The sequence below is a fragment of the Gadus macrocephalus genome, chromosome 18 (genome assembly GCF_031168955.1).
Source record: "Gadus macrocephalus chromosome 18, ASM3116895v1".
Classification (NCBI taxonomy): Eukaryota; Metazoa; Chordata; class Actinopteri; order Gadiformes; family Gadidae; genus Gadus; species Gadus macrocephalus.
The window spans coordinates 16,880,608-16,952,696 of record NC_082399.1 but is presented as its reverse complement, the minus strand read 5'-3'; the positions used below and the strand labels follow the sequence as shown (position 1 = coordinate 16,952,696).

Sequence of the window (72,089 nt, the reverse complement as noted above, 5' to 3'; positions counted from 1 at the left end):
CCTGGATCCAGATTCAGCATTCCTACATCAGCAGGAATTCAGTATTTGACTTCCCAGCTGAGTTAGCCTGCACATATGAGTGACAATGAAGCACATGGAAATGGCCCTTGATATAGACTCACCAACTCTTCAACAGCTGAATTTCAGCCAGTGACCTCACAAGGGAGTACACGTATGCAATCACAGTCGCATCATTCCACGTATGCTTGAGTTTTGTAAAAAAAAATTACTCGTTTTAAGTGTTTTTAAGTGTTCTTGTTATATATTTCATACCAATTCCAATGTTCTTGGTGCCAACCCATAAGAATGGATTTTATTCAAATCGTCGCTTTGGGAACTTTGTTTTGCAGGCTGCTTGCCTGAGAGAGTTGGGCTGTCAAACAGACCGGCAATACTCGCGACAGAAGTTGTTACAAATAAACCTTGCAAGACCCACTCGTGCCGCAGATGTTAGGCATGGAATACCAGACTTTCTTCGTAGATCCTCTCCAGTATCCAGTGGGGAAACTAAAGGAAAATGGAGGAAGCGTGGGAAACGGGGAGGCATCAGATTCCTGTCATTATGGGAAACATACAGTCGCAAAGAAACTAACTGGACGAACTCCAGGGGATGGTTCATTTTCAAAAGGATTACAAAGATTGCTGTGTTTTGGCCTTCACAGACATAGTTCACTGAATGCGAACCGGACACAGAACTCGCTATTGACGGCTTTGGAGCTCCCCTGCGCCTGGACCGAGACCCTGAAACTAAGGGGAAAAATCAGGGCGGCGGGGTATTTGTTAACATCAATAAAACATACTGTAGTTCCACGACAATCAGGGAACGCATCTGCACACCCGATATCTAACTTTTAACCGTGTGGCTGCATCCCTTTTACTTCCCTGCGAGTTTCCACAACTTTTTTATAACCACAGTATACAGTATATTCATCCCAAGGCAAACGCTGCGTCTGCTTGCAGCACTATTTTTGATTCAGTGCAGAAACTGCAGTCCATCTCTCCCGATGCGCCAATCATTATTATGCAAGATTTTAATCAAGTGTCGCTCAAAAAGATTCCTGCCCAACCAGATTGGACAGGATACTGGATCTTTGCTCCTGGTCAATTGAAAATGCATATAAATCAGTCACACTCCCCCCGCTGGGCTCAGCGGATCATAACTGCATTTGCTGCAAAAAACTGTATTAAATAAGGGAAAATTGCAAACTAGGGATGTTAAAGTGTGGACCGAAGACACTTTGCTTTCAGGAATGCTTTGACTGCCCAGACTGGGACACTTTAAAGAACACTTGTGACGATCTTGTTGACCTGACAGATGTGTGTTGCTCTTATGCTGTGTTCTGTAAAGACATGATTATTCCTAGCAAAACTGTAAAGATTTATCCAAACAATAAGCCATGGGTAACTAGGGCAGTTAAATGTGGTCCGGAAAAAAGAGGCTGGCCTTCCTAGAAGGATGTTTAGCAGATCAGAATATAGCCAGCAGGGAGCTGAAAACTGAGATTTAAAAAGAGAAGAAAATACTTAAAATCCAACGTGGACGACAATATGGCGTCAAACAATCTGGGTTCTGTATGGTCTAGCATAAAGACCATACTAGGCCTTCAGAATCCAAAAAGCAGCAGCAGTATTACTATGAATGGTTTTAACTCTGACATTGAGTTGTCAAATGCTTTTAATTGTTTTAGAATCGCTTTGTCACTGTGGATTTTAGCAACGAAACTTTGGAACTGGAGGATATGCTAGTTGACACACAGCACTTTAAAATTGAACAAGAAGTGGAAAAAGCATTTCTAAAAATCAAAGTGAATAAAATTCTTGGGCCAGAAAAAATCTGTGGGCGTCTGCTTAAGTCATGTGCAGTTCAACTCATTCATAACTATAATTACATTTTTAACATGTCTCTTAAAAAACAGCATGTACCAGAGATATGGAAAGATGCTGTCATAGTCCCTGACCGCAAATACAACTGTCCAAAAACTCTGTGATTTTAGACCAGTTGCTCTCACCTCTATTTTAATGAAAACATTTGAAAAGACAGTGAGAACAGAGCTCTTAAGGACAACCGAATTTGTGCTTGACCCATTGCAATTTGCTTATAGGCCACACAGGGCCTTAATTAAATTCTCAGTCATCCGGAGGGACCTGGATCTCATGCCAGGCTTATATATGTTGACCTCAGCTCAGCTTTTAATACCAGCCAGCCCCACATTTTAACTAACCAGCTTTTAGAACAATTTGATGTGACTAAGAATCTAGTAGTGATGGGTCATTTGTGACCGAATCAGTTTGAATGAATCTTTAACAAGAACGTACTGATTCTTCTCTCTCGTTCGTCTGACTCGACTCCTCCATGATTCGATTCCCCGCTACCGGAAACTCGACTGAACGAACGAACAAACCATTCTGAACGACTCTTCTTGGCGAACTGAATCTAGGAAAATAATCATTGAATCCATCACTAGAATCTAGTGGGGTGTATTCTTAACTTTTTAACCTGCTGGACACAGAGAGTGAGAATAAACATAACTTTGTCAGACCCTGTCTGCTCATCCACTGGCTCCCCACAGGGCTGTGTTCTTTCACCTTTGCGTTTTATTCTATTTTAGTGTCTCTCTTTTCGTTCACATTTCTAGTCTAGGAACAGGCCAGGGCCTCTCATACTGATACAAGGTGTTATTCCCAACATTCTGCCATTGTTATGTCTCAGGGTAGGTTGAACCTGGTCCTCCGGGACATAGCCAGGGCCAAATACCTTATCAAGGCTGAGAGTGCGTCTGTTCACGTGTTATTCATCTATCCCCTTTTTGTATTATACTCGCCCCAACCCTTTGGTTCGACGAGTAGAGGGTTCGACAGCCAAGGAACAAGTCATCGACCACCGGGTCCACTATAGATTATTCAACCTAAGTCTGTATCTCGCTGTATTACATCTGGAATAAACCATCTATTCAACCCTCTAATCCAACCTGTCAAGCTGCTTTGATTTCGACTTCAAGAATTACTACTACGACTGAAAATACACAACGCAGAGTCTGTCCGAACAGTTTAGAAATAAGCTGAAATCTAACAATACCAACATGTGTTGGAGCCAGTATAAAAACGGATTGATTTTAAAGTATGCGGGTGACTCAGTAGTAGTCAGCCTGCTTATGGGTGGGGAGAGCAGCCATGGACCGGTCATAGATGACATTCTCAGATGGTGTGATGACTCTTACCTTTAGTTAAATGTTTCCAAAACAAGGACATGTTCATTGATTTCGGAAGGAAGGCACTCAGTCAAAAACCATGATTCATTGTTTTACTGTGCTTTTATCGAGTCAATCTTGTCATTTTCCTTAGTATCATGGTTTAGAAACATATCTTTAAAAAATAAGAATTCCCTAAACAAGAGAGTCAAATGGTCTAGCAAGTTGATTGGTGTACAGGGCTTCCATGTGGTTCACCAAACAGTTACAGAGGTTAACTAAATCCATTCAAAGTGACGACACCGTTTGAGTCGGCTTAGCTCAGAAGGTGGAGCAGTTGTCTTGTAACCGAAGGTTGCAAGTTCGATCCCCAGCTCCTCCTAGCTGAGTGTTGATGTGTCCTTGAGCAAGACACTTAACCCTAACTGCTCCTGACGAGCTGGCTGTCGCCTTGCATGGTTGACTCTGCCATCGGTGTGTCAATGTGTGGATTAACCGATGCCCTAATTGTAATTGACACCCATCCTTTAAACAGTGCATTTCAGCTGATCCCTTCTGGATAGAGGCTCAAAGTTCCCAAAATCTGTACAAACCACTACAGGAAAAGTATTTTTCCTGCAGCCATTATCCGTATAAATGAAATGTTGCAGCGCCACTAGGTACTAGCACTTGAGATTTTCGTCGTCAGTTTTATGTTGCGTGTTTTATTAAGTATGCTGTTGTTTTTTTCGTACTATATATGCTAAGTGAACGCCTTCTTCTTGACCTGCAAATCCAATTTATCAGGAGGTATAAATAGAACTACCTTGAACCTTGAATATCAGCAAAACATCACTGCTCAGCTAGTTCAGAACCAGGCCTTAGCCTCTCTTCCTCCACGAGCTATCCCTGAGCTTGATGATAATCCACCTAAATATGCTGCCTTTATTAGAGCCTTCGAAGAAATCTACAGATAAACAATGTCTTTGTTACCTCGAGCAATACACCAGAGGACAGCCAAGAGAACTGATTCAGAGTTGCTATAACGATTGAAAGAACACTGGAAATGAAATGAAAGTTGTTGTAGCTTATACGGAGCAGGCTATGAAGTGGCCAACAATGAAGGCAGATGACACCAATGCTCTACAGTCTTTTTCCATCTTTTTAAGGCACTGTTGCAATGTCCTGGAAGATTTACAGCATATGGAGGAGATGAATGTGCCATCCAGTCTTCCCCTGATAATGATGAAGTTACCATATAGCTTTGTGGGCGGTTCTATGGCATAATTCAACGCAAAATCAGGCCAAAGTCTGCATATTCATGCAGGGGCCGCATTTTTTCAAATATGCCGCACTTTCACCGCATAAATTGCCGATTTCCACGCAAAATATGCAGGGCTTGCATGATTTCATAATACCTGCATTTTCGTTGCAAAAAAAAGTCACATATATCTTATATCAGAAAGTTAAAATTTTTTGAATTTACTTCACAAGAGCAGCCATTTCCCCCTGTTGCCATGGTAACGTTATGAATTGATGTAATTACGAGTCGTAAACGTCATCGAAAAGCTGCATTTTCCAAAAGTTCCCGCAATTGTTGCAAGTTCCCGCAATTTCCTCGCATCAAGGATTTTTGGCCGCAACAATTACAAAAAAACGCAGCATTTTCTGGAGGGACTGGATAGGGACAGGTACAACTCATGTAGATTGTGCACAACCCAGCAGAAAACATCATACCATTTGTAGCATTAGCTAATTTCCAATGCCCGTCCCTAGAGGGGCCTTTGAAATACCATACATAAAAATACAAAGAACAGCCTATCCATTCATCCATCCCTCTGTTCTACCATTCATTTATACATCCAACCATCCATATGCTGTACGTAATAACATGTTTACATACTAGTATGAGGGGCCGTTTAGGACATAACTAATTGAGACACTCTCACACAGATACCTATGAAACACTCTTACACTCACTACTGAAACGCTCACACACTCACTACTGAAACACTCACACATACATACATACTCGTCTGAAACACTTACACATACATATGAGAAACACACACGCATACATACATACCTCTGTGGCATATACACATACATATGAAATGCTTACATTCATACAAGTGAAACATTTATACGTATCTATCTGAAACACTCATGCAAGCACATATTTGTATAAATGTTTCAAATGTATGAATACGTTTTTCAGTTATATGTATGTATGCTCTTACAAGAGGATGTGCAAGCGTTTCACATGTAGTATTCATACCAGTAATTTCAGTAGTGACGGTGAGAGCGTTTCAATAGTGAATGTAAGAGTGTTTCATAGGTATGTGTGCATGAAATTCCAAGGTCAAGGTCGGCAATAACTGACTATTAACGGTCTGATTACTGAGGTAATGTCACGCTCTTACTCGCTCTTGACGGTTGGCTCAGATTGGCGCGCTCTGGCTGTTCAGAAATGCACTCTTTGTTCCCGCCTTCTGGTTTAAATGCCGACCTTGACCTTGGAATTTCATGCACACATACCTATCAAACACTCTTACATTCACTATTGAAACGCTCTCACCGTCACTACTGAAATTACTGGTATGAATACTACATGTGAAACGCTTGCACATCCTCATGTAAGAGCATACATACATATAACTGAAAAACGTATTCATACATTTGAAACATTTATACAAATATGTGCTTGCATGAGTGTTTCAGATAGATACGTATAAATGTTTCACTTGTATGAATGTAAGCATTTCATATGTATGTGTATATGCCACAGAGGTATGTATGTATGCGTGTGTGTTTCTCATATGTATGTGTAAGTGTTTCAGACGAGTATGTATGTATGCGAGTGTTTCAGTAGTGAGTGTGTGAGCGTTTCAGTAGTGAGTGTAAGAGTGTTTCATAGGTATGTGTGTGAGAGTCTCAATTAGTTATGTCCTAAACGGCCCCTCATATACTAGCCTACCATTTCCTAATCTAGTCCTATACATTGTACAACATACATCCCCCCCCCCTCCCGCCCACACTGACATTCACACACACATACACACTTCCACATTCTTTCAATCCCCGCACACACTCACAATTAAAATCTTCCTGCATTTCCCTATACGTGGCTACATATCTGGTAGCCACGTATATTCCATGCATTAGCTCAAAATGGAAAGACTGGCCAAAGGTGGTTTTGCGGTGGGGTACCTAAAGTTCCCTGCAGCAGCGCCTCTAGTGGACCGCCCTGCGGCCGGCATCGGTTGGACCATGTCACAGACAGCTTGCAGGGCCTGACCATGAAATAGGTTGAGGTAAGAGTGCTACGTAATTATCAAGGCTGAGCATGTTCGGGTTCCTCAGGACGTTGCAGTGAAGAGATCTTATCGCCGCTTACCTAAAGACTTTAACGCTCGGTTGTAGAGTCTCACCAGAGGTTTGACTACAGAAGGACTTGCCTGCGACCATGCAGTTACACAGTAGCTGAGGTGCGAGAGGATTATTGATCGTACATATATTTAAGTTGCTTCAAACGTTAAGCATTCACTGTTTAGTCTGAGAGTAAATAAGTTCAGTTGGACCGTTTTAATTTTCTATGAATACTTGTCAAATTTAAGATGAGCCTCCAGCATTAAACTTAAATATTTGACCACGGAAACCTGGCTGATTGGTGGATTTTTTATCTTAATATTTAGAGCAGTCGTTCTTTTTCGAGCAGTCGAAAAAGATGCAGAGGAGAGCATGATTGAAATGGTAAAGTATAACATAAAATCTGTGCTTTGACTCAAATGAGAGTGCATATTACCATACAATGTATCTTATTGTAAATTTTGGTTGATGCTCTTTATTTATTTTGGTAAGTAAAGTGTGAATTGTGCAGTAGGTGGGCACATTTTGAATGTACCCAATATGGCCACGACGTGAGCACTATATATCTGCATGAAATATATAGTTATTTTATGATCTTTTGAACAATTATTATCTATTGCATATAAAAACTTGCCCAGACAGAATCCCATGCACAAATGCATAGAGCAAGCTCTACCAATATCGTACTAGACTTTTTTTGTACAAGTTATTTAGTTAGTTTAATTGGTTATTGATGCTTTGGCAAAAATTGTTGTTGTGATATTCCTGCCAATAGAGCAAATTTTAGTAGACTATTTCAACCTGATGCCCATATTCTTACAGTGTATATGGTGTGAGTAGTGTTAAAAAAAAACAGGATTCTGTAGTGGGTGCATTGTTTGATAGAGGCCATTAGTCTACAGATCAAATACGCTACCAAACACATAAGGTAGCATTTTTTGATAGGGTAGCACGTTTCGATACTCTGCTATTGATGAACACTACGGTAGGGAAGTCTGAGAAGGGAGCATACAACCAAATTCACAGTTGTTTGGGAAATGAATGTCACTAATGACTCTTCCCTTGCCCGACTTTTCTGAGTGCTATATCGACATTTGGAAGCACTTTTGCTTTTACACTCTGCTTTCACATTTTGCCGCAATGCTGTCCAGTAGTCGCAACGTATTATTTGACAGCCAATTTTTACATTATGAACAGGCCACATGACATAGCCCACACAGCTTCCCTAACAGCTGCTTACTTTTTTAATGGCCAATCCAGGGGCCCCTGCACACGTGGGTCCCTAGGCTGCAGCCTAGACTAGCCTGGGCGTTAATCTGCATCGTGTCTCGTTTCCCGCCCTGGTGTGCATCTTGTTTTATATAGTTTGACTTATTTGTAATATTGGTATTTCTATCATCGAACCACTACAAAGTGAATTCCTAATAAATGTGACGTGTAGGCTACCTGTTGATTAAACTCAATTCAGATTCTAATTTTGATATTCTTTATGATAAATTAAGAATATGATGTAGGCCACACTGTATAAATCAGATATAAAAACTAGAGAGTAGTGTCTACTACAGTCTATAGTGTTTATATCTGATCTATACTGTACATTATTTCATACCTTGAACTGTTACACTGCATTTACATATTCACTTTTTGGGCATGTTTTTGTGAATGTCTGAAAATAAGATAAGAAAAGTAAGTTGGAGTTGTCACACCAGGGTGTTGTTCTCCGGGGCTGCAGCTGGACCCTACTCGAAATCCCTGAAACGCGGGGGGGGGGGGAGAGATTGTTTTCGTCCTTGTGGAATGGGGCTTAGCCACCCTTCAAGAATTCAAACTAAAAACAAAGGCATTCATTTCCAAAAATCTATTGTGGCAAATTTAAAAGGATCCATTCATGACACCAAAACAAGCACGTTTGTTTTAAAAGGGGTTCATTTAAGATTTAAACATTTATAAAACTGCAATCTGCCCTCAGGACATATGGAATCTGGTATTTTCATTAGCATGCTAGAGTACACAGTTTTATAAATAAGTCAACAGATGTTTTATATACAAAACAAAAAAGAAGCAATGACAACCAGCCATACCATAACATTTGTTGGGTGGCCATGTAATCAAGTCCATACCAAAGGAGCGAGAAAAGGCCATCACGTGTTATTATCCATCTTGTGATGCACCCTTCAGACTGGATCGCTGACTTTTGTTCTCCTGCTGGCCCATCATCCGGTAGAGTTTCTTCTTGGCCTCTTTCTGTCTCTTGACCTTCTCCCCCTCCTGCTTCTCCCTCTGCTGCAGGAAGCCCTTGTGCTTGAGGCGCTGCGCCCCGCGGGCCTTCTTTCTCTGGTAGCTGTGGACGGTGCCCAGCGCGTCCAGCAGAGCAGCCACCTGAAAGGACAACGCTGATGAAGGACATGTGCTACTAAACGCTAGATTAAAAACAGGATCTGTGTATTGAATCACCATTCTCCGCTATATAATAATACTTAAATACATAATAACTTAATATTGAATAATTACAGAATCCAACAAGAAGGCAGGTTAACAGGCCATTCCCCTGTTAACATGGTTATGCACCCGTTACTGGTTCCCAGCAGTTTTGGGTTACGTCAATCAAACACTAGCAATCTGGTTGTAGCGAGTCTACCCGAAGGGTCTCCCGACTGGGTCTCTGGACTAGTTATAACAGGGTGTTTGGTTTTCCTTTAAAAACTCCACTTGTAAACAGCTGGTATTTTACAAAGTCTTTGTTTGCACACCAAATGATGAAAGGCCAACCTTTCTCTCGTGGGGCTCCCGGACCACGGTGGGCCTGAGGAGGTCGCGGGGGGTCTTGCCCTTGCCCTGGTCCTGCTTGGGCTTGCTCTTGAAGGGCAGGGCCTTCTGCAGCTGCCTGGGGATGTTCAGACGGTTGAAGTGTCTCGGGGCCCGGACCACAGGCTGCAACAACATGAAGGAAAGGACATTTCAAAGATCAATACATGTTCTATTCAATAGTGGGTCAATAGATAGAAAGCATTGGTGGGGCTAAGGTGAATGCTGTCAGTTTATATATCGTTTTATTTGATGCAAATTTATGATTTTATGAAAAGGAAAAGGGTCAAGTATTTTTTTATTTTGCAGTATTAAATTAACTATTTATTTAATGTTTAGGATTGCCAAGAACAACAATCTAATTTCTATTCGAGACCTGACCAGAGATTAGCTAGGTCAATTAAACCCAAACATCTTCCGACTGGCCTAAACCTTAGGTCAGTTGGGATAACAATTACGCAGTGTCAGCATGTCAGTGTGACGCAATACCGAGCACTAGCCATGAGGCCCAAAGATGTAGCAAGACGGCCGCAAAGCCCGGCCTACATGTCGAATATTGACATGTTGCCATGGTTTCCAGTATGGATAGTTTCAGCTGATGGTTGAAAGCTCTAAACGATGCCAATCCAAATAAACACATTTAAAAGGGTTTGGTCTGGACTGGTGGCTGATGTCCTGGTTGCTAGGGCCACATTACTTTACAGTCTATGTGCAGTACTAGATCACCATGAACTCATTAACATGGTACAGCAGGAATGGAGTGTACATCCCAGATGGGGCTCAGGGTCACCTTGTACACAGAATCGGGCTTGGGTTTGTAGTGGAGTCCCAGGTCATGTTTGAGCTGTCCGACGGTTCTCATGCCGGACCAGTTCTCCTTCTGGCCCACTGGTAGGAGCAGGGAGGTGACCGGGTTGTAGAGCTGGGGAACGGCCACCGGATACCAGGTGCGCAGGAACACGATATCTATGGGTTTAAACAACAAAATAAAAGGTCATTCTGTGTGCACAAATATAAACTCGGTGTGCAAAATAAATAATTCTGTACAGTGGATTTAGGTAGATGCAGGTTCCCTTACCGCTCATGAGCAGCCGGTCTTCGAATGTGGCACGGTAAGCGCCTGCTGGAGTGGACAGGGCCTTCTTGATTTGACCTCTGACCCCCGACACTGTCCGAACGGAGGCCCCTTCAAACTTGGCCACTTCGAGGACGGTGTTGAACATGCCCTGTGGAGAACACAGCCTCAGCTCAGCACATCCAGGGCCGAGGAAGGGGCTCCTTCATGTTGTACAGGGTACAAGGAACCCAAGAGGTAACCATTTCACAGATTGTAAAAGGATATTTTATAGCAAACAAATGGGTTCCTACTTTGATGAAGCTGGTGTTCTTGTAGATCTTGTATGGGTAGCCAATGAGCTTCAGTTTCTTCACTAAAGTCACAGACTTGTCCAGTTCTAGGACAACCCCAGTTGCAGCGATACGGAAATTGGCCTGAAAAAAGTAAGAAAGAAAAGACCATTTACCATTTATCATAGTCTATCGTGTTTTTGGAGCTTCACTTAAAACCAAACGGTCAAAAGAGGGAGATGGCCTTACTTTAGTCTCTGAGACAGACTGTACAGCGAGGAAGCCGGTGCCCTGGGGTGTGATTGGACCTTGAGCAGGAAAGGAAAGATTGTATACGCAGGTGAGCGGATGCTTGATGCTTTTTGTGCGTTACATGTTGTCTGTGTAAGTCTCTATACACAAATACGTGTCCAAAAAGGGTTGTGTGCGCATCAAGGTCTGACAAGTTTAAAATTCAATGGTACAGAACCGGAAGACCGCCTACTCGCCCAAAAGGCCTTCACACATTGCCTTAACGTGACCTTATGTTCAGGGGCACAATTCGGATCGCACAGAAGAAACCAACATTGTTCGGGAGGAATTATCCTTCGCATTCCATGAGTATCAGGAGACCAACCCCACCTGGGAGCTGACATTCTGGTTCTCTATGCAGTCTGGCCTCCAGCTCGTTTAAAATACATTTAGTTACAAATAGCAGAAGAGAGTTTCAGTTCATAATAAAAGCAAGGAGCGAATCAATCTGAAGAATTTTAAAAACATTTGCAAAAGAAAGTAGCAATCAACAGAGCTGTCGAAAGTTCATCTGAATCACACCAAATAACGATGTTAAGACAAGAGGAATAAAAAGGTGCTTTTCGTGAACTAATAAATAGTTATTCTGTTACATTAACACAGAGTGAAAATGGAATAGTAATTAAATCATCATTCAAAAGGCCCTTTTGTCCATTTCAGGCCCCCGTAGAATCATGGACATACAAGGACCTGATACCATACAACTACAAATATGGGTCATATTTGGAGCAAACTATAAATATGCCTTTTTTTTTGTTAAGGACAAATCCGATCCATAGGAGGAAGCTGAGAAAGAAAGGCTGTTTAGCTTGGCCACCTACATTTTTCCCAGTTCAATGACAAATTCTGTACATTACATATTTTCCATTTTTCAACATTTGTATAGATGTATGTATCTATGCATGTGTGTATTTGTATACATTCAACACATCACAACCAGAATATAAGCTAGTATTAAAGTGTTTTCTCTTCCGACTGTATGGAGCGGTGATGGGTAATGTGAGGGTCTATAGCCTAGCGTGAGCCTTAGTTGAACCTGACCAGTGAACCCGACTCAGCAGAACTCACCCCAGATGGAGGCGCCGCAGTGCATGTGCTGGGGCGTGTACTTGAGCATGCGGTGGCGTCCGTTGTGGTCCTCGATGTGGTACAGGGGCATGGCCTGGAAGCGGCGCCAGCCCAGGGACACGATGAGGGGGTCCCGGTTCTTCAGGATGCGGTGGTACCACCGGTGTTTCTTCAGCCGCAGCTAAACACACAACCACAGTCAGCTCCACCTTTCCTTTCATCTGTACATTTTTTTTATTAAAATGTACATGACAGACTGCCAGACTGAGATTTAACAAACCAAAATAAAAATCCATTCCATGTGGCCTTAGTCCAGGACAAACACACATCGACCACGGCACTGTGGGTACGGTGCACAGCAGCTATATTGACTTTATGGCCTGCTTCTGCAGTTTCTATCTTTTGCAGAAAGCATCCCTGGTTCAGACTTCTATTTAACGTGAACATCCATGGTTTCAGGGTTTCCAAGAGATTGGTCAAATCAACCTAAAAGTATGTTGGGAATAATGTGTTCCTTTTCGGTTGTACCTACTTGCAAATATCCTACGTTTCCCTCGCTTGACCCCAGGCCACCGAGAATCACAGGGTAGTGGGGGTCGAAGTTGGTCACAAACTCGCAGGGCAGAGCTGCGATCTCAAGGCGGACGTACATCCCCGGGCGGAAGCCCTCGTACTGCACCCGGGTGGCATCGTCCATGCTCTCAAACTCTGTCCGGTTCAACTGAACAACAAAACATGTTAGGAGAGAAACATTCAGGATGAATGGACAGTAAATCAGGACCCCTCAGTTAAAAAATCTGTACAACTTTTTACTGATATCCAAACCAATGCCCACCGGACAACCAAACCGTACCACAGATGACTGAACTATTCATATATAAAGTTATATACATATAACTATACACAGAACTATAGGGCTGTAACAAATCTCTCAGCTCACCATTCAGTTAGTATATTGGGTTGATGATTTGATCCTCTCCCAAGTTTGGAGAGGATCAAAAGCACACAACAGGGGAAGGATTTTAGTTTCCCTCCCGTGTAATTTTTGTGTGATTGTCCAAGTGTTTTGAAAATATTGGGCAGACTGTGTCACAATCTCCAAAAAAAGCCCCACAAGAGTGAGAAACGGCGTGGCCACAATGTAAGAGTAAAGGCCAATTTCAACCAGAACCGTCACGGAGGCACAGTCTTCTGACCAAAGGGGGCGTGTCCGCCGCTCTGAAAGGAAGCAACCGCACCTCCGCTTGTATCTGCATCTCCTCCTTCAGGTCGTCAAAGTAGGTGGCATCTCCGTCGTCGTACTCCGCGTCGAACCTCTCCTTCAGCCTGCGCTTCTTTTCCAAACGCTTGTTCTTCTTCTGCGTCTCATCGTCCACTTTGACGTCCTCCTTTGCATCATCATCAGCCTCTTCCTCACCATCGACCTGACAAGTGAAAATAGACTTCTCAGGTTAATCGAGAAAATGTTAATCTAAGTTCTGCTGCATTGTTGGACAAATGTTTTTGCTTGACATATGCTAATGAGGACAAACAATGAGCACAGTAACAAAAGTTTTTTTTAGGGAGTAGGTTTGAGGGGGTTGACAATTGCATTAAACATTGTAAAGTTGGATTTTTGCACGATTTCGAATAACTGGAAGCCAAAAATAATCAGAACCTATCTGAAGTCGATGCTTCTTGATAGTGATTAAATAATGTCGATAAAATAACATCCTCCTAACTGATACGATACAAATAAAATGCTGGCCGGCCTGTACCTCTTTGGCCTCTTAGCCCTCCCACACACAGAGCTACGCTAGTTCTACTAAACTCCCATAACCCCTCCCACACACAGAGCTACGCTAGTTCTACGTAACTGAAAATAGTCTAAGCTTTCCCACAACGCCTAAATCATGCCTTTTGAATGATCAAAAACAGGCCTGTATAAATTGATTAAATTAAAATGCTATGCTTCCAATACTTCTATGCTTAACAAATTACCCATTAACTGTGGAAACATTTAATTTATTGCATTTGAATGTATTTTTAGTGCTTATTATGCGAAACATTCTTGATATATACATTGCAGCAAGGGTACCTCTGGTTGGGTCTCCTGGTCTTTATCGTCTCCATTATGGACCTCTCCTGTTTCCAAGTCTTCAAAGTCACCATAAAGATTTTCTAAAAAGAAAAGAAATAGTATGCAACATGCATGTCATTTTAACATGCTTTTACCTTTAAGACAATGAATCAAAGTCAGTGTGTCATTGATTCATCTCCTTTAATTAAATGCAAGTTCTTAATAAAAAGATTTATGTCTTTCATATCTAAGCAGTTTGATTGAATTGGAATCTAACGTGAGCCTCACTAGACAACATGGCAGGTACTGCTAGCTAACGAGAGCCTCACTAGACAACATGGCAGGTACTGCTAGCTAACGAGAGCCTCACTAGACAACATGGCAGGTACTGCTAGCTAACGAGCCTCACTAGACAACATGGCAGGTACTGCTAGCTAACGAGCCTCACTAGACAACATGGCAGGTACTGCTAGCTAACGAGAGCCTCACTAGACAACATGGCAGGTACTGCTAGCTAACGAGCCTCACTAGACAACATGGCAGGTACTGCTAGCTAACGAGAGCCTCACTAGACAACATGGCAGGTACTGCTAGCTAACGAGAGCCTCACTAGACAACATGGCAGGTACTGCTAGCTAACGAGCCTCACTAGACAACATGGCAGGTACTGCTAGCTAACGAGCCTCACTAGACAACATGGCAGGTACTGCTAGCTAACGAGAGCCTCACTAGACAACATGGCAGGTACTGCTAGCTAACGAGAGCCTCACTAGACAACATGGCAGGTACTGCTAGCTAACGAGAGCCTCACTAGACAACATGGCAGGTACTGCTAGCTAACGAGCCTCACTAGACAACATGGCAGGTACTGCTAGCTAACGAGAGCCTCACTAGACAACATGGCAGGTACTGCTAGCTAACGAGAGCCTCACTAGACAACATGGCAGGTACTGCTAGCTAACGAGAGCCTCACTAGACAACATGGCAGGTACTGCTAGCTAACGAGAGCCTCACTAGACAACATGGCAGGTACTGCTAGCTAACGAGGGCCTAACTAGACAACGTGGCAGGTACTAGCATTTCGATGTTTGCTGTTTTGAGATAATGGCTTGTACTCCAATTTATCCATCCTCTAGCAACAACGTAGTAATGTGATTCAAAATGTGTAACGTGTTGGCATCCATTGTAAGAGGAATCTTGTGATTGGTTGATATTGGAAGGTACGCCTCAATGTGTTGAAACGGAAATCAGACCCCTTACATTTTAATCTGAATCTGCGTGATCTTAAAATGTAAAAACAACTGTAATCCTGTTTAGATGGCTTTTCCTCATCCTTATATTTACTGGCACAGTAAATGGTTTCCAGAGCACGAGTATGGTTTCAGTTATTGTTCCTCACCATCCTGCTTCAGCAGTGTGGCAGCATCTTGCCATTCCTCCCACTTCCCGGTCACAAAGCAGTCTGCTATGGAGTGCAGCATCTGGAAAAACGTTTAGAATGAAGAGCATTGGTTCAAGTCCAATGTGCAATCTGTAGTGAATGCTGATCCCTAGCGATTTTAATGATCTTATCAATAAAATAGTATTTTAACTCTGAAGGATCCCGTCTACGTACTGCGAGGGGCTAAATCCTACGCATTGCACATATAAATATTGGAATGACTTGACTTTAGAACTCACCTGTGTGTCCTCTATTGTTATTTATCTTTAAAAATAAACAAAATAAGTAAGCTGGACAAGAATGTGACTCATGAATTGACACAAACCTCTTCCAGATCCCAGTTGTGGAGGCTGTCTGGGTGGAACCTGGAGCAGTCAGCCGCATCGGCCAGGTTGGTCTTACTCTTCTCTGGGCGGCTGACCCGGAAGAGCCCTCCCAGCTCGGCCTCCTCGCCCTGACCCGCGCCCTGGCTGGAAACTGAACACAGACTAACTAGTTATTATATTTCACCGGCTTCCCAACAAATGTGACTGACGTTAGTGTAGGTCAAGCATAAGCACACAAGGTTCATCGATTCAAGTATTTATTGTACACTTTTCATAATACAATTATAATTAAATTGCTACGGTATGCATTAAATAATAATTTCTCTGTCCTTTTTCATAAGTTTGCTTGTGTTAAGCTCATTAAAATGATGTTGCAAGACTGACACATTCAGAGATAACATGTTTTGTTCACCCAGACCAGTCTTGTCCTTCCAAGTGGTTAATAAAGCATCCACATGGCGGGGCTACTGTCCTATATGCATACCTAGTGAAGGTGACAAGTCTTATATATATATATATATTCAATAATATCTCCAAGTGTTATCTTTCCATAGAACCTGAGATCATGCATCAGGCTATTGATGATGGTTGGTTTGTCGTTTTAGCACAGAATATGAAACATAGAAGTGGTCAAGGGTGAGGATTGTGTTTTTATCAGAAATAACTTAAATTTATGTTATAATATTATAATTGTTATGTTATATGTTATACACCAATGGCAATCATGGCCATGTTAGAAAAAAATAGCTTGTTTTCCCTGACCAGATCTTGACATTCAGACACCTTACCTGTACCATACACATGTTTCCGGAGGTTGGGGGCTGCTTGTTGATGCTTGAGGAAGACTTCTGATGCCTTCTGTTGCAAGTCGTCCTTCCAGCGTAGAGCTCCTAAACATGCAAAAAAGAAAAATGTTGACCGCTCATGACCATTGCTGAAAGGGAAAGCGTAGACAATCATGGAGAGCAGATGAAGTGTTTACCGTCGGTCTCGTACGCCTGGTCAGACCCCTTTATCTCCAACGCCTTGGCTTTCTTAAGATCTTTTTCAGTGGTTTTGGGTGGAGGGATTTCTATCCCTTCTGACTTCACCGTGGACTCCACGTCTGGTTCGTCGTCGGTCCACTCTTCATCAGAGCAGAACGCGGAGCCCGCTGCTTTTGTTTCGATCTGCTCAGATTCCGAGTCCTCCTCGTCACTTTCCTCTGCTGCGCTCTCGCCCTCCGACAGATCCTCCTTGCTGAGCTCCAGGTCGTCTTCACTGTCTGCGAAGGCCAGCGTCTCGGACACTTTGGGCTCCCCTTCTTCAACTGACATCTTAAGCCTTTTCCCGGTTTGCACACGCTGAGGTTCGGTCAGTTTCCCTGGCTGCTCAGTAGACGCCCTCACCTGCTTGAGGAACATGGATACGTTGTTGCCTTCATTTGTGTCCAATTCTTCATCAGACTCTGCCTCGTCCATATCACTGTTCCCTTCTCCATCGTCACCGTCGTCTCCATCTTCTCCACCTTCTTCATCTTCTCCATCATCTCCACCTTCTTCATCTTCTCCATCTTCTCCATCTTCTCCATCTTCTCCATCTTCACTGTCGTCTCCATCTTCTCCATCTTCACTGTCGTCTTCATCTTCACTGTCGTCTCCGTCTTCATTGGCCTCCACCTCGCCTGTGAATATCATCTTCCTTCTTTCCCTGTTGGAGGTTGGGTCTGGGGACTGGGGCGCGCTGTTCTCCCTGAGAGATCATGGAGGAAATAATGAGACCAAACACGATATACATACACAACACACAACGTGAAATCAGAACTTGACTCACAGTTGTTGGTCCCCCTCAACGTCTGTGTCCGTTATGGTGGCAGACCCTCTGAAGAGCGAGACTTTGCTTGAGGCCATTTTGGCATCAAGAGTGGCGTGCGTGTCAATCAGAGAGCGGACCAGCTCTGTTGTGGGACGCGATTCCTCCTATCGCATTGGGAAAAGATGGAAATTTTGAAGCTCCTTCACACATGTATAACTACAGCCACACTTTGAACCTCCCAATCCATCTGACCATGTGGGGAAATCATCCTCAGGACAGAGTAAAGATATTTAATGAGGCCAAGTGACCAAAATTCGATTTTCCATCAATTGCCCATCCCCACAACAAATACCCATTTCCAAATGGACTTTGTTGTTTATGATTGTTATAATTGTGTTTAATATGCAACCATGGTGAAGCATCTCAATCATCATGCAAACTAGGGATGTGTCGGTCGCGACCGATTCGTTACAACGAACGAATCCCGAACGTGAACGACAAGAACTGGTTCCCCAAAACAAGAAGAACTGGTTCTTTGATTATTATTTTTTTAAACATAAACCAAAAACATGGTCACGTAAATAAAATATACAAACGAACAGAGCTTCGTCTCCCCGCGACTTATATTGATTGAGTCAACGTTCTCAAAGATTCAGCCAATGAGAGGTAGCAATGGTGTTGCAATGGCACCTGGGTAAGCCAATGACAAGGCGGTACCGTCGAATATGCGCGCTTTCTGTCTGACGTATCTTGGGTCATACCATTCGACGCATTTCCCAATCCCAGGAGTCTTTGCTCCATTCTACAATTTAAGAACAAACAAAGAAATTAAACTGCAGTTCGTATTTTTTATTTATGACCATGCAAGTTCTGTAATGCCTGAACAATGAAGAATTAAATGTAAAGTAAAATACAATTATAAATGTAAAACCATGAATGAAATATAGAGAGTAAGCAAGTGGTATAAATATTGGTGGGACGTTCGGTTATACTATATAGCAGGCATCTCCAAACGGCGGACCGCGGTCTTGACGGACCTATCCGGACCCATGACCAATTAAAAAAATATATAATAATAAAAAAAAGTTTTTTTAATTTTTATTTTTTTTAAGACGTAATCTGACGTAACGAACGAATCAAAACGACCGAATCAAATAAACGAATCGTTATCGTGAACTGAACTGAAAGAACTAGTTCCCGGAAAAGAATCATTTTGCCCATCCCTAGTGCAAACTAATGTTCTCATGAATGCAGAGGAATATTTTTCAACCTGTGGAACATTAGACTGAAACCAACGTCACTTTGCGTTTGCAAAGAACAAACTGGACATAGGCTCAGGGATTAAAGTGAAAAAAAATCTTCTGACTGAAATTTTATTCGCGCTACAGCCAAGTCACGTGCAGTGTGTGAAACATGTTCCAGGTTAGGTTACTTGACACCTGCTTAAGAAATACAAATGTATAAGACGTCAGCACCAAATGCAGCCATCACGTTTAAATGCTCGACCAATACTGTTTTACAGGAGGAGGATTTTAAACAGCTGTTCTTTTGCATCTATTGCAATTTTTTTGTTGTCTTTTCAATTAGACTCTAAGATTTTTTTTTTGCAAAGCTTGTCTCATATTTTTTTGCACCATGAACCGTAAGGCTTGCCATCGTTCCCCGTTTCCGTCAGCCATGCCCATCTCCATTTATTTTTTTGTGTTTTATCAATATCCGATACATCAGAGCCGTCAATCATTATAAGGGAGTTCATACTAGCTTAACTTTCGCTCTGACACTCAACACTAACACAACAAAGAGACGTAAGATGTGGCGCGAAAATGGTGTGTATATATATACATTTGTATATAATATATTTCATATATATTGAATATATAATCGGGATGTACATTAAAATGCTTGTGTTTTCAGTCAATTTTAACGGTAGACCTTTTAAATACTCACTATATAATTTGACAATTTTACCGGCGTTGACGTATGACGACATAATACACGCGTGTATTATGTCCATGTTCGAAACTGCATACTACCGTACTGCCGACTACATACTGCGCAGTATGTACTGTATACTGCATACTGAATGTGGGATTCAGTATGCAGTATACAGCAGACCGACTGCACCGCAGTATACAGTATGCAAGTTTCCCAGAATGCATTTCGCGGCAGCGGTAGCGGTAAAGCTGCTAAAAGCTGTTTTAATTCTCGCTTCAGTGCTGTTAATACATCACTTTCTTAAGTTTTAATATTTTTTTATGCGAGAAAGTACCTATTTAGATCCTTAATATGCGATTAGTTTATCCAAATGACGCCTGTTTGTAAATTTGTCCCGACGTTATCGGAGATGTGAAGTGGCCTCTGTGAACTCCAAATGACGGAAATCCGTCGTAGCGACGGAGAACTTTAATCCATGTAGGCTATGACCTGAATGAATAGGCCAATTGGTAAATTACATTTTTAAATGTTGAATTGATCTAACACGTACTAGATGTGGTGCGAACACACACGCATGCATATGATGATTACTAGACAAGAAATGCCAGTACCTGAAATCAACGAGCGTCATAACTAGGGATGGATCAGGTTTTAAGACCACTGATCACAGAGATGTTTCATGAGTGATCAACCTACGTAACGCTTAGGCTACTCCCTTTAGAGATACCATTATTCCTTATCCTCATTACAGTGGACGTGAAGGACTGTGTGGGAGCTGCCTTGTCATATCACGTTGTAGATACCTCACTTAGTTTAACTGACATGGGGAAGTGCGAATAAAGACAAGCATAGGTCTTTATGAGAAAACCTACATATATAAACTAAACAAAAAACGGAGTGAGGTCTGGTAAGGGGCAGGCTTGTTAGTGCATCCTATAACCGAGATCAGAAAAAAAAGCTATTTCTACGGTTAAGTGAAGCATGCCTTTAATGGAATTCAAAAGTTGAATTAAGTTAAAGCTGCATAGCATTATCTCATCTCCCATCTAACAAAATGGCACATCAAATGTCATAACTTTTCACTACAATGTTTACCTCGTTTAATCTTATGGTGCTCCAGTTAAACTTTAACATGCTTTACGTTCTTAGTTTGTAATGGGTTCAAATAAAGGGTTAAATCCTGTTTATGGAGTAGGCGCTAGGAGTAGGCGCTCCTAGAAACACAAATGTGAAGCCAAACCCCTACTCATGCAGTGTGAAGAAGCAAGCGTTGTGGGGCAATGATGAGGGCTGTGGGGGATTCACAACATGTCAGCTGGTCACTGCTCAGTCCTACAGCGGTCGAGTACAAATACGGAGCACACCTGTGAGGCTTAAACAACAGAAAAGCATTCACCTGCTCCCGGTCGACATGGCCTCTAGGAAGGTCGATGTACACGGCGTCTTTGTCGTAGACCACGCCCCCGACCCCGGACATGGGGGCGTAGAGCAGGCGCTCCTTCTCGTTCAGTGTCCTCTTCCTCTTGGTGTCTGGTAGAGGACACGGGTCTGGGAGGAAGCCCACATCCGCAACACTGAAGTCTCCCACACCTTGGGGAGGTAGAAGGCAAAACATGGGTGAGATATTTTTTGGGGTAAATCAGTCCTCGTTTCAGATCAATTCAACACTATGAAAATATTTTTAAAAAAAAAGGTGACGAGAAGCTTCAACATTAAACGCGACCAGCTGACATGTTGTGAATCCCCCACAGCCCTCACAGAATTTGTGCAAACAACATCCGTCAACTCTACCTCTGATTGGCTTACAATGAAATTTGACTCTACCTCAGCCAATCGTCAGAATTTATGCGATTGTCTCGTGCCCAAAACCAAGGAAGAAAAGTAAAAAAAAACGTTGCCGCTCCACTTAGAGATCTAGTTTGCCTGATGAAGAAACTACTTTATTATAGTAACACGCCGCATTTTCTGGAAGTAACGGCATTATAAGTAATCATTTGCATTACTCGTTACTGAAAAAGTAACGCCTTTATTTTTAACGCAGTTATTTATACCGCCGTTATTTTATTCCCATCACTGCATTTGACTAATGTTTAGACGTTGCCCTGATTTTAGCAATATGTGGAGTTCAACAGCTTTCTTAACAATTAAAATAGATAGCGTTTGTCTCCCCTCTTTCTTAAATTCCAAAAGAAGCATACATTTCTGCTGCATATATTTTGTAGTCAGCACTGATCAGCCTGCTGATCAGCCAATGATCGCATCAGGGTGCTCTGAAGTAAAAAAGATTTAAAGAAATATGAGGTAATTGTGAATATTAATGAGTTTTGGCCAAGACTAGTGCTAGCCAGCCACCCTCAATAATCCTAATACGATTTCCGTTGCTTCTCCGTAAAAGGAAATCCCCACCATCAAAAAGGTAATGTGCAATCTCATGCAAATGGCTCCATGCAGAAGAGAGGATGGCTTAACACTACTACGAAGACCAACCCCTGCCTTACCTGGGATATGGACCTGGGTGTGTTTTTTCAAATAGGTCCCACGCAGATAGCCATACAGGGACACTGTTCGGTCACATTTCTGATCCAACCTCAATGTTTCAGGGTCAGTCAAATCCTCCATTCTGGGTGAAGAGAGACATATGCAATTAGATAAAAAGCCATATTATAGCATTAGAAGACTTTAAACATTGTGGGTTAATACGGATGTGCTTTATATGTTTTTGACAAACCCTTGTGGGGTTTTCTCATCCCTACACTCACCGGTCAGCAAAAACGTAAGGGTGGGAAGTCTGCCAGGCCAGGGGGCGGAACTTGATGACCGAGATGAACCGCCCGAGGTTCTTGACCTCCTGGGCTTGGTACTCGCCGTAGACCATCCCCGACAGGTAGAACAGCTTGGCTCCCTACCGGAGGAACGACAACACAACACTGATCAGGGCTCTGAACCGGCTCATGAAACAAAACCCTCAACTAACTATACTTACCAGGAACCAAAACTTCATACTACTATTCAAGAACAGAACTTAATTTAACTGCTCTCAAATAAGTTAATCAGTTATTTTGTTCCAATTACAAGTTTTTAGAAGAGTGGGATCGAAAATAGCCCCGTTGAACGTAGGTCATGAGTCGATTACTCTGCAGTACAGGCAGACTATTGTAATTAATTTGTTTAGTCTGTACAAAACATTGAAAAACAAGGCTAATGCTTACGTACAGCACTCATTTAGAAGACAACCAATAAAAGATACAAATTATAAAAGTTTGACTGAACTAAGAGGTTAATGGTAATCTAATCTTACCGTTAAAGACTCACAAAACATTATGTAATTCTTGTCAAAATAATTACAGTGTTCGATATATCTAATATATTAAAACAATACAATTATTTTAATTTTGTTGCTCACCTGGTAGACTTCTGTCCAGAAGCGATGTTTGAGGACTTTCTTTGCCGTTCGCAGCTGTTTGTTGTTCTTGAAGGAATCGAGGTGCGTGAGCACCCCCATTATTCGTGGGAAGCCATGTACCTGACAAATGTTGAGGAACTCAAAAGTCTCCATTTCAAAGCCAAAGCTTGCGTCAATCAACATCAGGACCTGCAAAAAGTGGATAAAAAATTTAGTAAAAGAGAGACAGTTTAGCTATTTGTCAAATGTTAATAGACTGTAACAAGGGAAGAGCAAAATGCTGTTGAAAACCAACATCACACACGCTGGTGTGGTATTGAGGTAGGGAGGAATGGTTGCATCCTTTCATAACGAGCCTGCTCTGGCTGGTCTCTCCAAATGCTTTGAGGCTAGACTTTTTATTTATTTATACATGTATATTTAGTAATATACACACACGCACGATTGCACGCACAAACACGTGTGTGTATATATACACGTATATATAGTCATACACCAGTGGAGGCTTCTCCAGTGAGGAGAGGAAGGAAGATCATCCTTAACATTGTTGAGAATAAAAAATGTAGATTGCCCAGATTACTAATGAATTAATGCCCTTAAATATGACTTTAATCATATTTGCTCGCTCAGTCGTATGCCTTGTTTCCACCGAGCGGTGAGCTACTGTTCGTTGTGGTACAGTGCGGCTGTGTTTGGTTATGTTGGCGCTTCCGTAGCCCACGGACGGCCGATGCAAATAGTTGTGAAATAATGGTCTTGTTTTAATCTTTTAATTGTTAGTTACTCAGACCATTCTGTTTGATATTGTGGAATGGATGTTACTGAATGATTCAGAGCATGATGCATTTTAAATGGCATCACTTTTGGTCTTGTGTCTTAATTTTTCTTAAAACAACTGTAGCTGAAAATAAACATAGCCAAATTACAACCAATAGCTTCAGTCATTGAGGGCAAAAATATGCCCAAAGCTAGGCCCAGATTTCTTTATTTAGATTTACAAATCAAGAAAAATTCAAAGTACAATGATGTCACTGGTGGATTTGTATCAATTCACATAATTATCCCTCCCTCCCTGCTATTTTGTAGTTCCCCGAAACACCCTGAAACAACTCGAGTCTCACATACTTATGCCACCATACGCCACTAACAGTGCAAGCAGGCCAATGGCAACCAAGCACACAGTCCTTCCTCCCTTACTTTAAAAACCACCAGCCGCCACTGTCATATACATACACACACGTTTGTGTATATACAGTTGTTTTTCCAGCATAGGTGTGTTACCAACATTGACTTTTAAATCTGTACAGAAAATGAAACTTGTTTATTTTTTTTACACCATCAATCTAAATGAATAACACTCATTGTGTCTTATCAAAAAGGTAAAACTCCTCACTCACCAGGTCGGCCACCTTGGCCAGATCGATCATGGTGTTGATGTCGTTGTTACACTCGATGAACGTCAGACGCCGCTTCTTACCTAGGAAGGAAAAAGTCTTAGTATCTATTTCCCCCACCCAATTTTCTTAAATTAAAAATTTCAATTTTATTTGTATAGCCCTTAAGAGTTAGTCTCAAAGGGCTTTCAATATCATATATTGGCGACAAATGCTTTGTATAATTGTTTGCCAATGTTCCCCACTGACGTCTGCAGATATAGAGCATTGAGAAAAAAGCAGGTCTCTTAAAGATGTCCGATGTGGTTCATTAGAAGTAAACGACAAACTTGAATAAAAGTATCATACATTTACTCGTCATACAAGTTATTTTCACCAGCATGGAGGGTGAAGACATCTCCCATGCTCTGACACAACGTGAAAGTACTACATCATCTCTCCAAACAAAAACAAACGCTACTGCTGTGCATTTGACCTTAAGTTTAATGTCGGGCCGCTCGGGGTCATGATGGTTAACCTGGTCGAGCGCAGGGGAACTCCACCTACCAACAGCCAGTAAACACCGGTGACTGAACCCATCCCAGTTTACACAACAAGGAATAATGGGGAGAATTTATTTAGAATGAAAGCATTTAATTAGCATAAGAAAATATGAGACAACTCGACTAACATCAACCTTAGTTGGCCATGAGTCGCTCAACTCGTAATTGATCTGATCAACTATGAGGGGATCAGCATTAGTTACCATCTGTGTCCTAGTGCCAGTGGCCACACGGTTCCATCCACTGCTTTGACTGTTGTAGAGCAAGCGGCATACACTTCTAAACAGACTTTAATCCATGGGAATATTTTGTAAAAGATGGATCCGGTTTAATGGTTTTATTTAGCCTTGTTTTTTATTGTATTGTTTGGGGCAGGGCATTTTCACTCCTGACTGAGCTAATACACAGCTAGACACATAGGAACATCTGTTCAATGCCTCAAATCTTTCTTATTGACTGGATATTCACCAAATATTCCCACTGAGCCTCCACCAGAAGCAGAATCCAACTCAGGTGGAAACACTTACCAGAAACAATGGTGACCGGTCCACGGATGTCTCCCAGTTTCTGCCGGGTGAAGTTCTTGATCAGGCATCGTATCAGGGTGGTTTTCCCCACCTTGGGCGGCCCGACCACCACCACAACGATGGGCGGAGGGTCCAGGGGGCTGCGGTCCACATGAGGTATATGGTGCTTCTTAGTCTTCAGGTCCTGGGTTCTGCACAGAGAAAAGTGGTTAGGTTAAAATACAATCATCTTAAAAATGGAAGGGGTTGAGTCAAGTTGGATAACATCTGACCTGTGAAATGACTTGGCCATGCGCACAGCAGACTGCACGGCGAAGGCTTTAGGGTTCTTCTTGTGTTCATTTTCCTCCACGGCTGCATCATCAAGCTTCCTGGACTTTTTCCTCTCCGACTTCGGCCCGCTGTTTTTCTGCTGGTGTTTCTTCTGCTCCTTCTTCTGTTCTTTCACTTTCCCGTCCATCATGCAACTTCTGCATCATTGGATGAGATGAGACAAAAGGTGTAGTAGTTAAATGATAAGAACAGCAACAATGACATTCTACCAGCGCCATTTGTATCTGAATATGGGTAGTGAATAAGGAAGTTGTTGAATTTGAACAATATCCTAAAACCAATAATATATCGGGAACCGTGTAATATCTATGTTGAACGCGCACTGTTCACAGGGGGCTGCTGGTTTGTTGGATATGTGTTTGTCAATAGCGTATTCCTGCACTAGGAGGAAGTATTTCATAGTTGTAAAGGTTCATTCCACCGAAGTACTACTGACACTGCAGCATCCTCTCTTGCAGGAACACCCTACTCCTGGTGGTTGCGTCTCACAAGTCAGAGCCCGGTTTGACGTAGCTTGATATCTCATACCACTGACTTAGTTTCAAATCAGAGATCGGTGATTTAGTGATGCTCAATTAGCCTTTTCCTACGGTGACATAATGGTTCGTTGAATTCTACCAAGTGATTTTATACGTGCTGCATGAATAATAGATGTTGTCTCATTCAAGACATATAACCCAAATAAAAGTGGTTTTGGGTTCACTGGGTCTTAAAGCATTGAAGATACCTTTGTTTAATAATTTATTATATTGCTCCCCAAGTGACAAGAGTTGCATATTGTTTTAACGAGGAGGGTCCTAGGTTTCTAGTTTGTGGTCATTGCTGTTTTAAACTTCCATTGAGCCATCTTTAATGTGTGTGTATATATATATATATATATATATATATATATATATATATATATATATATATATATATACACAGACGTGTGTGTGTGTGTGTGTGTGTGTGTGTGTTGTTTTTTCATAAAGAAGACCCCAGCCAGCATGAAATGAGAGCAACATACTCCCAAACCCAGAGACAAGACCCATGGACAAACAGAAACACTTAAGTGGAAATTAATCCTAGTACAGTCAAAGTTATCAATACATTACCAGCGAATACTTCTTTCGACTTAATATCCTCACGTGTGGAGATGTTGACCCGTAGTGAACACATGGATGAGGTTCAACACGACCCGGAACCGGAAACCAGGGTAGAGAGTCCTTCACCGAGGATGTGTGTTGTTGTCACCCTCTGCTGGACTCGACTTGGAGTAATACATTTTACTTTTATATATTTAGTATTTAAAAGTGTAATATCTGATATGTATATATATTTTCTATTCAGCGTTTTAAATTTCGACTTCTTTATTGTTCACCCGCTTTGGTAATGTGAATGTTTGTTTCCTTAAAATTAATATTAAAATTAAGTAAAGTTGGGTGAGAAAACTTATATTATATTTGGTTTTATATGTAACTCCAACTCTATAAATTACTATTTAAATCAAATTCGAAAGTTATTATTATTTGATAATTTGACCAGTTTTCCCCCAAAAAATTTTTGGGGACCCACAAAAAAATAAAATCCTACAGTGACACTTTCAATAGGCATTATGAGGCATATGCTCCTCTTGCATATATTGAGGTTACTGACCATCATCCCTGCCGTGCTGTTGCCTTATTACTTAACATAACTTAATGACATGCTTCAATGTTATTTAAAACAGGTTCATTCATAATTCAATCACAAATAAATGCAATAAGGTGAATTACCAGGATTACACTTTATCTAATCGAATCTCAGTAAACCAATGTGGTCATGTTCCCAACCAATTTTAAAGGTCCCATGGCATGAAAATCTCACTTTATGAGGTTTTCTAACATTAATATGAGTTCCCCAAGCCTGTATATCGTCCCCCAGTGGCCAAAACTTGCGTTCGGTGTAAAACAAGCACTAGGTATCCGGCTCGCCTTGTAAAAAATGGAAGCTCAGGCGAGCTGATTTGGAATGGGGCCCCATATGTCGTCTTAAGGGGCCAAGTTTTCCTCCCATTTCTCTGCCTTGCCCGCCCTGAGAATTTGGCCCGCCAATGAGACAATGAGCTACGACTGTGCAAGCGCCAAATGTGTGTCTGTGTGTGTGATTGCACACATTGTAACTCAAGTGTTGTACACTTCTTTGTTATTTGGATAATCGTTCTGCTGTTGGTGTTATGGTGCATAGCACGTTGGTTCTTTGACGTCTCTGGTATTTCCACAAAGAGACTGTAGTTGGGGTTATCTCAGCCATGGTTGAGAAGGAATTGGGCGTAAGGAACTTTGGCTTTGACTCCCTGAGGTACATGAACTGCGACATGCTGCCCGCTGCTGCGAGGCAGCCGGCAACGGGCAACGGGCAGCGGGCAACGTGCGGTTCGGTTCAGTCTACTTCGGATTGAAGTAGACTGAAGGTGTCATCAAAATTGGCCCGTGTGATAAGCAACGCCTTTAAGGTGGGAACAGTGCGGTTCATCTTGTCAGTTCAAGTATTGTTCATGATGGAATAAAGATCAGTTCAACGGGAGCATTGGTGCCAGGCAGCACACGGCAAATTCTACACTTATTTTTGTCTTGTAATCTCCCTGCTTCTGAAATGAGCGAACATCTTCGGCCAGCTCTGCAGATTAAGGCCCGTTTACACGAGGACGCTTGCGGGTAAAAGCGACAAAATATTTTATCGGAAGTGCCTTTCGTTTACAGTAGACGGTGACAGCGTTTTTGGGGCTTGAAAACGCAAAAATCTGAAACCACCCTCCAGGGTGGAAAACTTGAATACGCTCCGCCGTAGTGTTTCCGTCTACACTGCCAAGATGCAAAACTCTGCTCAGATCTGCTTACGTAGCATGCGCGTTTAAGTCACATTCAACGCCAGTACAGGGAAATAAAGGTAAATTGTGCATTATTTCCATGCGTCGGACCGTCAAGCTGCTCTGGCAGTTCTAATAAACGTACAGGAGTCTTTCCACGAAATGTACAGGATATGTACAGATAGTATTACTGAACAGAGAAGGATATGTAATTATGTTTTGGTTTTCGCGGCGCAGATAAGAGAAGAAAGATTCTACACATGCTCTCAGACATGGCGTGTTGTGTGAGTGTATCACAGCACCACCTAGCTGGTGACGCAAAAGTGTGTGGACTCGATTGGGTATGCATGTCAGGCGGCTAGGTGTTGCTGTGATACCCCATCACACAACACCACCGTGTCTGAGCGTGTGCGTAGAATCTTCCTTCTTCTCTTATCTGCGCCGCGAAAACCAAAACATAATTACAGATCCTTCTCTCTTCAGTAATACAATAATCTAGGTGTGACTGTACCAGGGTCTGTAGGACCTGTTTGGTCAGATGAGGTGTTAAAAAAATAAGAGCATCTCTTGACTACAGATATGTTCCTCACCAAATTTTGCACCAGTAAATCTATATGTCTTAATCAAGTCCAACTTAATCAAGTCCATCCATCATTTACAGTCCAAGGTTATCCCCAGAAGCTTTGTTTCCTGTACTTGCTCAACAGCAACATTGTTCAGTACCAGATTCAGCTGGGGTTTAGAGCCTAATGAGTGTTTTGTTCCAAATACAATGCTCTTGGTTTTATATATGTTCAGGACAAGTTTGTTATCCATTTGAATACCATCTGCAGCTCTTTGTTGAGGGTGAGGTGATTTCCTCATCTTTTTGTGCAGACATATAGAGTGTGTAATCATCTGCATACACAGGCAACTTTTTTTTAAAAAAACAAGTGGGAGTTCATTTGTAAAAATTGAGAAGAGCAGTGATCCTAGTGTAGAGCCCTGTGGAATCCCACACTGTTTATGTCTTGCATTTGAGGGGCTTCCGTTAAAGAAAGGCAGTGGCTATTCGTACGGCGACCGTAAGAATAGCAATTAGGCTATCCGTACGGCGCGCCATAAAAATACTGCATTAGTCTATTTTCACAGCAGGTTATGGTTAGGGTTAGGGTTAGGGTTACGGTTAGGGTTAGGGTTAGGGTAAGGGTTAGGGTTAGGGTTAGGGTTATTACTATAATCAATTACTATAATTACGGTCGGCCCGGTTAGGGTTAAGGTTAGGGTTAGCGCCAGCAGACTAATAGGTCAAGTGCGGTCACGTGACAAGCTCAGTCACCGTACGAATAGCCACTGCCTTAAAGAAAACCTTCTGTGTTCTATTGGTTAGGTAACTTTCGATCCATGCAATGGCAGATGGAGTAAAGCCATAACACTTAAGATACTTCAATAGTAAGCTATGATCAATGACATCAAAGGCAGCACTAAAGTTTAATAGTTCTGCTCCTACAATATTCTGTTGATCAATGTCTTTTAACACTCCGTTGTGATTGGTTACCCCCCGGAAGAGCATGTTGCAGCATTACCATACATGGAAAATTCGGATTGTTCTACGTAGATAAATCCCGGAATTTGAACAAGTGAATCGCGAGTCTTCGCGACCGGTAGCGCTCTGCACAGCCACCCCAGACGGTCAGCAGGCAACACGTCTAAATCCATGTACGTCATTATTTGACACTTTAGTATGGTTAAGTATGACTATTAATCATTATAACAACGTTTATAGGCCATAAAAGTCGAAAAGCATAAAAGGTGCTCGTTAACATTCCGAGTTGGACTTGAACGCGTCAATTAAAAACCACCGCGCATGCGCCCTCCCCTCACTTATTCCTCCGCTACAATGTGCATGTACTGACGAAATCAATCGGAAATATTTTTACTTTGTGGTAAAGGATCAGTGAAATTGTGCTACCATGACTCCAACGATTCCCGATCTCTCAGCAGGAACCGGTAAAGAACCATAAACGATGCATGACTACTGTAAGAGGACTGAACTATCAAACCACAGTCCCTAGGCTGTGGGCTCAGAAAGTTTGGGCTCCACTGCCATGTGCAACATTATGTACTCATACTTGTACAGTATATACTTACTTATACTCTACTTACAGATGAGGGGGAAAGCCTTGAGAGTGGCCGAGCGTCCTAGTTTATGTGTTAATGTGTTCATGTTAATGAACGGAATATGATCATAAATATCATTAGTGTCATGAGCCTCCTGGATCTGAACATCTGGGGACGTGACGTCAGACATGCAAGACGGTCACAACACATGTTTTCGAGGACCCTTGATTTTCAGTATACATTTTATATATTTGAATGAAGGGACTGTGTGGTGACTTCCACATGATGACACATCTTAATGAGTAGGTCAGTCGGTGAACAACCCTGTTTTAGTCTCCGCAACAGCAACAGCTTTGTCAGACTACATATCAACATCATAACATCAATCAAGATGTCTGAGTACATTATTTAGGTAATCGTTTATTGTTTGCCTGTACGAGTACTATTTTACCTGAGAACACCTTTGCCCCCCTGTTGTTTAAAGGGATGATTCAATTGCTTTTACCTCAAGATTATTCAGTAAAATCCTTCAATGTTGATGTGATGGACACAAGACCTATGAATGAAAGGTTCTTATGGGCAGTTCAACATGGGAGGATTTAATAAGCACACATGTTGCAGGAGTAGAATGAACTTTTGAATTTATGCCAGATCCTTTTAAAGCTAGGGAAGACGATTTGGAGAAACCAGTCAGAGCAAGATAGAATCTGAAACTAGTCCACCTCCCTTCAGCCTCCCTTTATCCTCCCTGACTATAGCTTTAAAGAGGCTTCAAACGAAATGTTTAAATTGCCAAACAACAATATAATGCAAGTAGTCCTATTAACCCTAGTAGATGGACTAAGGTGAATTAAATGTGTTTAATTACTCCATACAAGTATTCAAATCAAACCACTTGTTCATGACTTCATAACAATTTTTTTTTTTTTTATGTTTCATAAACATTGCAGTGTTTTATTATTTTGCCACTATACGTATGCTCAAAAGCTATTTTAACAAAAAATATACTGTGAATACTGCCATAATTTGGCAGTCAATGTCAACGTTTATCCACTTCTTGTTTAAAATGTGGGTCGAGAGAAATGCTGAAAAAGGAAACTTCTAATACAAATATCTTTCTTAACAGAATGTAGATGCCCACTGGAAATGGAACTTCAAATGGTGCTGCAGGAAAGGATAATGATCCTAGATGGCGGCATGGGAACAATGATTCAACAGCTGAATCTGAAGGAAGAAGATTTCCAGGGGATGGAATTCAAAGACCATCCTTGCTCTCTGAAAGGAAACAACGATATGCTAAGCATCACAAAGCCAGATGCTATCTACCAAATACACAAGGTACACACATAGCCTGAGTTATCTGCCAAATACACAAGGTACACAGCCTGAGTTATCTACCAAATACACCAGGTACACACACATCCTGAGCTATCTACCAAATACACCAGGTACACACACAGCCTGAGCTATTTACCAAATACACAAGGTACACACACAGCCTGAGCTATCTACCAAATACACAAGGTACACACACAGCCTGAGCTATCTACCAAATACACAAGGTACACACACAGCCTGAGGTATCTACCAAATACACAAGGTACACACACAGCCTGAGCTATCTACCAAATACACAAGGTACACACACCGCCAAATGCACATACAATTTACCTCATAATAGAGCTATAAGATAAACCTATCTAATAATTGGGATATCTCTTGAAAACAGGAGTGTCATTTCTATCGTAGAACCGTGTGGAATACCGGAAAAGGGGAATATTGAGTAAGGCAGCGGCAGCTTGAAGAGATGTATTCAGATAATTAGTAATTAGTAGTCGTATGAGTATTAGTAGTAGTAAAATAGAAGTGCCCTCATTCTTTATCAGTCATGATAAGCAAAATGGAAGCAAACTCAGCTTCCAGTAATACCTTAATTAAAGTCTGCATTGAGGTTTGGAGTTTATCTGAAATAGTGTTCTCTGGGTGTAGATTTTCAAATAAGAACCTCCAAACTTAGCAATTTGGATAGTACTGCAAACACGAGTGTCTGCTTACCTTTTGTCAGCTAAAAAGGTTCACACACATGTTTATGCATTAATATAAATTAGGTTTTGGGACGTTCTCCTATATTTGCAAATCAAATCCCGAAAGACCATCTTGTAAGTCTAATTTCTCGTTAACCTTGTGAAATAACCATCCTACAAGCTCATCCTACAATCCTGTCACAACTTGCCAAGGTATGCATTTGTGTCTGAACCACCAGAGATTTGGACCAATCAGCTTCCTATTAAGACTAAGGGCTGATTATGGTTCCACGTTCACGCAACGCAATGACCACTCAGTCACTTCAACGTAGTCATGAACTTTTATGGTTCTGCGTGGTAAAGAGAGAACAAATAGTTGGTCTTGGTGCATGCTATTACTTTACAATTGGTCTACTATTAGATTTTGATGATGGTATGGTATGGATTCTAGCTACTTGAAAGCTGAATACGACATCAAACAATGTGCAACAAAAACAGAAGATAGGCTGCTAGTTGGTCATTGTTGTCCTTTCTGGTCATTACATTCAAAGTCTATGATGACCGAACACAAAACGTCCCCACTTTTACTGATTACTAGTGAGTAAAAAAAAAGTTTACGGCTATGAAGGCAAAATTTGCATGTTTTTCCTCTTCAATATAGACACTAGGCTTTTCTACCAATACAGTAGGCTATAATGTCCTATATTTTTAAATAGTATATAGAATAGTTAGGCTGTGCACGCCTTTTAAGGAATAACCTAACCTGGTAGTCTAATCAAATACCACAAAACAACATGAATACTTGCAAAAAGTTATATAGAAAATTTACTTTCTGATGTCTTGTGAATGTCCAACATATAATGAAGCTTAGCAGTAGGCTACTCTAGATAATATAGGCTGTTAGGGATGAGTCAGGAACATCTGTTCACTTAAATTTTCATGGGCATCAGCGGGCGCAGACCAAAACTCCTGCTGATCCCGTCTTTAGTGACATGTGCCAGATCGCTGTGATGAGCAGCGTGAATATCCATTGAATATCCAAATCTAAAAAAACGACTTTCAAATGACATAAAGTGCTATTGCGATGTGTGGCTGTTCTACGACACCAGCACATTAGCTCTCCACTGCTTTACATTTCACTTTAATTCGTTCATGTCGAGATGCTCCTGGCGGGCGTTCAGTATAGTAAAACCTGCCGAATGTGGGGGAGCTCCACCTACTCCACCTTTTGCGACTGCAAAAGCTTTATTTGAAGTATTTGCAGTATATCCTGCTTCAAACGTTGTCAAAAAAACATATCGCTATTAGATAAAATGTTTTAATAAGATGTTAAAAAAGGACTACAAAGCGTTTTCAATAAATGTTTCGTTTTTTTAGCCGGAAGTAGGGAACTCCTGGTGTGTTTCATACAATTTCTCTGTTTGAGAACTTTTTAATCATGTCAGAAATGTCTATAAAAAAACGTATTTTGGGTTTTAGTGACAGTAAAGGGCTGATTATGGTCCCACGTTCACGCAACGCAAGGGGGTTACGGACCCCTTATGTCCTTGCGGACCCTCCTTGCGTCGACCGCAAGGGCCTGACGTGCGCCTCCCAAAAATGTTAACCTTCCGTCGAGGCGACACAGCAGCAAGGGCTGTGATTGGTCGGCTTACTAGAACCCGACGCAGAACCATCAAGGTTCACGACTGCGTCGAAGCGTCTGCGTGTTCATTGCGTTGGGTGAATGTGGGACCATAATCAGCCCTTGAGTGTTTGGCCTATTCGTTATAAGGTCAACATTTCCGTAGCGTTGAAGAATGGTTCAGTCTTTCTTTTATACATGAATGCATTGTTTAGGATACGTTATGTTAATGAAAAAGGGGATATAATAGTCAAGATGAAATTGCATACGCAGGCAAAACTTTTTCTTCTCACCTTTGCATTTCTCTGCAGGAGTATCTTCTAGCCGGTGCAGACATCATAGAGACCAACACATTCAGCAGCACCAGCATCGCCCAGGCAGACTACCAACTCAGTCATTTGGTCAGTATTCCATATTCACACACATCTTGAGGCTGTGTTGATTGTTTCTATATTGTGTCTTATTTGTAAATGGATTCACAGCCACCACAGATCACTTGGCCAGCCCCACCATCGTCTCTTTTAACTATAATCTCTGTGCATCACAGACGACATGGTGTTAACTTTTTGCAGCTGGTCAAATGAATATTGTTATGTTCAAATGTTCATTTAATCGTTCTGTTTTTCAGGCATACCGCCTCAACAAGTCATCTGCCGAACTTGCAAAACGAGCAGCCAGTGATGTCACCAAGCAAACGGGTAGCTACTAGGACTGGTTCAGGATTATAAAAGAGCTAGCCTTGTGAAGCCAGTCTGGATCCGCTCCACTCAACCTCCACCCATAATGAACCACTTAACTTAGCAGGTTTTTCTTTAATGAAAATAGCAGCGCTATAACATTTGCTGATGTTTACTTTGAAAATATGACACAAGGGCAAACTTCCCTTTTTCTAGTTACAATGTTTAGTTGTATTTGTTATCAAAGTTGTGTTTGGTCCCATAAAACTATCATAAACGGGTTATCTAATAGGCTTTGTGCCACAGAGTGTTTACACACAGGTTTGACATACAGTAGGTCAATCGTTTTGATCCAATCCTTCTGTATCACATCTTGTGGCTGTATGGTAGGTTGGTGTCTTTCAATTCAAACAATAATTGATACCAATCGATTTCCTTCTATTCCTTCCCGCTGAGTCTATTTTCCCTCATGGCTACGGAGCCAAGCGGTTGATCATTTACCTCCCTTACGGCAGGGGAATCTATTGATGGCTTAAGAAAGCGCAAACTACACCCAAAATGGAGGAGCCGGGGGAATTCAGTTCCACCTCATCAAGTCTGTCAAGACTACGTTTACTAGCTGACTTTGAGATTTATATTCCACATAATTTAGTGTTAATTACTTATTTGAATGGATCCTATTTAGACAAATGCAACATTTCCTTTTCATTGCACACTTAATGAGTTAAGTGTGGAATGGTAGCGATGGTGGAAACCTTTTGTCTGAATCCTGCAGCTACTCTCCATAGTCCCACTGTAAAGTCAGCGAACATCAGACCGCCTTGAGGCACCTGCCTCAAGGCGGTCTGATGTTCGCTTGACTTTACTGGTTCTCCTCAGCCAAGTCCTCTCTGGTCTATAACATGATAATGACAAAGTGCATGGTGTGGCGTAGGCCTGCACGATTCGGGGAAAAATTTGAATCACGATTTTGCCATGACAAAAAAAAAATGGCAGTACCAAACATAGTTTTTTGGCATCTCTAGCACGTTGCGTTTCATATGGCCCTTTATAACTGATTAAAGTGCAGTATCAAAAACTGATTGATTTGTTTTGTACATACAGCAGCACATTGTCTTTAATTGCTGGCCTTTTAAAACTACTGAACCAACTCCGCACACCTGTAAATTAAGGCTTACAAAAAGAAATCAAAGTAATTTAATACTTACGGTAAATCCACACAGGGGCGAAACGAGATCACGATTTTATAACGATTTATCGTGCAGGCCCTGTGTGGCGGGTTGAAGCGATGCCAAGATGTTTGATCAAGATAAAGAGATACAGAATAACATAAAACGCCAATATCTGACACCGGAGGAAGAGATTGGCGGTTCCTTGTGACATGTTTTGATTGGTTGTACTTGCTTTCGTTATGTCCTCAGGAAGAAAGCGTTATGTGGCCGGAGCCGTCGGTCCAACCAATAAAACCCTCTCTGTGTCGCCGTCGGTAGAAAGACCTGACCTCAGAAATACTAGTGAGCCATTCAAAATAAATAAATAATGCATGCAGTCTTCTGTCCTAGTAAAGTGTGTAAGATCCAGTGCTTATCTCCCCAGCTTTCGATGAACTGGTAGAATCCTACTCGGAGCAGGTCAGGGGTCTGTTGGATGGAGGGGTTGACATCCTGCTGGTGGAAACCATCTTCGACACAGCTAATGCCAAGGTGTGCTCCCCTGTCTACGGCCTTCTCTTCTCTTCGATATGTTGCTCTGTTTCCAGATTTAACACTGAGGACATAACCAAATATAATGCTACGGATTGTTATGTGCTTTGATAGACAGATCTTTGTTTAAAGGTAGAATATGTTGACTGAAATAAATCTTAAAATACCCAGGATATGTCATCAGAGAATAAGCAAACATGCCAAGTCAAAATACTGGCTTCACCGTCAACAATGCTATCGACAGTATGTCCTCCTTTGAAATCTCCGTTCTCAGTCAGAACAAATCAATATTCTCAGATTACACAGTTTGATTTGAGCCATGTGTTGACTACATACAGACATTGATACAACTAATACTACTGCTTCAATATATAGCACTGAATCATAGCGGAAGTTCAACATGGAAATGTTCCGAACTTTTCTTGAGGAAATACTCTCAAACTCTTAAAATAGTCTTGAATACCCCTGCCTTAGACTGAGCCTTATATCTACCAAGGGAGCGTGTGCCCTTCCACCTACCCTGCTGCCCTGCCATGTTTCTGCAGTAGCCCAAAACAGACAAACAGCTCTTCTTGTGAGCTATGAGCTTTAGTTTTACAGGCTATTTAACTAAACACATTTATAAATCAAAACATAAATTGGAAGGGAGCGGTGAGGAGGGGTATTCAGTTTTTTGCAATCTGCAACATCAACGCTAGATACACTAAATCCTTCATACTGCACCTTAAACCTTTTCTTGAGGTACTTCATTCATGATTTAAATGTATGCTTCTGTTCATTGTCATGCTGGAATACCCAACCTCGCTTCATATTCAACGTCTGGACCTTCCAACATCAACCTATAGAATTACTTGATGTTGGTGGAACCCATTCTCCCTTCCACCTGGGCGAGATTTGGCAAAACAGTGGGACTGGATACTGATTGATGAGGTTTAAATGCTTGTACCATATGGAGCTTATGTTTAGCTGTGTTAACAAATGGAGCACAGGCAAAACTAAAACTAAGACAAGTTGGGCAGCCTTCACAGCCTTCAGTAAGCCATTCAGTTTGAAATACTAGCCCGTCTTGAGAAAAAAACGATCTTGTGCGTTGACATTAAGATATTCATGTTTTCCTTCTCTTCCCAGGCGGCTTTGTTTGCCATCGACCTACTCTGTGGAAAGAGCTACGCACCAACACCACTTTTTGTACGTTTGAATCAAATGTTTTATTATAAATTCAGCCATCTGGACCAGGTTTCTCAACCGCCGGGCTGCGGGCCAGTACCGTGCCGCAGAGCATGGGCCATCGGGACGTAGAGATTTAGAAATGAAGACAAGACAAAACAAAAAACCATACACGCCCAGTTCTCCCCAAACTCAAAGAGTTTAAGATATTGATATTGACAGAGCTGGGATGTTCACTATATTAGTCATCATTCTCAAACATGTCCCTCTGTCCTTTTCTGTATTCTGAAGCAACTTGGACCCCTGTTCATTGAATTAATCCTGAAGCATTGTTCGACCATGTTTACTAAAGATCAGTTTTAGAAGATATTGATATCGACAGAGCTGTGATGTTCATGTGGTTTGGCGGTGTTGTCATGTGTGTGTGTGTGGGGGGGGGGGGTCATGATAAAATATTTTGACAATGAAATTTGTATTTTACTCTGTGGAAAAAAATGGAAAGATTGATTATTTAGAAATAATTTAAATTAATTGTGTTGTCTGACTGTGGACCCCAAAATACCCTCTTAAAACAATAACTGAATTATCGTTTAGAATAATATGGAATAGTATGTTGTGATATATGTATATCGTCCAGCCCTAATGTATCTATATATTATTAACTCTAGATTTCAGGGACGGTTGTGGACAGGAGTGGGCGGACATTGTCGGGTCAGACGGGTGAGGCCTTTGTGGTCAGCGTGTCACACACCAAACCACTCTGGTGAGTTCCTTTGGACTGGGTGTTGTTAACGTGTGACATGTTAACTTCTTAATTTCCAGACAAGCTTTGTTAGCTTGACTTTCTGACTGGAGTCAATTTGTCTGCTAGTGAAAATATACTCCTTTTTTATATTTATTCGCTTTCTCAATGACTTCTGCAGGGGAGGTTGACTGAGCAAAGCTATAACAATATGATCGTAATTTACACCAATTTTTATTTTATTTTTACAAGGTCTCAGGCTAAGGTGCTGTAATTGAAAAGCTATTATTTGAGTGTAATTATTTTACAATCAGCAAGCTATCTGTAGGGTGAGTGAAATGGGAGTGGTCTTACTTAGTACACCCCCAGCTCCTGTCTGACCTATCAAGGCCTCTTCTCCCTGATTGGCCAGAGGAATCTATCTTGCCTGTAAACCACAGGCATGGCAACTGTAGCTTTTTTTGGGGATATTTAGTATTTAACCTACAGCCCCTTTCAGGCTCTTATATGTTTGCCTTTTCAATATTGTCGTTGGGCGATAATGACAAGTTAATAGGATTAATAAATTATAAATAATTGTATTGAGGACCGACTATTGTGGAGTTCAAAATCTCAGAATTCAAAGACAATGCTTGTCAGCATATGTAAAATGGAAGGAAGCAGCGCTCATTTGAGTCTAACTTAACCCGATTTTCTACTGCATTGTGGGTAGTAATAATGTTAATATTACCAATGTTGCTAGTTTAATTCACTCAAACGGCAAGCAGCTTGTACCAATGACGGAAAGGGGAAAACCTTGCTTCAAAACCTATTAGGAGATGGAGAAAGGTTTCCTTAGAGGCATGCAGGGTGTAACAATTTAGAAGTGTTATCTGAAATAAGACTATACAAATCTGGTTCACTATAAAAGTGGTATACGTTTTTAAATTTTCCATTGAAACACACCTTGACATTACCGAAAAACAGGCCTTAACAAAATAAAATTCCTTAACAAAGCATCAGCTTCTCTGTTACCGCCTTGTTGCGTCATTCTGTTTTGAGCATTGGGTAGCCGCTACAAAGTTTCCTGTATGGGAACGCACGCCCGAGGGGAAATCAGTGAGCGGGCGGAGCCAAAACACTGAGCCTCTTCCCAAGAAGTCCCTCAGTCAGAACGTATCTTATGTGAGTGATGCACCATAAGTATAGGGTTGATCAGACACTTATGATGTAGGGAACGCGGAAAGAAATTAGCCGCAACGAAGACACAATGATGATCGGCCACCTGGTTTTCCTTTAGAAATACATGTGTCCAAAGTCTTTAACTTTCACCCGTACCCTTATCCCGATATAGTGAACACTATATGGTACACTGTTTAGAGGTCAAGTAAGGCAGGGTTAAGGGCTTATTGGAAGACTGCCATCTGTCTGATTGTAACGTTGGAGCAAACAAGTCAACACACCAACCCTCTTCTGATTCAAAAGGTTGGGTGTTCTTGAGTATAAAATGGTCACTGCAGGGTTTTATGTGTATAATAAAATATATGACCTGGGTTTTAATGATTTACAGATGATTTACCATTTACAGAAGTGGATATTAGTGTTGAATACATAAACTCAAAAAAATATTTTCTGTTGCCTTTTGTATGCATATTGAATTGCAATATGAGAAAGAAGTATGTCAGTGATGATTGTGCTGTTCTTTCCCTTTTGTCCAGTATTGGTCTTAATTGTGCGTTGGGGGCAACAGAGATGCGGCCTTTCATCGAGGCCATTGGGAAAAGCACCACTGCCTTCATAATCACCTACCCAAACGCAGGTAGACAGATTCACCTGTGTCATCATGTTTCTGAGGTCTGAGAGGTCAGAGGTGTGAGGGGTCAGGGGTCGGAGGGGTCTGAGGGTCTAAGGGTCTGAGGGGGCTGAGGGTGGTGGTAGAGGTGGATTCAGGGATTGGTACAGTTTGTACTTAATAAACCTTAATATAAACCGTGACATTTTAAATAAGCTGGTAACCTGGTTTATAAGGACTAGGGATAATGTTTACTTGGAGACTCTCCCTGAGGTAAGCAGTTAATGCACTGAGGTGACTGTGGACTGGCGGGTTGTTGAAATTATGGATCAGTGGTCCAGGGATTGGATAGGTTTGGTCAGTGAGTGTTCACCACCCAAAAAGGAAAGCCATCTCAAAGTCATATCTCTACACTATCTAAAAAAATTATCTAAGAGAAACTACTGTCCCTCAACTTTAGCCTCTACTAACTTAACTAACTTTCTAAACTTGCTAACTTTCTGTCAAAATATTTGACAGAACTCTGTCAATGATTAGAACTTTCAGTCAAAGTCATCCCTTAAGCCTGTCTTTACGTAGATGTGTGCGCCTTTGGGCACGACTAATGTACGGCAGATTTTGTGACACTACCTGGGAGAGACGTCTATCCTTCTGGGCGGAATCTCTTCTCAGGTTTCAAAGAGTGTAGGGTCAAACTTACCGACTTTCTCCAGAAGGGAAAGCTCAGGGAGGACCAAGAGCTTGACAATGGATACTTCTGACATTTGAATTTTCATTGCGATTTTTATTATTTTGGGAGGGCATTTTCTCTTACGTCTTCATCTGATGGGGCCAGATAACTCCATGCAGCCTTTTGTTCATTTATTAGTAGCTGGATTAACTATTTCACAACACCTATTCTCCTTTTTCAGATGTCACCAGATAATAAAGAATCTTCTCAGACATCTCAGATACTAAACTATATCAAATATAAGGCAAATAAAGTGTTTGATTCAACATTTATTGTCACCTTATTCACTCAAAGGACCGGTTTGTTAGGAACCCAGGTTCATTGTTGACACTGAGATGTTTGTTGAGGTATAGATCAGCTGTGGTTTTGGTTCATCTCACCTACCCTCTCTGTATAGACGCAAAGTCTACACCGCGATGGCAGTTGGCCATCACTAGACTTCCCTTATATTCCAAACAAGGGTTATCATCTACCATAGCTATATCTTCGTTTTGTCCAACCCAGGTAAGTCATACCAACTGTCATGGCTGGGTAGCTTTCTCCAATAGAGCCAACAAACTCACAAATCCACAATTTTCCATTCTGTGTTTACTTGACACTTCCCCACCGAGGCAGCCCATTGCAACTGCTGGGTTGAAGAAATACAAAATCCAGTTGTATCCAACGTTCCCAACTAAAGGACTGGGAACCAGAGGGTCAGAAGATCCATCATTCCAACACATGATATTGGCCCCCAGGGGAGGGTGACCAGTAAGGGACTAGGTCAGAAACTACAGCATCAGGATGTTCTCTGGATAATGATCTGTCTTCTTGTGTAGGCCTTCCCAATACCTTCGGGGGCTATGATGAGACCCCTGAAGTCACCGCCTCACATTTAAAGGTAGGGGTGTGTGTGTGTGTGTGTGTGTGTGTGTGTGTGTGTGTGTGTGTGTGTGTGTGTGTGTGTGTGTGTGTGTGTGTGTGTGTGTGTGTGTGTGTGTGTGTGTGTGTGTGTGTGTGTGTGTGTTTTTTAAACTGGAGGGCTTGTCAAATGTTTGACCGTATATCTTCTGTCTCCCCACTCTGCTGTAGGACTTTGCCGTCTCTGGCCTGGTGAACATCGTTGGAGGCTGTTGTGGAACAACCCCAGAACACATCAGGTCACTCCTCTTTCTATTAAAATGCCTATGTACCAATATTCTGACCCTGAAAGGTTGATAGCCCGATGTTACCCCTGATTGTCCCTAAGGTCTTTTCAGGGATGTGTTCAGAAACATAAGGTCCCTCTAGCCAGTTGGCTGGTTAATCTTTGTGCTCTCCCCTGTTGTCGTCCCAGTCATAAACATCAACATGACATGTTGGGACGTCTCCGACGGGCACCGTGACCCCTCTGACTGTAGTCCTGTGTTTGGGCTGGTTAGCGACAGCGATCTTTTCCCAGAAGCAGAAACAACCTTGAATGTGGTTGTTTCTGCAGACACTCTCGCTCTACAGCGATTACACAATACCTGTCTTTTGCCAATTCTAATTGTCTTTGTGATCCTCTTCCCTGTAGGGCCATAGCTAAGGCTGTGGAGCACTGCAAGCCCAGACAGCCACCTCATAACGTACCTGAAGACTACCTGCTGCTCGCAGGTAGTGTGTGTGTGTGTGTGTGTGTGTGTGTGTGTGTGTGTGTGTGTGTGTGTGTGTGTGTGTGTGTGTTAGACCCCTTCCCTTCTTGCAAAATCTATTGTTATATCTTGAATTTAAAATTGATTGTATTTACGTTTATGTCATTATGTACACACAACAACCCATGCTAGCAACCTCTGTTGTTAGTACTACCAGTAAGCTATAGCTTGTAGTTAGGTGACCACACCACTCTCTGCAGGGGGAAACGTGTCTGACTCAGTCCTCGGTTTGTTTCAGAACGGAGAGATTGGAGATATATTAAATGTTTTTCGCTTTCATAATTTGTGGTTATTGGCCAAAATATGATATTCATACCGAAGCCAATGTCTGTGTATGCGTGTCTCGGTTTTTAGAATCCAACCGGTCTCGATAGTTTGACATTGATCTGGGTGCCCTGGTGGTTGATCCATGGGAACAGTTTCACAAATTGTACCTCTTTTTACCTGGTGTGCCTCTTGGCCCTTTTCTAGGACTGGAGCCTTTCAAGATCGGCCCCTATACCAACTTCGTCAACATTGGTGAGCGCTGCAATGTGGCCGGCTCACGGAAGTTCTCCAAGCTCATCATGGCAGGAAACTACGAGGTGAGGAAAACAGCACTGTCCTGTTTCCTTTCAAAACTTTGTTTTAGGAGGAAGTACCATCTATGTTGTTCTCGTTGTCTTCTGAATCCCCTCCAGGAAGCGGTGAACATTGCCAAGGCCCAGGTGGAAATGGGAGCACAGATTCTTGACATCAACATGGATGAAGGAATGCTAGATGGTCCCAAAGCCATGGCTCGCTTCTGCAATCTGATCGCCTCTGAACCGGACATAGCACGAGTAAGAGTTCTCATAATGTTCTTAATAATAAATATAACCGCATGCGGTGATTAATGGGGTCCGAGCAAAACTTAAAAGTCAAGAACACACTAATGGAAGATGTATAAATATGTCATATAATTATGAAGGAAAGATGTTGATGAAGATGTTCCACTTAATGCAATACTGTGCCTCGGCTTTCAGGTGAGCTGCAAAGCAATGGCCGAATGTCAGGTTCAGCTTGTTCATAATGCTATAATCGGGATTCTCAACCTAAGAATCACCTGTACAAGGCATTATCCCATTGAGCCACTGATAAACCTGAACTGCAGCCTCATTCACATGGTCAAAATGTCTATTGAGATAAGCATACAACATCCAGAAAACTCCAAGCACACATTTCTCAAGTGAATTAAGGGCTTTCTTAAAAGCATATACCTGAAAAATCTTTGAAATTCTGGGGAAATGAAACCTTTGTAGTCAAGAACACTATCGGAAGAAATATAAATATGACAGAGTTAATTATGAAGGAAAAATGGTTAACGAAGAAGTTCCCCTTAATGGCATATTGTGTCTTGGCAGTCAGACTCTTGGAAACAAATGAGCCGGAATGTTTATTGCTCGATGAATTTCAAGTGCTATTAAATGTTGTGTTTCTTAAATGAGTGGCAATGACAGAATGTCATGTTCAGCTTGTTCATAATGCTCTAATCAGGATTCAAACTCTCAACCTAAGGATCACTAACCCTAACCCTCATTCGAATGGTGAAAATGTCGATTAATAAGCACACAACATCAAGAAAACTCCAAGTACACATTTCACAAGAGAATTAAGGGCTTTCTTAAAATAGTACAAATTTGCACTGTTAATGGTATCCACCTAATGATAGCCGTATGGTAGATATACAATAACAAAGTGTTCATTTAGGCATAATGGGTTGAAACTGGACGTTTGGCTTTTTTATGAAATTGTGGGAAAAGTAAAAAAAATTAGTGTAGAAGTCCAGGGTGAAAAGGATGCATCTGATTTTAGAGATTGATATGGTGGAAGAATTTTGAGTTCAGGTCAATCTAATAAGGAGAAATAAAGCCAGTTCATAATTTTTTTAAATAGTGCCAACTTTGGGTGCAGTACCACAATTTGGGTTTATGGGTAGTGGTGGGTATTGGTATCCACCTAATAATAGTCGTAGTTTTTTTTATACAATAACAAAATCATATAAGTCATATAAGAAAAATGGGCTAGCTGCTCCAACTTTATTGGCCAATATTTCCATGATTTTTTACAATAGCGCTACCTTTGGGTGCAGTACCACAAATTTTAAGTCGATGGGTAGGACTTAGGGTATAGGCTGCAGTATGACTTTTACAGAATTTGAGGAAAAGGAAAAAAAACGAGTAATATTTTTTGGGTTTATTAGGTGAGTGCTGCAGGCACTCCTCTACCAATTCTTCACCTGGAGATTCCATACCAAGTTTAAATTAGCAATCTTTGCTTGGAATCAGATCGAATCTTATTTGCAGTATTATGATTTTACAAGCTCGGTGTATGGTGATATCATATATGCGCTAAAAGACCTCTTATGGACAAAAGTTTCGCCAAAGAGAATGGAATGGAAATCTTCAAGATTGCCACTTCAAACTATGAACTGTATACTTCAAACATCCAATAGCGAATGCTCAGTTATGCTTTCCTTTTTTGCTAAAAGTAACGCAAAATTACCAAATAGTGTGGGACAAGTAAAGGCTTTTCAGCAATGTATGGTTAACAACGATCGCTCACACAGAAGACTGTTAGACCTGTTGTCAGACCTAGTTTAGTTTAGCTTTTTTTTATTTCGAACATGTTCGAGAAATACAACAAAATAAACGGACAAACCAGCAAAACCAATGAGAATAGTCAAAACAAAAGTAATAATGTGAACCGAACATGTCCGAAAAGGAGTAGGATGAAGCATATGCTTATTTAATCCTACCCCTTCTCCACTACTCAATTAACTAACTAACTTATCTTTCTCCCTAAACATATTTATTTACATAATACAAATATTTACAAAAAATAGAAAATAAATAGATTAAATAAACAAATATATAAACCATTTATCATTCATGAAAACACGTGATTATTAAATCCCTTCTTCCTCCCTGTACCTCGTGAAAACCATGTGTTTGTACCGCTTTTTAAACTGGATCATGCTTGGACATTGCTTGAGCTCCACACCTAGTCTGTTCCACAGCCTCACTCCAGAAACTGAAATACAAAAACTCTTTAATGTTGTAGTAGTAGTAGTTCCTGTACTAGACCTGGTTTCTGTGCTAGACTTAGTTTCTGTACTAGACCTAGTTTATGTACGAGACCTGGCTTCTGTACTAGACCTGGTTTCTGTTCTAGACTTATTTATGTAGGTTTTTATCCTGGAGACATGAGATCACGCATGACATGTTGTTGTATACACCAGTTTGAAAATGTGTTTTGCTTGCTGCGTTTTGCCAAGATTCTTTATAAACTTGGTCCAGAGATCTCTGGGCAGGAAGTTACAGGAAGCCAATATTATTTAAAAAAAAGTTTTTTTACATGAGTTTTAAAAGAACTAATGCAAGCACTGGAAAATGAGCCTATGGGATTTCCAGTATCTTTGGCAAACAATCTTAATTTCAGGCATTGTATTCCTTACCAGCGAACCTAATAAAATAAACAAGTTTCTCTTTATCCACCTCTGGTGTTTGTGTGTAGGTTCCACTCTGCATCGACTCGTCCAACTTCTCCGTGATCGAGGCGGGGTTGAAGTGCTGCCAGGGGAAGTGCATCGTGAACAGCATCAGTCTGAAGGAGGGCGAGGAGGAGTTCCTGAGCAGGGCGGCCACGGTGAAGCGCTACGGGGCGGCCGTCGTGGTCATGGCATTCGACGAAGAGGGCCAGGTGAGCTGGGGGAGGCGGGGGGAGGCGGGGGAATTTAAAGGGGTCTTCCTGAACCACTTGGAATGCTGATGATCACTGTGTGGTTGTATTTTCTGTAGCGAGCAACGCATTGAATCCGATAGCATGCTGTCACCGAAGAGCAACAATGCAACAAGCAACATAATACCTTGTGCAATATTACAGGACATTTTGCAACTGGAACGGACAAGTTCTTACAGATGCTGTAGTTAAGGTTTAAAGCTGCTCTCTAACAAGCTGCTATATCTAATTTGTATTCATTCTCATTAGGAATTGTTAACAATCCCAATATAAGTTACCTCTTCAGGGCTCCAGAATAACTTTTTTCACTAGGAGCACTGTGGCCCCTAACTGAAAATTGTAGGGGCACAACCAGAAATGTTAGGGGCACACACCGTAAATCAACATGCCAATTTGATTTTCTCATCTTTTTCACTGTATTACTGATAAATATTTTGATAATAGATGCAGAAATGACAATGTGTGGTTTCAAATTCAGTGTCTCATTTTATTGTGATTCTCACCTATCTCGCGCATGCGTTCGACGAGCATGGAAGCGACAGTTTCACGGGAGTGTGCCCGCTTGTCGTGCCGCTTGACAGGACGCTGCGCCTCCTCTCTGCCTGCTCACCTCTCCATTGTGAATGCTGCAGGTGCGACCAATGCCTCCGGTGTGCGCGGGACACACACAGGTTTTGCGATTGCGAGCGAGCTTCTCCGGTGCTGAATATGTTATTCAGGAGCGGAGGAATCAACTAAAACAGTGGATGATGTGCTTTTTTTGCACAGCAACCTAAAGCAGCAGGCGAAACGCCACATAGTGTAATTCCCCGGCGTTCCATCGGTCTACTTTTTCTTTGGGTGTGGGTCGGGCGTCCATATCAATTCATAGACGGTCGGATGCGGAATGTAATTCGCGCTACTGTCGGAGCACGGGTCGGATGCGGTTTTATGTATTGCGGGTAGGGTCGGATGCGGTTTTATGTATTGCGGGTAGGGGCGGATGCGGGTTTGCAAAATAAGACCCGTGCAGGACTCTGGCACTGGCACACTAGCCGCAGGTCGGAAGAACGAGTCAATAGTTAGCGAATTGTTCAAACACACGTAGCAGGTTGTGAAATCTTTCTCCTTCTCACAGAGATGTTTACACTCGCTCGATATTTAATCTCTAGGACCCTCCCCCTCCACACATTAGCCACTATAAGTGGCCATTCCCTATCCTTCTTACACTCATTGGCCTGCTACAGATTCCGGATTCGTTGACGCACCCCTTCCACGTTTAACGTGTAAAAATTAATCTTTGACAATGTTGGTTCACCTAACAACGTATGAATGAAATGGCCCCTTTAAAGGCTCGTAAATACGGTCGCAATAAATTTGAACTCTTGGGATGAAAGCAAGGTTTATTAAATAACAAACCTCATTTCAAACGAAGCATGAGAGGGAGAGACCCTGAACCAACCTGCAGTGGGCCGTAGGATTCATCGGAGCTCCTGAACTATCCACTACAAACGAGTCGACACACCAGCTGTCAACACCATGTGCTATCTCCGCCAAGATCACGTGGCCTTTTTGAAAAACATTTTACTTTGGCATGCCTGTCAAACCAGCCCTTCAGTCTCTTCTGAGAACTCTCAACTCAACTCTCGCGCAGCCTAAAACGGAACTCAAACTTTCTGAGCAACTTCTCCTTGAGTGGCTTCGGTGGACCACATACTGTGCGCATGAAAACCATGTCACAGGACTAAACTCCTGTACTTGCTCACGTAGAGCAGAAAGCATAACATACACCCCCTCATCTAGGGCTGCACGATTATTGTAAAAATGATTATCACGATTATTTTGATCAATATTGATATCACGATTATTTACCACGATTATTCATTGAAAAAAAAATCTTTCGAATTTCTACCACCCCCTAGTGGTAGGAGCCACACACTGTGCTCAGCGGCAAATTTGCCGCCAGGCCACGCCCCCCCCCCCCTCCCCCTTTTCACGCTTCGCGCCGGACTCACGCAGTCGCAGACAGGTGTACAGGGAGCGCTTGGTTCGCTTTTCAGCGGAGGTAGAGCGTATACTGCATGGGCGGGGCTCGTTTCTTTTTTCGTTTTCTTTTTTTTGCGGATGCATTATTTAAAAAAAGTATCGCGAAAATATCGCGAGAACACTACGTGTCATCGTGGGACGCCAATATCGTCATTGCGATAAAAATTCGATATATTGTGCAGCCCTACATCCCAATGCTTCTCAGACTCCAAACTGTTTGCACTCAACGTGGACTTTAATGTATGGTGGAAGCGCTACAGAGCTCCTCGGGAGGCTGGGGGATATGCACGAGAAAATCATAACCTCAAGCTGCTTCAGCACCTCAGAAAAAGCTCTAGCCTCAAGATTTTGAGAAAAAGAATCTTGAGCAAAGCTCATACAATCATAATTTCTGTTATCTTACCTAGTGGAATGGCGTCTCGAAACTGTTTGGGAGAACAAGTGATTGTTTGAAGGAACTTATTACCTGCCTTGGTACATGGAAGCGGACCCACACTATCTGTGATTACTCGCTCAGAGATGTCCCCCACTGCTGGAACAGGGAGCGATGGCCTGGTTAGGTTTTACCGGTCCTACAGGGCTGTACAAAATCCTTCTTTACCCAGGAGGCGGTAGACGGACACAAAGGGAACGCACAGCAGGAATGTGGAACAATGAACACCAAAGACAAATTTCTGAATAGCACCCACTCCACTGAATCACAGACAGGTTTCTGAATGGGACCCAGTCGACTGAACCACAGACAGGTTTCTGAATGGGACCCAGTCGACTGAACCACAGACAGGTTTCTGAATGGGACCCAGTCCACTGAACCACAGACAGGTTTCTGAATGGGACCCAGTCCACTGAACCACAGACAGGTTTCTGAATGGGACCCAGTCCATTGAACCACAGACAGGTTGCTGAATGGGACCCAGTCCACTGAACCACAGACACGTTTCTGAATGGGGCCCAGTCCACTGAACCACAGACAGGTTTATGAATGGGGCCAAGTCCACTGAACCACAGACAGGTTTCTGAATGGGGCCCAGTCCACGGAACCACAGACAGGTTTCTGAATGGGGCCCAGTCCACTGAACCACAGACAGGTTTCTGAATGGGGCCCAGTCCACTGAACCACAGACAGGTTTCTGGGCCACGCCACAGCAGATTAGCCCGTGCAGCGAAGTGGCAGAGAGTTTGGCTGGACAGCTGAACATCGGAGATGGCAAGGCTTCGTTGAGCGGTTAACTGCGCTCATCCCAAAAGCCAGGGATAGACCTGGCCATTAAAAGGGCAATTTGAGTCGCCATTATGATTTATATGCAAGTAATCTTCAGTGGACACCCCAGGCTCCTACCAGACGTGTGTTGGCTTTCATATCCTATCTTTCTCTAATTGCTGTAGAAGGATGCTTCCAATGGATGTGAAGTGACCTGCAAAATGCTATCCCCTCCCATTATTATAATCATCGTTAATTTAAAGATTTAACGATTATAAAAATCAGTAAAAAGTTTGTTTAAAATAATTAGAATGTTTAAAATAGGCTTTGATCAACGTTGATCTTGTTAAAAAGTGACATACAGGTTTAATAATGAACTGAACCACGAAAGCCAAGTTCATGAATCATAAAGTTTTTAGTAACTCAGTTAACTGAAGCAAGCCTCCTAACCTTTCTTAGAGAGGGACAAGAGGGACAATTCTGTCTTTTATTTATGCAGTCAAATCATAGTCGGTGATATTAGAACTAACATTAGTAACATGTCATTAATGTCTATGATCAATGACACAAAACTCATTCACCTCTAGAAATATCAGTTAATCACTACATCTTCAGACTAAATCAGGCAGTGCAATGCCGTTGATACATTGATAACACCGCTGTAGTCGCTATGTGACCGCAGTAGTTAAGTTTATGGGAGAAATGCAGTTTATTGCCTCCTGGCTGCGTGCACACAGCTAACCATGTTAGTAAATGGGTTCCCTTCTATAGGTGTGAAAGCAACCTAATGCTGTTGTAGTAGAACTCTGTAGTAGAGCGGCCTTTGTCAGCTGTCCCTGAGAATGGGTTATAATTTGACCCCGCCTGCCTCAATATGAGTTGTTAGACTGCTCCCCTTTCGTTACTGATTCATCAGGCCATCTACCCTGATTGGATCGGGGCATACACCTGGCCGGTGCATCACTTATGATAGGCAGGAACGGGAGGGATCTGAGAGGGACTGGTTCTTTTTGGTTTGGTTTCAAAATCTCTAGACTCTACTGAAGACAATACGGAGGTGTTGTAAATTCCCTTTTAGGTTGTTATATCGTATCGCATATAGATATATAATGCATATTGTTATTTCTATTCAGGCACTTGGGACAGCCCAGGTAGCACCATAGGGTCCTAGAGTTTTACGAGGTGCACGGGTCTACGTCAGAGTTCGTTGCGCCTCGATTGCATAACCCGCAACGACAGAACAACTAAAACTGTTCCCTGTGTATGCGTCTACTCTCTGACCGGAGTAGCCGTCCTGGATAAAGTGGTCCCAGCGCACACACATACATTTTCCAATAGGAGGAGATGGTGCATTAGGATGTGATAATGGGACGATTCTAAATGTTCCTCTCCCTTCCAGGCCACAGACACGGAGCGTAAGATCCAGATCTGCACTCGAGCATACAACCTTCTGGTCCACAAGGTTGGGTTCGACCCCAGTGACATCATCTTCGATCCCAACATCCTCACCATCGGCACAGGAATGGAAGAACACAACACCTTTGCCATCGACTTCATCAGGGCCACCAGAGCCATTAAGGTCCGCACAGGCTAACAGGAAGCTGAATGGCGTCTAATATATAAAAATGAGATATTTACCATCTCATTGTTTTTGGTGTGTGTGTGTGTGTGTGTGTGTGTGTGTGTGTGTGTGTGTGTGTGTGTGTGTGTGTGTGTGTGTGTGTGTGTGTGTGTGTGTGTGTGTGTGTGTGTGTGTGTGTGTAGGAGACCTTGCCAGGAGCCAGGGTGAGCGGGGGTCTGTCTAATCTTTCCTTCTCGTTCCGGGGTATGGAGGCTATCAGGGAGGCCATGCATGGAGTCTTCTTGTACCACGCCATCAAGGTGTGTGATTGGTTTGACAGAGTTCCCTAGCGGAAAGATACCCGGACATCCAAACCTCTGTAACGTTTTTATATGCTTTTCTACTGAAAAAGTCAGGGCAACAAGTGATTTTTATTTTGAGTTTAAAGACTGAGTTATTATGTTAAAGTCAGTATTCTGACTTTATATTTCTAGATTTTTTCAGAAAAAATACAAGTGGCCCTAATCCTCTTCCTTACTTTTCAAAGTTTTTATTAATATAATTGATGCAACAGCATTATGATTGGTGGAGCGCTGAATTTATTCAGTAACAATGCCCATTATATGCAAATATCAACTGCGAAAGTAACACCCAAGAATGTTGACATTGAAAGTACTGCATATTTAGAGCGTATTCCTGAGGTTATACATGAGGCTGCCGCCCAGCCCTGGGTCTCCAGTCCATGACATGCTATCCTCCCCGTCAGGACGGGATGGACATGGGCATCGTCAACGCCGGGAACCTGCCTGTGTACGACGACATCGACAAGGAGCTGCTGTTGCTCTGCGAGAGCCTCATCTGGAACAAAGACGCAGACGCCACCGATAAACTACTGGCATACGCACAGGTATACACACACACACACACACACACACACACACACACACACACACACACACACACACACACAGAGGCAGGCACTAATAAAGCACATCTCTGTATGTTGCTACTCTTACAAGTTGTTTTTCTGCTTTGACATTCTGCTGTAGAACTATACAGCGGGAGAGAAGAAAGTCATTGCGACTGATGAGTGGAGAGACAGGACGGTGGAGGAGAGGCTGGGGTACGCGCTGGTTAAGGTATGAAGGCCACAACTCAATCCTATCAACCTCATTCATCTGCTTATGTAGTTATTATCTGTTTCTCCTGGCCCCACGTTCAACAAGTTGGGCTTCAGGACTCGAGGCGAGGAAATGAGGCAGATCTTTGGGTCTGCGTTTCCATTTCCCGTCTCAATCACATGGACACCAGGGGGCAGTATTGTGTTTCCAAACACGAGTAATCCAGAAAGGCTGAGTCTGCTCCAATATATCCATGTGATAAAGATCTTTCAAATTCCTTGAGATGTTCTGCTGAACATCTGTGGACCCCCTTGCGTAGGTCATCGACTGACAGAGTAGTGGCGGGGGGCTTTGCATACTCACGCAACGTAGGAGTGCTATTTGGGCTTTAGTTTACCTTGACTTTGTGTCCTGACCTGCGGATACATGTAGCAGGATGTATTGTCAGGACACGAAGCAGGATGGTGAAACTCACTTGATGGTTTTCCCCCATCCTTCAGCACGTCTCTCTGTTGTGTGTTCCTGTGTCTCTTCACCACGTCTCTCTGTTGCGTGTTCCTCTGTCTCTTCACCACATCTCTCTGTTGTGTGTTCCTCTGTCTCTTCACCACGTCTCTCTGTTGTGTGTTCCTCTGTATCTTCCCCATGCCTCTGTTGTGTGTTCCTCTGTATCTTCCCCATGCCTCTGTTGTGTGTTCCTCTGTATCTTCACCACGTCTCTCTGTTGTGTGTTCCTCTGTCTCTTCACCACGTCTCTCTGTTGTGTGTTCCTCTGTATCTTCCCCATGCCTCTGTTGTGTGTTCCTCTGTATCTTTACCATGCCTCTGTTGTGTGTTCCTCTGTGCATGTAGGGCATAGAGAAGTATGTGGTGGAGGACACAGAGAAGTGCTTGGCCCAAGTGCTCCGGTACACACGTCCGCTTCACGTCATTGAGGGGCCGTTGATGGATGGCATGAAGGTCGTGGGGGACCTGTTCGGCAGTGGGAAGATGTTCCTCCCACAGGTAAAATATTGTCAAGTTAACGAATTTCAATAATTAAATGTATACAGTCATACTCATATATTGCATAGATTCCTTCCACCAAAAGTGAAATATTTCAAGTCTTTATTTGTATTAATCTTGATGAAAACCCAAAATTCAGTATCTCAGAAAATGTTTATATTGTGAAAAGTGCAATATTGTAGACTCAAGGTGTCACACTCAAACCAGCTAATTACCTCAAAATACCGGCAAAGGTTTCCTGAGTCCTCTTTAATAGTCTCTCAGTCTAGTTCAGGAGGATTCACAGTCATGGGGAAGACTGCGGACTTGACAGGTTTATGTGTGTATGTGTTTTACCTGTAGTGGTACGTTTGTATTTGCTTCTGTAAAGTGAGGATTATTACCCTTCAGAGCATTTCCATATTACAGGCAGGTAATATATACTGTATTGAAATATACTGAGTGAAAAGTGTAATTTTTTTTCCTGTTTGGTGCAGTAACACTCTATGATTTAAACAAGCATTTTCAGGAGTAGTGCCTTAAAAGGAATGATTGTAAGCAAAACCCGAATGAAGTGTGTGTAGAAGTACCCGAATATTCACACGTTCTCTGCACGTTAACTTCCCTATCTAGTTCCTTGCTACCAGAGCCTTTTCAGAACTTGAAATCTATGTTTCATAGATACAGCTACAGGTTTTATGAGGTGAGTTGCAGAGGAATCTTCTAGATAAGCCCAGGTTGTTCACATTGTTCTGATGATGCTTGGGTCATAGCAGTGATCTTCATTCAAACCATACCAAAGACCCTGGAGGGGTTGGAGGTTCAGGCGACAGCAGTTTAAGTGTTGATTCACAAATGAGCTGTCCTACTAAAATAACTATTAGCAATATATATTGCAAAATAATATATCAACTATTATCTTTGATCAAACCACTAAGTCATGTTAAAGCTATCCGTTTAAATGTTATTTGACATTCAATTTCAGAGTTCCTTGTTTTTACAAAGCGTGATTTCTAGGCTGTGTGTGCTGATGTCTCGCTGGTTTAAAGGTTTTTGCACATTCCTCAGATAGATAGCTGATTCATCTTTCTGATTGGTTCTAGAACTGCAGTACATCGTTTCATATTTGGTTGATTGTTTATCACGGATTTTACGGTTGGCATCTTATCAGCAACTTTTTATTATTATTATTTTTATTATTTTCCTCCATGTTGTTTTTCATTTCTGTAGGTGATTAAGTCAGCTCGTGTGATGAAGAAGGCTGTGAGCTACCTCATCCCCTTGATGGAGAAGGAACGCCAAGAGAAGATGGCGTCTTCAGGGACAATGGAGGAGACGGTGAGTTCCAGGGGCTCACGTGTATCTCTGTAATCCTGTGGCCCGCGGCCCAGGTCTTGGTCGATGCCACTTGGAAGCATGCTAGTCACTTTACACGACCCACTGCATGGAATTAGAGGACTGTGGGATATGTTACTTGTCCAAGTGTAAAAAAAACTGTTGGCAGCTGCAGATGTTGAAATGGCTGTAATAAAATGCTTTAAGTACTAGCCCAATATTATGTTATAATAATGTCCCCGGATCTTAATTTAGACTCGGGTTCTTAATAATAATAATAATCATTGATTTGATATAGCGCTTTTCAAGTCCCCAAAGCGCTTTACAGTGAAGGGGGGGACCTCATTAACCCCCACCAGTGTGTAGCACCCAATGGGGTGATGCACGGCAGCCAATCTGCGCCAGAACGTTCACCAGACACCGGCTTGAGGTTGAGAGTGAGGGAATTAATGAATCAGCCAATTATACAGGGTGATGATTAGGGTTCTTGCGGTGGAAACGCACTTTGGTATCAGTAATATAGTAGTTAGTAACACTTTCCCCTAGATCCTGGGTGAGTTCCTTTGGTGGAAACACTGCTTATGAGGGGTCAGCCTTAATAAGCTCTACTAAATTATACTCAGGATTATCGTTATCATAGTTTTGTCGTCTCATTCCATTCATTTTGTTGGACGTCCGTCCCGATATCTTCAGGATCCATACCAGGGCACTATCGTCATCGCAACCGTGAAGGGTGATGTCCACGACATCGGCAAGAACATTGTAGGGGTGGTGCTGGGATGCAACAACTTCAGGTACTGTTTGTGTTTGTGTGTGTGTGTGTGTGTGTGTGTGTGTGTGTGTGTGTTTGTGTGTGTGTGTGTGTGTGTGTGTGTGTGTGTGTGTGTGTGTGTGTGTGTGTGTGTGTGTGTGTGTGTGTGTGTGTGTGTGTGTGTGTGTGTGTGTGTGTGTGTGTGTGTGTAATGTTCCTCTTTAAATTCCATTAGGGTATTTCAAGTTGTACCATTTTCAAAACCCAATTTCAATTTTCTTTTAATCTTTCGTAGATATTCAAAATACGATATTCCATACTCATAATTAAAGTGGTCAAAATTTGGATCAGATAATGTGTGTGTCAAAGTGAATCAAACCGCCGGCTGGCCTATCTGAACGTGGTCCATCCATCATGAGATTAAGGCGGTTTCCCGCCAACTACTTGTTTGTTATAGTGGTAATCATAATGTAAAGCGGGACCCTCCTATGTTGTTTTATATTAAATTAGTTTGGTTTGGCTTATATCTTTGTATACAAATATTCAGTGTTTGTAGCTTTATTGGTAAATGATCCCGAACACCAAACCTTAGCCATGAAATGCTGTTGGCTGTGGTAATAACTTAAAATTAGACATTTGATACAATTGGGGATAATAACTTTTAATTGCTAGGGCTAAGACAAAAGTATCTGGTGCTATTTATTGGCAGTAGCATAGAGTAGCCTAGCACTGAGATGTAGCCGACTCTGATGTAAAAGCTTTCAGAGATGTGCAGGCCGATACCAAATGCAAATACAACAATTGAAACACAATACATGTTATGACCAATGCTATCTTTGTGTGGATCTAACAACTAGTGGTGAGGTTGGAAAACCATTTGATCACATGACCGCCTGCACTCCTCCAGGCTGGCCTCTTGTTTGTTTGACCCAAGTCTCCATTGTTTAGCCCATTCAGGGTAGTTAGGATACTTCAAGTGGAATCACCGACATTTCTTATCCACCTTTACCACACGAGTACCGAATCTTTTATTTAGAATATCTGCAACTTGAATTCGGGCGTCTGAATTTGTGAACATTGAAAACAAAATATTTTAAATTTGGTTCTCGAAATGTCGTATTGGAATTTATAGACGTGAAATCCAACCAATATTTGATTCAGATACTTTGTTTTCAGAAGTATAATATTTCAATGTTAAATGTGATTGCTTTTAAAATTCGAACTATTAAGGTGTGTGTGTTTGTGTGTTTAAGGGAAAAATTAGCACAATAACAATATTCTTTTTCTTCTTTCTTACGTTCCTCAGAGTGATCGATCTGGGCGTGATGGTTTCCTGCGATAAGATTCTCAGAGAGGCCATTGAGCGTAAAGCAGGTAGGACGCGTCTCCCCGTAACAGGGACCACTGTGGGGTTGGTGGTGGGTGTGTGTTCCCCATCTTCCAAGGAGGGGAGGACTAAACAGCGCTCACATACTTGGATATGCTCCACCTGAGCCAAGTCAATTCTAATCTAATAATACACTTAACCATCTCTAACCTAATACCTAAACGAACCATCTCTAACCTACTACCTAAACTAACCATCTCTAACCTAATACCTAAACTAACCATCCCTAACCCAATACCTAAACTAACCATCTCTAATCTACTACCTAAACTAACCATCTCTAACCTACTACCTAAACGAACCATCCCTAACCCAATACCTAACTTAACCATCTCTAACCGTATACCTAAACTTAACCATCTGTAACCTAACATCTTCTCAGCTGGATCCGTTCAGCCTTGCCCAACATCGCCATACACATAGAAACATCAAACAAACGGAACAAAACATCGGCTGAAGGACTGTGGAGGGAACTCGGCTAATCCACATGGTTCAGACCAGGGGATGAGTAACTCGATCTGGTTGATGGATGCCCACTTATCCTTACACTTAAGACTCCACCACGGATTTCAGTGTTGAGTTCCTTTTGGATGCGGATTAGCCTTTTATATATACCCCTTTACACCGGAGAGCTGAAGGGAGCTATCTCTAGGTAGACAATGTATACCAATGCCTTTTAAACGGATGATGAGGCTGTGTTCGTCCATGATGTTCTTGTAGGTTATCCAAGGCTGTTCTTTTTCCAAGCAATAGTTTAATAAGTTCTGGATTGTCTTTTAGATTTCGTTGGTCTCTCGGGGCTCATCACCCCGTCTCTGGACGAGATGATCCATGTGGCCAAGGAGATGGAGAGGCTGGGGCTGAAGATACCGCTGCTCATCGGAGGAGCCACCACCTCAAAGTGAGACATGACCTGACAACATCAATGGTGCCCTAATATCTACCGGATGACCACCTTTATATTTAGCTGAACTGTTTATTAGGTCATCATTCAGTACGTTTAAATGCAAAGTTTAATCCGATTAAAGCCATAGTTCGACTATGCTCCTCAATCGGACAACTGCAATTGTCCGAGTATACATGGCGGTGAGAAAATTGATTCATTGGTCGAAGCATTTCGTACCCCGGTACGATAGGTGGCACTGTGCCCATTTCAACTAGTGTAATAGAGCCACCGGTTAACCTCTTTATGTCACTAGCAACAACAAACTCAGTGCGTTTACATGACACTCAAGAAAGTTGAATTATTGCACCTATACACCTTATTCAGACTAAAGTCAAATTGAATCGAGTTACTCATAGTCGAATTAAGACCCCTAGATTATTCGATTGTTAGTCTAATTAAGTGTGCATGGATGCGGTCAATCAGATTGGAATCGGATTATGCGTTCTGCGCTTGCTTGATATTTTTTCTGGGGCCGTGATCCAGAAGTATAAGGAGACGATTGTCGTGTTGTTGTCGCCGTCGGAAAACGAGAAACTTTGATTTATTTAAAAAGGTAGCGAAGAAGATGGAGGAAGCCGGTCTAGTGCCGATGTAGTTATCCCCTATAAGAAGTGTATCATCATCAACATGCATTCAGTACACACTACGCTTCTGTTACGAGAGTAGCGTATGTGTGTGCACGAGAATGGCAGTGTGTGTGTGAGTGACTCAGTTTAGTGAATGAATGAGTCTGGTTGTGTCTGTGCAAACGTGAACTGCTAAGTCAGTGGAACTACGAATAAAGTGTTCTCCGTACGCTTACAATGAGATCCTCTTCCCGATGGATCAGTAGCACGTGGCTGATTCAGTCATTTAGTGGAGAGGCACCGCAGACACTCAGATTCTCCACTGGGGGGATTGAAGCTGATCATATTGACGTTGGTCTTACAGACGAGACGATAAACTGTGGTCTCTAAAGATCACACAGTGCTCATCGCTGGGGTCTGGGAGGCAGCTCTGGTTTCTGGGAGCCAGCTCTGTGGTCTAGGAGCCAGCTTTTGGGTCCAGGAGCCAGCTCTCTTTATAAGTGCATTGAATAATTATTATTGAAAGCAAAAAAGCTTCTTACACTCGCAGGTTGAGGCAATAGAACCCTTGCATCACCCATTAAAGTATTTATCTATCTATCTATCTATCTATGCATGTTTGGTAACATCACATTGTTGAATTTAAATATCCCAAATAGTATAATACTACACTGATTAGTAGGTCCTCCCCACAGTCAAGTACAAGGTACGCAATTGACTCGTAGATGGATGCGTTTACATGGGACAGCTAGATCCGATTAAGCATATGGATTTTGCTACACGAACGGACCTGTGTCAATTATATGAACGTACATGGCCAAGGGCTCTCATGCCTTGTTCACACTACAATGCGTCCGTCGACGGATGGGGGCTTTTTGACGTATGCGTTTTTCCGGGTTGTATTACAAAGGCGATTTCATTGGACAGTGTCCTTGTGTATATTTGCATAACGCAGTCTGATTGGCCGATGGATCTGTCGCTGCCTGAAAAGTTTAACATTTTCTCAACTTTTTCACTCAGGCCACGAGGCCGACAGAACAGACGGACCCACAATGCATTTCGAGAGACGCCCCATGCAAAGTCAATGAGATCCGTCGACGGACGCATGTAGTGTGAACAAGGCGTCAGGCCACGGAGCCGACAGAACGGACGGACCCACAATGCATTTCGCGAGCGCCCCATGCAAAGTCAATGAAATCCGTCGACGGACGGAGGTAGTGTGACGCCTCACGCCTCATGCCCACTGCACCGTCAGTCAAAGGACTGGGAAGGCGTGGCTGACGGATGGGGGAGGTTTCCAGGGTTGTCAGAGCCCGAGTAGTGTCACAGTGCATACGTTATCTGATTGGATGACGGATGAAAAGTTGAAAATTGTTCAACTTTTTGACGGAGCCTTCAGCGGACGGATCCTCAATGCATTGCGCGTCCGTCCCCATTCAAAGTCAATGGGGATCAGTCAACGGACGGAGGTAGTGGGTACGAGGTGTCATGCCCACTGCACCGTCAGTCAAAGGACTGGGAAGGCATGGCTGACGGATGGGGGAGGTTTCCAGGGTCGTCAGAGGCCGAGTAGTGTCACAGTGCTTAAATTTGCATACGTGATCTGATTGGATGACGGATCCGTCGCTGCTTAAAAAGTTGAAAAATGTTCAACTTTTTGACGGAGCCTTCAGCTGACGGATCCACAATGCATTGCGCGTCCGTCCCCATTCAAAGTCAATGGGGATCAGTCAACGGACGGAGGTAGTGGGCACGAGGCGTGAACAAGGTGTAAAAGGCCCATTCACACCCTACGGTAAATACGGATGGGAACCCTTTCGTCCGGTCCCGGAGGTCGTTTCGACCTTTTGATGGACGAAACACCCATTGACGGACGAAACACCTCCGGGACCTGATGAAACGGTCCCGGAGATGTTTCGTCCGTCAATGGGTGTTTCGTATTATTCATGTGGAGGAACAGGAACAGGACCCTTACGGTTGGTGCTTGTGAATGCAGAAGTGGGGTACTGACCAAACCAAGCCATCCTGGACCACCTGTGAGAGGGGGTCCAGATGAACTGATGCGGTTTGATTTTATGGAGAACACAATCGGACCCTGCATGTAAACAACATGCAATAAACAACAAGTCTAGTAAACAACAGTGAAAAGGAATGAGTGTTACCCAAATGCCAATACCTGTGATAAAATAACTCCTCAATACTTTTAATAATATTAAACTATATACAGTAGCAATGTCTAACGTTCCAGCTAGCTCATTGCTTCAAATTGACTCATTATATCTGTAGTCAATGCACATCTTATAACATATATATTCTACAGCAATTTTTTTTTTACAGTAGTCCAACTATTGACACCCCCTCTCTTTGAGGCAGTTTGAGTCACACAGTTGCACCGCCAGTTAAAGTGGACAGAACACAAAAGCCTCCCGCCTACTACCTGGAAAGGGCTTAATCTAACACATTGCTACTTGAATTAAGCGTTTCAGAGCTCTAAACTATTTTAGAGCTCAATAAACAATTTCAGAGCAGTAAAAAATTTAATTATGTGAAGAAGAATATATTGTCGATCAATCTCTCAACACCCTTACGCTAGGCCCTTCCCGGCCCTCTGTGTTGATGAGTTAAGTAGAGCGGGTGTGTTGTATTATGTATGGCAGAATGCCTCGTAGAAAAGAACAATGAAATCAACGTAATCGATTTATACCGTGATGTGGATGCTTTGTGTTCCTAAGAATTCACACAGCGGTGAAGATCGCACCGCGCTACAAGTCTCCGGTGGTCCACGTCTTGGATGCCTCTAGAAGTGTTGTAGTGGTAAGTGTATTATGTGTGAACTTAGACGGCTCCAGGTATTTTAAAGATTCAATGCATTCATTCTTTCTCCGTAATCCATTGTTCCATGTGAGGTTTTCTGTGTGTATGTATTAAATATTGAGGCTGCATTATTCAAATGGTGTCAAATGGGCATTGTGCGTGTCCTTTGATTGCTAGGAGTGTGCGTGGACTGTGTACTGTGTTGTAGAATCGTTCCGGTGAGACTTAACGTCTAACTCCTCTGCCCCAGTGCTCCCAGCTCCTTGAAGACGCGGCACGGGAGGAGTTCTTTGAGGAGCTTACAGAGGAGTACGAGGAGCTCAGACATGAGCACTATGATTCGTTGAAGGTGAGAAACGTTTCTGGTTTTAACCGCAAGGCCAGCAAGCTTATACCGTTTTAATTGTATGCATACCGACTGTGCCAGCATTCGTCATTATGAGACCTTCTGACAAATAAAAAATGGAGTCTATGGCTTCCATAAGCAGTTTTTGTTGATCAAAACAGTGGCGGCTCCTGAAAAAATCTCAGGTGGGGCCATTTTTATGATAATGATTAAGGTGACCCATTCAATTGGTGCATTAGGAAAAACAGTATCAATTTGTTGTATCAAGTTGCCCTGCCTTACCTTGCCTAATGTTGTATGATGTAAAATGTAAAATAGCTAAACGGGAGAAAATATGTCCGGCAACAACATAAAGACAGGTGCAGCATATTAAGTCAAATATTGAATTACAGCCTGCGAGAAAGCTTTTTGTTAAACCTCTGGTGTATGACATCCCCCCCTTTGTAGAAGCCTGTTCATTTATTAAATTGTTTGATTTAATCCCAATTTGGCTGAATTTGATCGCCGACTAAATGCAACTTCTTTCAAAGACACAACGGAATTTCACTGTACAGTAGCAATCTTGAAAGTACCTACGTGACTTGATCGAAGATGCCCCCTCCCTCTTTTTTCTCAGTTACGTAAGACGCAAGCGCACTGGGGCGAGCCCTCCCGGAAACCATAGAGATTGCATTGTCCGCTCTGTTTTTCTAAAAAAATATATTTTACATGAGAGTCAATGAGAAACCCCTGGGGCGATTTTACATGCGATTGAATTTGCCCCAGAGAGGCGGGACCATTTGAAACACGACTTGAATCTGACTACCGTAATCTGATTGGACAATGACAGATCCTATGTCTAGAACACTGATAACTACTGTTGCTGTGACAGAATTGGTTAGAAAAAAATCCCTCTTTCTCCCCGTTGATAGTACGTCGCCAGAGTCCATCAGACTCGGCCAGTGAGGCTGCTAGATTGTCATCATGGCACGGCCCATCACTGACTGTTAGCCTAGAACTGCATGGACAGAAGGAGGCGGAAGCGGTGTGGTGGGCCGGCTCATGACACCGACAGCAAACCAGCTCAGATTTGGGTTCTCCTTCTTTTGCTTCATGTTTGTATCAACCAATCTGGTTGCTTATTGCGGGGGTCTGTAAGTGTGTAATCTGCCCATATTAAACGATAAGTAATATCAGTTTAACAACAGTGACTTATGCCATCACTTCAGAAATAGGCGGACAGGTTGAAGGAAGGAGTCTGATTGGGTGGGTGTGTATGTGGTCGATGTGTTCCAAGGTAACTAGTATGAATTTGCTGTGAGGATGAAAAATGATGAATGATCATGGTCCTCTCTCAGGAGCGGCGCTACCTCTCCCTGTCCCAGGCCAGAGACCAGGGCCTCCACATCGACTGGTCCGCACAACCACAAGCAGGTGAGGAGGAATAGGTTGAGGGCTTTAATAAACCAGTGTCTCGTTCCAACAGTGCATCACGTCCATGTTAAAGTAGATTTGTTGAACAATGAAGCATTGAGTCTATTAGTAGAATTTGGCATGCTATTCTCACAGATAGTAAATATCTTTCAGTGCGGCCTCAGTTTTTGGGAACCCGTGTGTTTGACTCCTACAACCTGCGCAACCTCATTGACTTCATCGACTGGAAACCCTTCTTCGACGTCTGGCAGCTCAGGGGCAAGTACCCCAACAGAGGGTACCCCAAAATATTCAAGGACAAGACCGTAGGTATGAGCCTCTCCTGATGGTAGGCAACCCTCTGCTCGTAGCAAACTTTGTAGTGTGGCTGACTAGAAAAATGTAAAACAAGGGTTTTGAGGAAAATGGTCAAAGTCCATTTATTTACATGCACAACACAAAAAGAAGATAAACTTGAAATCAAATGGCTATTTGATAATCATAAACATTTAACGATCAGTCAAGCATGCTGTCTTCCTTCACACCAATCCTTTACCTCAGAGCATCTGTCTGGCTGCTCCTGTCCAGCAGCTAGCTGGAGGGAACGTAGTACTCATTGAACCCTTATGATGCCACACATATTGGCGTTTACTTCATTGTGCCATGGATGGAGTCCTACATGAAGAATGTCCGTATGGGCTCCAGTAAAACAGACGTGGTGACCACTGACCTGCAGGCGCAGAGGCCAGGCGGGTGTTTGACGAAGCCCAGGGGCTCCTCAACCGTCTGATTGACAGCCGAGGACTCTGTGGTAAGGGTCTGGTGGGCTTCTGGCCAGCTCAAAGCGTCGGGGATGACATCCATGTCTACTCAGAAGACGCCACGCCACAATGCAACACAGAGCCCATCGCAAAGTTCCACGGATTACGACAGCAGGTACGCCTGCACGGCTTAAAATAACATATTTTAAGGTGACATATTATACCATCAGGTTTGAGAGTGATTAGCAGTTACAAGCCGTTTTGAAAATCGGCCTCTTCCGACATCACTATTGGGCGTGTCCACCTAGATGTATGACAGATAGATGAGCAACATTTGCTACAGTCCAGGCTGGTAGACTGATCTATCCAGCACATATCTAGTTGGACACGCCCACTTGTGATATGATAAGATATACTTTATTCATCTCGGCAGAGAAATATAGGTGTTCCAGCAGCCAGCATACATACACAACACAACACAACACAACACATGCATACATACATATCCCACCTAAACAAAACCATGCACCCACAATACCTAGCTTAGGATAGAAAAAGTGGAATGGATGGTCCATGTGCATAAGTAGAAGTAGAAATAGCTGTTACTCAGAGATAACGGTACAAAATGTGTGCAAATATACAGGTGTGCAAATAAACAGGTGTGGAATAAACAGGTGCAAAAAAAATAAAATACATATATATATATAAGCATGTATAATTATATATAAGCAGCGCAAGCTGAAGTTTAAATGAATATTCTTTTGTAAAAAGGGGAGTTATTATAAAGTGCAATTGCAGTAGGTAAAAAAGTATTCTTAAATCTGTCCTTTCTGCAGCTTAGCTGTCGTAGCCTCCCACTAAAAATACTATTTTGTTTACTCACAAGATTGTGCAAGGGATGCGTGTTATCGTCCATAATACTCAACAATTTCTGTACCATCCTTCTCTCCATCACCACCTCCAGGGACACTACAGCAGTCCCCAGCACATAGCCAGCCCTTTTCATCAGCCTTTTAGAGTCACAAGCCCCGATGCCGCTGCCCCAACTGATGGCTGCAAAGAAAATGGCACTTGCCACAGCAGACTGATAAAACATACATAACAATTTGCTACACACATTAAAAGACCTAAGCTTCCGCAAGAAGTAGAGTCTGCTCTGACCCTTCTTGTAGACTGCCTCTGTTTGTTGCTTCCAGTCCAGTTTATTGTTCATGTGCACACCCAAGTATTTATAGCTCTCTACCACCTACACTTTATCCCCAAAGAAAGTGATGTCAGAAGAGGTTGATTTGTGACATCACAAGTAACGGCTTGTAATGGCTAATCACACTCACGCCTGGTGGTATACTATGTCACCTTTAAAACGTGTATTCTACTGGATTTATTAATTCTTTCCAATCTGTGGTGCATGACCGGATTCCAACCACTCATCCGTTTGTCTTGGCACGTCTCCTTGTCGCTCGCAGGCAGAGAAAGACAGCGCTAGCTCAGAGCCCTACCTCTGCATCTCGGACTTCGTGGCTCCCAGAGAAAGCAGGTTGGCCGACTACATTGGGCTCTTCGCTGTGGGCGTGTTCGGAGCTGAGGAGCTGAGCAAGCAGTTTGTGGAACAAGGAGATGACTACAGCAGCATAATGGTCAAAGCACTGGCTGATCGGCTGGCTGAGGTAAAGTCAGACGTACAGCCTGACTGATAGTCTGAGATGTCAGTTTATTCTTTTTATCAGTTTTTTATCAGTTTTATCAGTTTATTCTTCCCCTATCCCATCCCATACTTCCTTCACAAAATATAGTGTATGAATATATAAAAACAGAATAAAATGGAAGTGACACATTACAGGATAATTAGCCCAGAAGTCTCCTTCTCCTGGTTAGCAAGGCCCTGATTCTGAAGGATCTTAGAAGTTCTTTGTCAGACGCTCCTTTGTTGGGGATTTTAAGATCGCTTTGGTCTTCATCCAATCGGGACTGTACCATCCAATTACAACTGCTTGCCTATGTAGCCAGGAGAGAAATGGACTCCACCAAAACCTTTTATGAAAATCACATTTCGCTAATTATTTTTACCCTCAAAAGTATTTTGCACACTGAAACCCGGTAGGAACCACTTGTCGATAGATCTAGTATTTAGGCCTGCTCTGATCTGAGCTCCTCCAACACGCTCCCTTAGGCGTTTGCAGAGGAGCTCCATGCCCGCGTCCGCAAAGACATGTGGCGCTACAGCCCAGAGGAGGAGCTGCTCAGCACGGCGGACCTCCACCGGGTCCGCTACCAGGGAATCAGGCCCGCCGCCGGCTACCCCAGCCAGCCCGACCACTCTGAGAAGAAGACCATGTGGAGCCTGGCAAACATCCAGGAACAGACTGGTGAGCCACCAATCAGAGACGTGGGGCCCCTTTACACAGGAATAATGCCACTTCTGAACCTAGACCGCATCAACGTTAAACAAACTAATCTTCTTACACAGAGGCCACAATTTTGTCACAATCCTATCAGCCTGCTTGGATGTAAAATCTCAAATAAAAAGGGATCCGTTCACCCGGACAGGTGGAGTTCCCTCACATTTTACAATAATAAGCATCCACTAGGAATGCCCAAGATCAAAACAGAGCAAAATGTATGACATCATATTGATAACTACAGGCGAACTATTAATGATTTTAGACAAATGCATAATTTAGCGATCAAAACTAGATTCCCATTTATTTTCGGTAAAAAATTCTAAGCCCATTCAATATCAACCCTAATAACAAAAGTTGTCCCAGAAAATGTTTGCATGGTATTTTTATTAAATCTATAATCTAACCATTTTGTTTGTAAGATGAACAAACACAATTGATTCCCACAAGTTGAAGATGGGGCTGGACAAGGGATTTCTTACTTTTCTTCATCTGATTCAACCCCATCTATTGAAAACAGGAAATTCACCTTCACTTGGAAGGCCTACTAGTGTTTAAATGTTTAGGGTTATTTTTTCTCTGGTCTGTTGGGAACCAGACATAAATCAGGTAAAATAAAGAAATAACTTAATCTACCACAACATTATACAAACCAAAATGACACAAATCCTATCTTCATTCTCCAAGAAGAATATGTCTGGTTATCAAAGCAAATAGTTATGGCTACAAATATGTGCAAATCATCCTTGAAACCGGAGAAGCACCACTGTACCCAGGGGCTTAAAGTGAATAAAAGTAAGGTTAATTTTTTAAGTAGGTAAAATGGAATGGAAGTACACTTCTTTTGAATTTTGTTGGGACATGGCAACATTTGTACAAACTTACTAATGATTCTGTGCTTATGGAATTGATTTGACGTTGAATATACAAACCCATCCATATGATGGAATGCTCTGTGTTCATGGATGTTTCCATATGTTCAGTGTACTTTAACATGCGTTCATTCAGGAATTGACCTGACTGAGTCTCTGGCCATGACGCCAGCGGCCTCCGTCTCCGGCCTCTACTTCTGGAACCCTCAGTCCCAGTACTTTGCCGTTGGGAAAGTCACCAGGGAACAGGTGAGTCAAAAGAGATGCATGTAGGCTTTGTTCACATTTCAGTTCCTCACTGAAGGTCTGTCTGGCCGCAAGCCTTTTGAAACTAACTTCTCAGAGGCCAAAAAAAATGACCCGACCCATCGGTGATAGGGGGGGGGGGGGGGGGGTTCAGTTATATAACGCAGCCCGGCAGTCTGCATCATTTCAAAAACAATGTCGGTGCCGATCGAAAGCTACCAAATAAATAACATTAATAAATCTTCCCTGAAGGCTTTTCTCCGTGGAGGAATTTTTGTCGGAATGTTAATTTCCAAATTTCCAACAATTAATAAATACGATTGGCTGGAGTTTTGTTAACGTGAGGCCACCCCTAGGCTGCTGACACAATCCCCATTCTCGTACCTCCTATGAGCTTCACCAGTTAACAGACCCGGAGTCAGAATAGTAATGGCTTAATAATGAATAATAAAGTCTCCAAATCATCCAATGAAAGCCGATATCAGACAGAAGTCCCTCACCGTCCTCTCTCCACTAAACCCACGTACCTGAGAACGATATCACTTCCTCCCAAGCCCTCTCCTTCACCAAGAACGCACATTCAAGGCACCCCCTTAGGCCACACCCACTTGGGTCAATCAAATGCTGACCAGCCAATGACGACTCGTGAACTATTACAACTCCCCTGATTGACACTTTGTTTAAAGTAAATATACTAGTTTCAAGATCAGGACGGTCTTACAAGGCAATTAATGAATAAATACATCCCCAATGTGTATGTGTTGGAGGTGAGGGACCTGAATAGCCATGTTTTGTCATGTTTTTTCTTAATTGTTTTCTTCCAGTAGAAGCCTCTAAAAGTTGCAGCCAGGAACTCTTCCCTCAGGTGACCTCTGGAACCCTTTATACTCTCCCCAGGTGGAGCATTATGCTGAGAGGAAGAGTATGGGCGTGGCCGAGGTGGAGCGGTGGCTGGGGCCCATCCTGGGCTACGAGACGGACCAGTAGAGTGGAGATCTGATCCCAGAACCAGTTTTGGTATTACATTCTACTGAGATTGTGAATGGTACAAGTTAGGGTTGTTTGTTTGGCCGGTGCTTTCCATGAATATGAACTCGGTACATCAAAGTTTTTTGTTTTCGTCTTTTTCTATGTATTGTAGATTAAAGAGCCAGTGAACAGTTTTTTATTTTGTTGATTTAACACAGTATTATTTCTTATATGATCGGTTTCTGTCACGGTTACTAAAACGTATAATCCTATGTTTTTGCCTCCCCAAAACACTGAGCGTTCCATTCTGAATCGAGCGCTCCTCCACTCTGAATCGAGCGCTCCTCCACTCTGAATCGAGCGCTCCTCCACTCTGAATCGAGCGCTCCTCCACTCTGAATCGAGCGCTCCTCCACTCTGAATCGAGCGCTCCTCCACTCTGATTCGAGCGCTCCTCCACTCTGAATTGAGTGCTCCTCCACTCCGAATCGAGCGCAGGTATGAACCAGCGTCAGGTTCTTTTCATGATGAGGAGCCTGAAAGTAAACTCATGGACGTCCCGATGAAGGGGCGATGGCAGCGAGGTGTTTGTGGAGCTCTGCCTGGCTGTGGTGGACGAGAGAGGCCTTCTCAGACACCTGTAGTATAACAATACGCTGTGTGGAAATGTGGAGCTCCGTCTGAGCACCGGTTTATTCTTTTGCCTGAGTGAGGGTTAAGCTACTCATTAGAACGTTACATTGCATGGCGCATTACATTTTTATTTAACCTTTATGTATCCCATTGAGACCTTTAGCCTATTTTTTAAGGGAGCCCTGAGTTCATATTCAACCTTGCTCACTATATCACTCCTCAGTAGCAGCGCCAAACAATAACAAATTATACTACCAGAGAAAAACGAGATAGAATGATCCCCGGGCTAATATGCTGCATAATTAAAATGCACGATACTAAATGTTGCGTTTGACAACGATGCAAGCACAATTCATGAAAATAAAACGCAGCGAAGTGGGCAATCACTGAATTGATGTCCAGCGCTTTGGTCCGTCTGAAGTTTCCAAATGCTCTCTGGATCCTGTTTGACTGTTCACCACGACCTCCTGCAGATGACCAGGTTGTGCCTTTCTCCTCACATGTGCTCCTCTGCATTTCAAAGCCCATGGAAGCACACTGGTGGTCACTGGCACACAACCAGATTGCATTCCATGTTTCAACGTTGCGTCTATCGTTGATGGTATCAACGACTGAAAAGACCAGATCACTCGCAGATACCAGCTCAAGACTTGTGGCCTGTAGATCAGTGGTTTTCAAACTGTGGGGCGCCAGAGTACTTCAGGGGGGGCGCGACGTGAGAAAAAATAAACCCGAAAAAACCCCTGAAAGTCGATGATTCAAATCATCAGTCGTACTTAAACTGTAGAAGTAACATAACTAAATCAATTTTCAAATGTTTCAAAAATATGTTTCAAATGTTTTAAAATTATGATCAGAGATGTTTTAAATGTGTAAAATAATTAAAATAGCTTTCAAAACACAGGTATTTAGAACTTTTTTTTGGGGGGGGGGGTGTCTGATAATCCTTTCAGTTCCTCCACACGTCTGGTGGACTCTAGTTCTTGCTGCTTCTCGATAAACAGAACGACAGACCCAGCAAAAAAGGTTGTAAAGCATCTGTACTGGGCATAGTAATGGATGTCAATTGCATGTGGCAAAATGTTACTTCAGACCGTTGACCGTCATCTTGCAACTGGGCAACACATGCGTTTTGGTCGACGTTACATTTAGCCGACATCTGTTCTACTGGCTCGAGCAGAGACTTTCCATCTAAGCCCTCTGCCGGAATAAAGTTCAAGAATTCTTCATGAGTGTTTTTGTTATGTAATGCACAACTACATATCTGCTACATATCTGGTACTGAAGAAGTATCACAAAGATACCATGGGTCGTACCTCGCGTCGAATTTCAGCTGAAAAAGTGGGTTCACTGGCTCTTTAACATTTTAGTTTGAGTTAAATGTTACCATGGTTATTACAGGGTTATAGCAGTTATACAGATTATATTGAGAGAATTGGTTAAAAGATCCTAGAAGTCTTGTAACAGTCTTCATAATGTCATATTCATAGTTTTAGTGATTCAACACTTTAATGATGGATCTCGTATATCCATGGGGGTCTACTGATGCCTGTGGTCTTCACACTTTAAACAGAAACATGTTCTGTACATACCCCCCAGTGGGTGTTTACATCGAAAGTTTAGAGTTAGGGTTATACATTAATAAATGGGCTTTTACGGATGTGTACTTTTTAAGATGAGCTCCCTCATCCCTCAATTAATAAATAAACTTATAACAATTTTGTTTCTCTGTTGCTTGTCTTGATTATTGTGTATGAATCACATTTTTTGTGACCTGGTTTTATTCAGAGAATGGAAAATGAAATGACAGCATAATCACTTTTTCCTTAGAAGGCTGCTCTTAAAGGAGAATTTCACCGGTGAAGGGGTTTGAACAAAAGTTCAAAAGTCCAAATGGAGCAAACAATGTAAAGATGCACACCATTAAAAGAAATGTAAATGGTTGGAAACAAATAAAGTGACAGCTGAATGAAAAGCGCAAAGCCTTGCTAAAAATGCAGAAATGTAAAATTAATGAGAGGTCAAAGTGTGTGTGTGTGTGTGTGTGTGTGTGTGTGTGTGTGTGTGTGTGTGTGTGTGTGTGTGTGTGTGTGTGTGTGTGTCTTTAAGAGAATAGCGCGCCGGTGCACGCGGGAAAAACCGCCCAATCTGGCAACACTACCTGTAGGTCCTCCAAAAGTAGCCCAATCCGGCGGGGAAACCCGCCCAATCTTACAACACTGCTGAACGTCCACGCGTCCGCGTCAACGTGAATAAATGAGACCAAATGAAAACGAAGCCGGTATGAAACTAAAACTGTGATTCTGAAGAAATTTTAAATGATATCAAAATTCCGTTTAGATATTATTGAAGATACAAGTGTGTACATTTGTTAAATGGTTTGAACAAAGATAAACAGTTGAAAATTGATTTAGTTACGTCTTAAACAGTTGAAGTACCAAAAAAAACCTCCCAATCTGGCAACACTACCTCTAGGTCCTCCAAAAGTAGCCCAATCCGGCGGGGAAATCCGCCCAATCTTACAACACTGCAGTGCTGAACGTCCACAAGTCCGCGTCAACGTGAATAAATGAGACCAACTGAAAACGAAGCCGGTATGAAACTAAAACTGATTCTGAAGAAAGTATAAATGATATCGAAATTCCGTTTGGATATTATTGAAGATACAAGTGTGTAGATTTGTTAAATGGATTGAACGAAGGTAAACGGTTGAAAAATGATTGAGTTACTTACGACGATCATTGGCGTCAGTTTGGTTTGAAATGTGCTGGGGACAGACGCATTCGGAAGTGCATTTTTAGAAGTGCTGGGTACAATGAGGATGCACTCCTTTTTCTCTCTTTAGTGCCGGTAATGAAAGGTTCTGAAAGACGGCATAACCATGTAGCTAATTACTAAGGAATAAAATGTATACAAAATCTGTCTGGCATGTTTTATGAAGAAAACGTTTTCAAAAAGCATCGGACATATGACCCACTATGTTCTGCTCCATGTATCCAATGTTGCTCCATGTATCCGACAACGTGACATGTTATGGCTAAGCTAACAACATAAACAAGAGGAGCTAGGAAAGGAATTTAACTGCGTGTTTAAGTTCAGAAGGGCCAAAGGTGTGGCTACACACAGCACTACAAAAGTCGTCAAGATTGAAAAAGAAAAAAATATTTGTTGCACAGCTGAACGATGTATCACATCAGGAGCTG

General features: G+C 42.4%; 2 protein-coding genes across 3 annotated transcripts; one reads left to right on the top strand and one right to left on the bottom strand.

Moving 5' to 3' along the window:
• Nucleotides 1-8,444: 8,444 nt before the first annotated feature.
• On the bottom strand, nucleotides 8,445-27,007 carry bms1 (BMS1 ribosome biogenesis factor). The gene is made up of 23 exons (XM_060036262.1): nucleotides 26,896-27,007; nucleotides 25,741-25,938; nucleotides 25,469-25,659; nucleotides 24,403-24,482; nucleotides 23,006-23,194; nucleotides 22,362-22,504; nucleotides 22,101-22,222; nucleotides 20,999-21,192; nucleotides 17,686-17,831; nucleotides 16,856-17,604; nucleotides 16,662-16,763; nucleotides 15,873-16,024; nucleotides 15,506-15,587; nucleotides 14,125-14,207; nucleotides 13,286-13,471; nucleotides 12,580-12,768; nucleotides 12,048-12,228; nucleotides 10,938-10,996; nucleotides 10,710-10,832; nucleotides 10,420-10,567; nucleotides 10,132-10,307; nucleotides 9,306-9,467; nucleotides 8,445-8,915 (listed from the first exon to the last, which is right to left on the bottom strand). Exons 2-23 carry the CDS (start codon nucleotides 25,929-25,931, stop codon nucleotides 8,688-8,690), a joined length of 3,876 nt encoding a protein of 1,291 aa, XP_059892245.1. The 5' UTR covers nucleotides 25,932-25,938; nucleotides 26,896-27,007; the 3' UTR covers nucleotides 8,445-8,687.
• Nucleotides 27,008-30,461: 3,454 nt separating this feature from the next.
• Nucleotides 30,462-70,619, top strand: mtr (5-methyltetrahydrofolate-homocysteine methyltransferase). 2 transcript variants are annotated; one of them, XM_060037070.1, is made up of 33 exons: nucleotides 30,462-30,617; nucleotides 31,855-32,066; nucleotides 34,688-34,777; nucleotides 35,005-35,074; nucleotides 36,475-36,567; nucleotides 36,650-36,756; nucleotides 37,885-37,944; nucleotides 38,592-38,686; nucleotides 40,363-40,463; nucleotides 41,985-42,046; nucleotides 42,238-42,305; nucleotides 42,701-42,780; nucleotides 43,290-43,402; nucleotides 43,499-43,639; nucleotides 46,353-46,538; nucleotides 51,203-51,382; nucleotides 51,568-51,684; nucleotides 52,131-52,271; nucleotides 52,414-52,503; nucleotides 53,338-53,490; nucleotides 54,700-54,807; nucleotides 55,498-55,598; nucleotides 56,862-56,929; nucleotides 57,723-57,843; nucleotides 61,187-61,268; nucleotides 61,519-61,617; nucleotides 62,952-63,027; nucleotides 63,181-63,336; nucleotides 63,743-63,942; nucleotides 65,234-65,434; nucleotides 65,938-66,133; nucleotides 67,175-67,287; nucleotides 68,182-70,619. In XM_060037070.1, the coding sequence occupies exons 1-33, from the start codon at nucleotides 30,581-30,583 to the stop codon at nucleotides 68,269-68,271; spliced, it is 3,807 nt and encodes a 1,268-aa protein (XP_059893053.1). In that variant the 5' UTR covers nucleotides 30,462-30,580; the 3' UTR covers nucleotides 68,272-70,619. The 2 variants fall into 2 exon arrangements, with proteins under 2 accessions (XP_059893053.1, XP_059893054.1); XM_060037071.1 differs by lacking the exons at nucleotides 30,462-30,617; nucleotides 31,855-32,066 and adding an exon at nucleotides 32,352-32,366.
• The last annotated feature ends 1,470 nt before the right edge of the window (nucleotides 70,620-72,089 follow it).

What these genes read in the sequence shown, in the direction of transcription:
- bms1 (XM_060036262.1), bottom strand. Translation starts at nt 25,931, where the DNA reads ATGATGGACGGGAAAGTGAAAGAACAGAAGAAGGAGCAGAAGAAACAC. An exon ending in GCCATGTCGACCGGGAGCAG is followed by an intron (nt 17,832 to 20,998) that starts GTGAATGCTTTT and finishes CCAATGCGATAG; the next exon opens with GAGGAATCGCGTCCCACAAC. An exon ending in CACACTGCTGAAGCAGGATG is followed by an intron (nt 14,208 to 15,505) that starts GTGAGGAACAAT and finishes TTTTCTTTTTAG; the next exon opens with AAAATCTTTATGGTGACTTT.
- mtr (XM_060037070.1), top strand. Translation starts at nt 30,581, where the DNA reads ATGACTCCAACGATTCCCGATCTCTCAGCAGGAACCG. An exon ending in GGGCCACCAGAGCCATTAAG is followed by an intron (nt 51,383 to 51,567) that starts GTCCGCACAGGC and finishes GTGTGTGTGTAG; the next exon opens with GAGACCTTGCCAGGAGCCAG. An exon ending in ATTCAAGGACAAGACCGTAG is followed by an intron (nt 63,337 to 63,742) that starts GTATGAGCCTCT and finishes ACTGACCTGCAG; the next exon opens with GCGCAGAGGCCAGGCGGGTG.